The following is a 72,089-nucleotide window of genomic DNA, read 5'->3' as shown; positions in this document are numbered from 1 at the left end:
CTCATGGAGAGGTGATAGTATGGAATCTAATGGAACCTGACATGTATTGAGGATCCTCATCATATTTCTGAGCATTTGATGATAAAATTGTTTTCTCATATTGTTATTATAAAATCTAATAATAACATACTTATATAGTCTTACATGAAAGTGACTGAATGATAAAAAACCAATGTTAGAACTACTGTTAGGCCCCTAACTAGGCGGCATTCCCTGCCCAGAGGCCTGCGTGCTTATTGGGAGGGCGTGTCTGTTGTAACTCAGCTCACGACATTAAAGGACTGAGTCATTATGGGTAGCAATGCCCAAATACCTGATCTTTCAGGCCATTGCCACTGTCAGTGGTGATTCACGACATACTGTGCACGTGCCCATCCACGCCCAAGGCGGGACAGATCAGGTACGGTCCGCGAGTGCGGGGCGCGCGGGCTGAACGGTGTGTGCGCGCGCGCCAAGTGCCGCGCGCCAATGCCAAGCGGGAGCGGGAAGTATTGTGCGCGGGTGCGGGACGCACAGGCCGGGCGGCGTGCCGCGGTTGCAGCACGCGGAGTTGTGCGGGGTGCGGCGCAGCAGCCGCGCGGGCAGCATGTGCGGGGCGCGGGGCCGAGAGACATCCCGCCAGGAGACTAAGGCATGTGGCGCACTGAGTGCGCCGAGATGGCACAGGGGGCGCGTAGCGCTCCCGCGGGTAGTGCTGGGTGTGGAGCACCCAGCTCGGGGGCGTCGAATGCGGCAGCATCGTGCAGACTGCGCGCTAGAGTGTTGACATGGGTGCTGGTAGCATGTGTGATCGTCAAAGCAGGGGTGGCGTGTGTGATCGCCAGGCCCGCGGGCGCGCGACGCCCGACCTGGCGCACTTGTGTGGCGGCAGAGTGGGCGCGCGCACCCGGAGCGGCGGCCCTGAGGCAGTGCAGCAACATTACCTCAGCCCAAAGCCTCTGGTCTTCTTCGTTGTATCACCCTTCGTCTTCCCCCACGTAATTATCCCCAATGATGATGTACTCTTTATGATATGAATGCAATGACCCTGTTCCCTAACGGTGCCTAGCACCACCATCTCCTCTAACCCCTTCTATGCGATCTTAAGCAATCTGCAAAGCTTCCGCTGCAAGAGATCAAGGCTGCTCAATGTTCTGCTCCAAGCATTGAGGCCGACACACGCCAATTCTGAGCAAGAAACCTAGCTCGGGATTTGACCATGTGACAACTACACTTTGGTTTAGTATACAACAGTTCATAAATCAAGAAATAACTTCGGTAAATAAAAAATTAAAATATAAACATTTCTATCCATTTATCGGATAAATAAAACATACTAAGAAGTGTATAAATTTTTAAATAATTAATAATATGCGATTTATTTTGGATGTCTATTATCAATATTTTGATGAATTTAGTTGAGTGATAAATTGACTATTCAAACCATTGTGAATGCAGTCTGAACTAGAATCAACTCAGGTTTAAAAATCAAACAAATTAGGGTGTGATGGTGCCCAGTATCTTTGTGATTAGTTGAATATTCAATTTGATTTAATTGATTTATCAATAAGGTAAAGTAAGATATGCAATTTTGTGCTTTAACTTTAGTACATGGGGCTTAGTATGTGTATTACTCCTTATTTAGAAATTTATTTCACTGTTTTCTCAGTGCTTTTTCCCATCTAGTAAATAAGTTTTTTTTCCTATTTGTTCCATTAGTTATTTGCAACCATACCAATTTCCATCATTCATCGTTGAACACTACCAGAAGCTCTCTTTATTGGAGTGCTTGTTAGTCTATGGTAGATAGGGAAATTCAAGAATGGGTTTTATATATAATTCTAGTCTCAAATGTAAAATGCTGAGTGGTTACTAATTCAATGACTTACAAGTCCAACCTAATTCTAAGGAAGGTGAATAGAGGATAACAATTGAGATAATGATTTTTATAAATGTTAATGGTACTCCACGATCCTCTATTGATATTTTTAATACTACAGAGCCTCAAACTCACACTATCTCCCATCAAATCTCTATGTTGCCAAAGCCAAAGCCATTAACCAAGGTACGCAACACTACAAGAATACAAAAGGATTAAGAGCAGTAGTTTAGCTTATTCTTTTAGTACTAATTAAACATCTCACCAGTTCTATGATATCATACCACTTCCTAGCTTAATTCTATAATAAAAGATAACTAGAATAAGAGATGAAATTCTAGATGACCAACATTTTTTTTCAAATCGGTCATGCCTGATTTAAAAAATCTTCATACTTCAATCCACTTCTCAATGCTCCATAGATAACTCTTTGCCAACCTCAACTAAAAATGATTAAGAGTAGTAGTTTAGCTTATTCTTTTATTCTAATTAAGCGTCTCGCCAGTTCTATGATATAATACCACTTCCTAGCTTAAATCTATGACAAAAGATAACTATAATAAGAGGTGAAATTCTAGAGGACCAAAATTTTGTTTCAAATTGGTCATGCCTAATTAAAAAAATCTTCATACTTCAATCCACTTCTCAATGTTTCAGTATCTTTATTTAATCACCAAAATATTTATAATTTATCCAGTTTTTCAGTATCTCATCCACTCTATTATTCCCCAACTTATAGATGTTCCACTCTAACCAGCTACTTTTATTTTATACTATTCTATAAATTTGTCTCAAATCCTCCTCTTTATCAACCTGATCTACTATATTTATAAAAAAATAAAATCAAGCAACGTAGATGTTTAACAAAAATATATATAAAAAAGTATATTTCTTTATCAAATTCCAATAACATATCACAACTCTCCCGAATTCAATCTATATGTATTTCATTTTCACTCTGTATATGTTTTATCTTAGTTTCCTCAACACCTTGAGACTATATATAAAATATTCTAAGACTTTTTAAAAGAACTGAATCTATTAAAAAAACGATGTCCACGTCCTCGTCACCGTCATCGGCACGTGTGAACCCCTGGATTCACGTGCCGTCCCCATAGGGATCGGCAATCGTCATCCGTCACGTCACCCGTCACCGTGACGGTCTCGTGACGGATGACGTGACGGTGACGGTGACGAATCAGAGGGCCCGTGACGGTGACGGTGACGGATCGCCCGTGACGGTGACGGGGTGGTCCGGACGAGTGACGTCCGTCACGGATGACGTCCGTGACGGTATTTTAATAAGTCTCTCTCTCTCTCTCTCTCTCTCTCTCTCTCTCTCTTTCGTTCGCTCCCTCTCTCGCTCTCTCTTTCTCTCTCGCTCTCTCTCTTTCGTTCTCTTTCTCTCTCGCTCTCTCTTTCTCTCTCGCTCTCTCTCTTTCGTTCTCTCCCTCTCTCGCTCTCTCTTTCTCTCTCGCTCTCTATCTTTCGTTCTCTCTATCGCTCTCTCTCTCTCTCGCTCTCTCTCTCTCTCTCGCACTCTCCCGATCTCTCTCTCTCGCACTCTCTCTCTCGATGTCTCTCTCTCGCACTCTCTGCCGATCTCTCTCTCTTGCACTCTCTCTCCCGGTCTCTCTCTCGCACTCTCTCTCCCGGTCTCTCTCTCTCTCTCTCGCACTCTCTCTCTCCTGGACGTGCCGTTATGTCACATAACAATAACAAATGGTCCATAAGAATAAAAATACATAACCTATAAAAATGAAAAAAATTTCCGTCACGGTGACGGTGACGCCATCACCGTGACGGTGACGTGACGGTGACGAGGGTCTGCGGACGAGTGACGGTTCGGTGACGATTTTCCTGAAAATCCTTGGACGAGTGACGTGATGGTGACATGACGACCAGTTCGTCACGTCACTGTCCGTCACGATTCGTCACCGTCCCGTCACGTCCGGGGCAACACGTCCCGGACGTGCCGTTCCCTACGTCCCCAATCTTCTTCTCACCAGGATAAAACCCTAATTCCATTCTTCACTACATATATGTTTTATCTCAGTTATGCTCAACTCCCTAGAAAGTCTACACTATATAAATTATACTAGAAAGTCTTCCTAAAATAATCAAATCTATTTTCAAAAATGACGTCCGCATCATCGTTACCGTCATCGGCACATGCGAAACCCCGATTCACGTGCCACCCCCAAACTTCTCACCAGGATAAAACCCTAATTCCATTCTTCACTACATATATGTTTTATCTCAGTTATCTTCAAGTCCCTAGAAAGTCTACACTATATAACTTATACTAGAAAGTCTTCCTAAAAGAATCAAATCTATTAAAGAAAACGACGTCCACGTCATCGTCACCGTCATCGACACGTGCGAACCGCCGACTCACGTGCGTCCCCAACCTTCTTCTCACCAGGATAAAACCCTAATTCCCTTCTTCCTCCTCCCCACCCTCTCCATTTCTCCTCCTCTCTTTCTCTCTCTTCCCTCTCTCTCTCTCTCTCTCTCTCTCTCCTTTCTCTCTCTATCTCTCTCTACGAGAGAGGTCCGTCAATGGCGACGAAGAAGCGCAAGGTCCGGCGCGAAGACGGGCGACCAGGCGAGCTCGACCAGCACCACCTCCTCTCCAAGCAAGAACCAGAAGAAGAGGAAGAAGAAGAAGAAGAAGAAGACAACCAGCAAGACTACGAAGTTTCCGAGCAAACCCTTCAGCAAACCGTTCAAATCCAACCGACCCACAACCCCGAAGACGCCTTCGCCGAGCCCGGCGACGAACCCAACGGTGACAACGCCGACCCCGACGAAGACATCGCCGAGCTCCTCGAACCCCTCTCCCGAGACCAGCTCATCGCCCTGCTCCGCGTCGCCGCGGGCTTCGATCCGAGGGCAAAGGAGGAGATTCGACGAGCCGCGGATCGCGACCCCGCCCACAGGAAGATCTTCGTCCACGGCCTCAATTGGACCACCACGGCCGACACCCTCCGATCCTTCTTCGGCCAATACGGCGAGATCGAAGAGTGCAAGATCGTCACGGACCGAATCACTGGCAAATCCAAGGGCTACGGGTTCATCCTCTTCCGCCATCGCCGCACCTCGCGCCTCGCTCTCCGCGAGCCGCAGAAGAGCATCGACGGGCGAATGACGGCCTGCCAGCTGGCCTCCGTCGGGCCCGTCGCCGCATCGTCGTACCAGCCTCCGGCACCGCCGCCGCCGTCGTCGCTTCAGGCCCCCGTGCCTTACCACACTCCCCAGGACGTGCTGCCGAGGAAGATCTTCGTCGGCAACGTCCACGCCGACGTCAGCAAGGAGCGGCTCTTCCAGTTCTTCTCGCAGTACGGCGAGGTCGAGGAAGGCCCCCTCGGGTTCGACCGGCAGACGGGCAAGGCGAAAGGCTTCGCCTTGTTCATATACAAGACCGTGGAGGGGGCCAGGCGGGCGCTGCAGGATCCCAACAAGAACTTTGATGGGAAATTGTTGTACTGCCAGAAGGCCACGGACAGCCAGAGGGCGAAGGCGGCCGTGGCGACGACGACGACGACGGCGCCGAGCTCGACGGCGGACGGGCAGGGGAGCGTGGGCTACGCCGTGGCGCCGCCGGGCGGCCCGATGGGCTTTCCGGGGGCGATGGATCTGGGCTTTGCGCAGGGGCTTTTGGGGGCTGCTCTGCCGTTTGCACAGGGAATTCAGGCGAACCCGGCGGCGCTGGCCATGCTCGCAGCAAACCCGGCCGCCTTCGGCATGCCGCCGTCGATGATGGCTTCGTTGAACCCGGCGTTGGCGGCCGCGGCGATGAACCCGGGCGGCGGGCAGATCGTGCCGCCGGGTCAGGGACCGTCGGTTCAGGGCTATGGAATGGGGTCGGGGTTCCAGGGTGTTGGGTATCAGGGCCAGCCTGCTCAGCAGAGTGGTGGATCTTACCAGAATGCCGCCATGGCACATAATTCGGGGATGAGGCCGGCGCCGGGGTCGATGGGTGGATACGGCGGCCCTCACTAGGTATGATTCTTCTGATTTCTCCTCATTGTGATGGTTGTTGCCGGCTAATTGGGTTTGAATTCCGTGGTTTATTTAGTTTGAATTCCGGAATTGGAGTTAGGATGCCGTGGTTTAAAGATCCGGCGAGGCGAAATCGACGTGTTCGAATGCCGTCAGATATTCCGGAGAAGAACTGGTTTCGGATTTGCTCTTCAGGGTTTTCTCTAGACTTTTTAAAGTCCTCTATATTTTCTGTAATGGGTTGTTGAGAACTCCTCCTATCTTCGCGATTTTAGTTCAGACTGCTAGTTTTTGGATTCAGTGCTGGGAAATGGTTTACGTGAGACTGGCTTGACTTGACTTGACTTGGTGCTCAATTTTCATTCTTCGTTTTTACTATCTTCTGATCTCTTTTATTTGTTATTGAATGCGGAGACTGATTTTGTGGTTTACTGCGATTCACCTTTTATATTGGTTGACCGGAGAGATATTATGGGTTCCTGGATTGTTCTGGATTTGCTAATTTGGGTTGTCATCGGTATTATTTTCTTGTAACTCATCGCAAGAAATCGCTGGTCATATCCCAATTCGCCATTATCGACGACAATCGATGTTAGGCTTCGGATTGGTTGCTTTTTCTGAAATTTCTTTCTTGGGACTGGTTTTGAGGATCTTACTTTAGGTTGATATCCCTGTGTAGAACCTATGAATCTATGTCGTTTGTACTCGTATTTCTCTGGAATAGATTCCCATCAGAGCTGGGAATTTGTGCAGGGATTTTTGAATGACTCCTCTTCTTTACATTTATTTTATTATCCTTTTAGGTTTAGCAAAATAGATTAAGGAAATTTATTCAAGTTCATGAACCATTCAATTTAAGATGCATTTAGTATTCACCATTTTGAAGAACATTAAAAGTTTATGGCTGCCTTTAATTTAAGTCAGGTGAATATTCTGGGGCACTACATAATTAGAAATACTGTCTCAGATTTCATTTATCAAGCTCCTAGATAATGATCTCTGTTGTCAGTTAAGAAAAAGTGGCGTATACTAAATGCAGTGTAAGTGCAATTTGTTCTCAAAATACTTATGGATTGGCTTTAACGGAAGATTGCAACAGACCCATCAGGAAAGCGATGTTACTTTATTTTTTGCACATGGCTTATTGTTTACTAATTAGTGTTGTCAGAGTCCACCTTATTAATGTCTTCGTGTCCATGATATCCATTGAAATGGGTTAATTATACATGTATGGTAGTTCCTGTTTTTTACGTTGTCAATAAATGCACGCACTATTTTAGGAATGGTAATTGCTTAGTTTTACAAAGTCTGGATTTAAGAATTTGAAAGCGCACACCATCCAACAATATCTTCTGAATTGCTTTTTGTGTTTCGTCACTTCCTTGCGTTCATCAACTTTGATACATGTTTTTACTAGTTTCCATTGTAATTTACTTTAATACTCAGTTCTCGGACTTCGCGTTTTTTTGGTTGCTTAAATGTCTGAAATCATCGAATCTTAAATACTTATTGGTTCCACAGGATATGATTTGTAATGTCCGGGTTGTTTACAGTCTGCAAATTTATGTTAATCGAAGTCTGCTTTTTCTTTTTTTGGTTATTTCGTTCATTGTGAATGATATTACTTGATGGAGTTTAATATTTTATTGGGTTTTGTTACGCTTTGAGGACGGCATAAGAATGCCTAAATTCCTTGTTTCATGGGGTTTGGCTTGTTTTCTAGGTGCATAAACGCCAAAAAGCTTCGAAACATTATTTCATGTTACTTTTATAGACGATAATTACATTGCTTGTCGTACGAAAAAGAGTTTTACGCTCCTGTTTGCAGTCTTTTAATTTTTTGGTTCTTCAATTCTCAGTATATGAATTAGGTACAAAGAGTTCTAAAAGTGCTCCACAGTATGATAAACGTTTTTTCTACTATTTACGGGTAACGTCGAAATGTCCAAATTCCTTGTTTTAAAATTGCGTAGTTTTATTAAAGATGTTGGACATTAAATTGCAGACTGCTTAAAGAGTTTTGGTATCCCCGTTGTTTGTAGTCTGCTAACCTCTAGATAGATGTATGCTTTTTTTTTATTTGGTTCTCAAATCCTCTGACTGATAAATGTTGATAGATATTCAAAAGGGCTCCGAAGAGAAATCTTCTTCATAGTCGTTTGCTATTTAGTGCACTCCAAATTTTATTGAAGCTTACTCCATCACTTGCTAATGATTGAAATTTTAAATCAGCATGAAGAGCATTTATGATTGAAATTTTAAATCAGCATAAAGGGCATTGTTATCATTTAATCGCAATCAAGTAATGGATTATCAGTGGTGAAACATGCGCATCACAGTGTACTTTTCAAATGTAGTAATCCTGAGTAAAATTTTTCTGTGTACTCAAAATCTTAGGACACTGTTGTTTGGGTGAGATGCCATAGGTTCAGCCAATATTTGTTTCTTAACTTTCATTTACAGATTTTAAACATATTCTTTGATGGGGTTTTTGCATCGTGGCCATCTTATCTCAATGTAGCATTTGCGCCTGCAAAATATATCATGAAATCATCTCCACCCAGCTAAATTATTTATGGACGTTTTGAGACAGTAATATATTTCTTCAAATCTCAACAACTGCCAGAATGATACGTAATTAACGAATTCATTCTTTGCATTAAGCACGGAGCTTATACATAATGTAGATGTGGAACAATGTTGTACCGTCATAACAAAGTGCTTAAGACATCTTGTGCTTTGACAAAAAAAACTACGACTCAACTTTTGAATTTTAGCTGATCTCATGTGATGTACAAACCCAAAGGGCGTCTGACAATAAATTTACAATTTCTGGATAAATGGGGGTTATTAATTCTTGGGTATTTTTTTTATGAATTATTTCTGTATTTTTTTTGTCACATGCGTCAGCATACTTGTAAAAACTATGCAAAGTGATGTATGCGAGATGTAGAGACAACGGCCTTGTGACATAAAGCCGTATAATTAAAATCTAAATTGCAAGGAGATGAAATGAGAAATCAGTGAAGAAATGAGATATGATTTCTGTAGGGTATTGGATAGTAATTGAATTACTTTCTTTACTATCTTAGTGTCTAGCCTCTGACCAATATCTTAATTGAATTAGCTTTCTTAACTTGTAAATTTCTGTCTATTAAGAAAATTTTGTGATTTAATTCATGTAGTCTTTGATATTAAGTCTTTTTATTTATATTACTAGAAAAATACCTAATAAGTCGGAGGGGAGGTCAGTAAGGTATCTAAAAATTTATGGCCAGAGGCATTTGGATTTGTACATGGTAAGGAGATTTGTGGGTGAAAAGAAAGTAATCTTTATTTATATTACTGTAATCCTTTTTATTGGATAATCTTAATTTATTTTTTCTAGTTTATAGGTTTGTAAATTTTAATCTTTTGGTATTGTGAGTAAAATCGTCTCTGCTCTCCACAATGAGTGGCTCTTAGAGTGTAATTTACTTTTGTTAGGACAAAAAAGTGAAAGTCTGGGAGTTAAGAATAGGAAGATAAACCATAGTAAGAACAATGGGAGAATCTACAGAATGTGGCAGAGGGAATATAATTGAGTATATAGGAGGTGAGAGAGAGAGAGGATAAAAGAATAACCAGAAAAAGGCTGAAATGAAATTTGATAATTATTAAAAACTAAGAAAGGATGTCTCAAGGAGAAGGTTCACCATACTTATGATCTGCACCATGGGTTGAACTGTTTTGGTTGAATTGCAATTGTGGACCCATTCCCTTATGGTGGACCCTTTCCCTCATCAGCAGCCATGGTGGCCTTGTGTCACTCTCGAATTGGACCTCTTTATCATCCTCATCAGCAGCCCCCAGCTTGAGAGAAAGAAGCCTATTTAGGTTAAATCTTCAATCTCTGCCATTTAGTATTCTTAAGGAGACCACATGCATGAGATTTAAACATAGGACTTTATATAAGCTCATTGGAAGGCTTTGCGGTGGATTGGCTTGAAGAACATAGTAGGTCTCCTTTTAGTTGTAACATGCCAGGCTGCACTCTCAGGTGTTCATTTTGTCCTGTTCCAGTGTCACATACAATAATCCCATAGAAATGTGGAATCAGAGTGCATATATCATTCTTGATCCCTATTTAAATTATATGAAAAAATGATCCTATCCTGTGTGCTCAAGGTTTCTACATTGTGAGAGTTGGTTGTGACACTCCTTAATTCTCAACACCATATGCTATACTCCCTCTCGAAGTCAATGAATTCAGTGATGTGATAGCTAATTGTTACAACTTATGCACTGCGGCTGCTGACTGTGGCTACTCAATCCCTGCAGCTGAAAAAAGGCTTTTGTTCTTTTCTTTTGTCTGGTTTCCTCCCAATGGATGTTGTCTGGATTGCTGTGGCGACTCTAAAAAACTTTGATGTCTTGTTTAAGTTCATTGAAATAGATATTTGTTCATGCCATGACTTAGTTTATTATGATCTCATTATAACACACGAAGTCATTTCATGAATTCATTAAGACATGTATTCTAAATATTCATTGAGAATATATTACCAAATGACAAGGGTGTACTCTTTTCCAAAGATGGTGTTACAGAAACACGAGATGGAGCCCAAATGGTGTAATGAATAAGATTAAGGGTTTAGTGGAGGGATGACACAAATGCATGTATAGGGTGAACAAGTGTATTTTCTCATTTGATATGAATTGCAATCAAAAAATTAGAAAGATATATCCAAGATATGGTCTGGCCAAGTTAAGAAAGATAAGGGTGGCTAGACCATTGATGTCAAAAAGGATAAGGATGAGTGCGAGGTGGAGAAAAGGGAATAAATACTAGAGTAAGGTTGGTCTGACTACATCTAGAAAATGCCATATTTTTTCTCACAACCCAAAATAATCTGCCTTCTTCCATGCACATCCTTCAAGACACAATGAAAGGTGAAATTGTGAGGGGCTAGTGATTGGAATGATAGATAGGCAATTGTTGAGAAAGTCAAACATGTAAATAACATCATTCAGGGTTAAGCATCACATAAGATTGGTTATGCCATGTACTTTGAAGAGACAAAGATTGATCATCTGAAACGGATACAAGAGGATGAAATGTGGCAGGAGTAAGGTTGAAAATGAAGTAATAAGTGCCATTTGAATAACTTCTCCTGAGATAATGATCCAACTTAAGATCTTTCAACTGAGAAGAGCATGTGTATCTAAGGTGAATAAATGTGTAGGTGCAGGGGTTCTAGTGGGTCTTTCTCTCTTAAATTACTTGGAAGCTTTATATTCATATGTCCTTAAGGAGATGTTGACCATTGGAGAAATAACAACATTGGGAATGGCAGGAGGTAGTTCCCACAAGAGAAGATAGTGTGATTACATAAGTTTAGTTGCACTAAAATAATTACATTTCTGTCTCATCTAGATTATAATGATTAACTATATTTTTATATGGATATTATGATTTTTATGGAATTCAGTTATGTATTTCATGGAATTTTATCACATCATACTTCTCTGTAAACAAATTTTTAAGTTGGAATCCATTTGTTTATAATTTTATGGCACGAAATTTAGAAAGTTTTTTGAAGTCGGATACACATATCAAATACTTTTATGAGGAAAATATATTTTATATAATTGTTTATATATGTTTCATATTTTTATGGTTTTAAATAGCATGTTTCCACATGTCAGAATCATGCATACTAATATTAGTGCAGCTATTGTTTTACATGAAAATTTTCACAAAAATGTCTTTATGGCACTGTGAGTCGTGGTGCCATAATGATTAATCATTTATAATAATTTATTCTGTAGGAAAACATGGACCAAAAGAAAATTTCAATCAGCAGGATTTTGAATCTCAAGATAGGAAGGAGACATGTACCAATAGAAAAAGGAAGGTATTTAAATCACAATTAATGCAATTTTGGCGACTGAGAAAGCATGTACATATAGCTTGTTTCACTTAAGGATAAAGAGTAATGCAGATTACAATGAACGAAATTTGATGAGAAATTATGTGGCAAGTTTTTGTATGCAAATAAATAATTAGGGGGATAATGATGGTCTTTTTGGAGAGTCGAGGGTGATGTACACATGTTAATGAATGGCCAAATTGAATCTTAAAAGTGGAAACCTACAAGAAATATTTTAAAAAACTCTGAATATTCTATGGCATGTTGGAAATCTTTTAAAAATCTTAAGCGTAGGAGAGAAATCATCAGATAGATGAAAATGATTCAACTTCAAATCAATATATCAAATGATCTAGAAGGAATTTTGGGCTGAAATTTTGAGGGCCACCTCATGCCTCTCTCCACTACTCTTACATGCACTCTAATCTATAAATAGACCCGCTTATCAATGAATAAATATTCCTAAAATTGCTACTAATTTAGTTGGTAGAGTGAAAGAAAGTGATATCAAGATCCATCAACTTTTCTTGGCGTTTATGATTGGATGAAGTTACAATGCAAAAGATAAGTGAAGATGCTCTTAGACTGTTAAATTTCCTTGATCCTGGTGGATAGGACCTATAGTGAGTCTGCTTGTGCTTACTTCATCTTCTTCTCATTGACATCCATCCAAGTCCATTCATCTACCTCCACCATCCACATCCATCTCATCCATCACAGCCATGCACTTTGTTTATCCGTCCGTCATTATGATTCACCTTACCTACTTATTACATTAAGTTATAGCCATTCATTATTCCATAGATCTATTTTTCATTTTCATCTCTCTCAGCTCATCATATTCTCGATTTATAATATCCTATCTCATCCCCTTATTGCCATATAAAAGGTGTTTTAAAACATAATTTCCACTTTATGAGGGAAAAATATATTACTTTGTCATCACATACTAGTCAAGTCATTCTACAAGTCAATGTATAGAATTTTAATTGATTAAGTCGAAAAAATATTGCCTTAAATTTGAGTTCATCACAGTGAGGGGCTTGGTACACTGCAAGCACATGAGGGATGTGTAGGCAAGTGTGTGTGGGGGGTATGCCAGCAGCCGCATAAGTGGGGGTTGGTACAAGTGCACATCAGGTACGCTGGTGGGTGCATGAGAGGTACTATGGGGTGTAGATGTAAGCATATGTGGGTCCGCTCTAGTGGGAACACTAAGGGATCTATCAAATGTGAAAAGATCCATAGCATAGAGGGCGGACAGATAAGCTATTGAGAAAGGTCCAGTGCTGCACAGCGGTATTAGGTTTTAAATCCCAACTTCTTGAAATTTTATGATACTATTCATCCCAATTACTTGGTACGTGGTGGTGATGAGGATGTAATGATGTGGTTGGTGTTGACTTAGCAGAACTAATGCAATGGAGACATATGACATGGATGATAAATATGTAAACAAGTGATGCGTCAACATTGTCATGATAGTGTTAAAACACAAATTATTGGTACCATGGGGTGTGTAGATGTAAGCATATGTGGGTCTGCTCTAGTGGGCATACTAAGGGATCTATCAAATGTGAAAAGATCCATAGCATAGAGGGCTGACAAATAAGCTAGTGAGAAAGGCATGTCAACATTGTCATGCCGCACAGTGATATTAGGTTTGAATACCAACTTCTTGAAATTTTATGATACTATTCATTCCAATTACTTGGTACGTGGTGGTGATGAGGATGTAATGATGTGGTTCATGTTGACTTAGCAGGACTAATGCGATGGGGAACATATGACCTGGCTGATGAATATGTAAACAAGAGATGTGTCACCATTGTCATGATAGGGATAAAACACAAATTATTGGTTTATTTCTTTGAAATTTACATATTTTTATGCATTAAAATAATAATACCTCTGTGTTATCAAGCTTAAGATGATTGTATCTATTTTTAGATTGATTTTATGATTTTTTGTGGATTTAATCGGGTTCTTTAGGAATTCTCCGACATCACATCTTAAAGAACTTAATTTATGATTTAGAATATATATTTATATGGATTCTTGAAAATTATATTCAGAGAGATATGAATTTGCTAAGTCAATTTTTATATTTATTATATTATTATGAATTAGTATTAATTCAATAATAATTTATTAATCTATTTTTTGGCTTTAATAGGCGCCCGCCACATTTGGGCATTAGATTTGTCAAATGGCGACCAATCACACATTTCCAAAATGATTAGTTACTCTAATCATTGTGAAAAGGCACAATTATGGCATAAAAAATTGTAATGCCATAATGCGCCAATCATTAGGTGACAAACTGATTCATGTTGTCGCACGAGGTGACATGGACCAATGAATTTTTTTTAAATCGCAACAGATGCGATACATGAATAAAAAGAGTCAACAATTGTGGTGGTACACATGTCACTCACATATACCCCCACATTTGATTGGACAGTAAAAGGAATGCTGATGCGACACCCCGAAACGCATGTTGCATTAGACAATGATAAGGGAAAATTCCCTTTTTTCGAAGTCTATGTCGCACATCAGTGCACCATTCACTAAAAAGGAGAGAAAGAGAAGGGAGTATCATGACGTGTCACATGGTGACATAGCACCATGTCACGCAATAATGAAACTATAAAAGCTATTTTGGTCTTTTTCTCCTGCATGTACACTTGGCGATTTTGAAGTGCGCAATCGGAGAAGACAAGGTGATCACACAATCATTAAAGCATATGATGATTGGACAACTTAACCAAAAATAGAAAATAAGGAAGCTTCAACACCAACAATGAGGGGAGAGAAAAAATGAACGACTAGGATTGCTCCAACTTCAAATTGCGATATTTGATGATCCAAGAGGTCTGATTGAGTTGCAATTTTTGAGAATGCTTTTTCTTCACCACCTATTTTTATCCACACCCTCTAATCTATAAATAGGGATGTGGATCACTATCAAAATCATCCTTAAACTTGCTTACTACTCATGTGGGCTGATTGAAATACATTAAGTTTTTGAGATCCATCAAGTGTGTTCTTGGTGTCTTGGGTTTGTGGGAAGAAGCAAAAGAGAAGAGGGAGATGTTACATGCACTTGCAAATCACCATGATCCCAGTGGAATGTAAGGATCTATACAAAGCATCTCCCCCTTACATTGTTCTTGCTCGACATTGTTAATAGTTCTGTTCATTTTGACTTCATATCTCATCATTCCATCACCTCCACACATCCTCCAAATCTCATCTTACCACCTTCATATCATTGTCGTACCATTAACTTACTAATTAATTATTATATTTGACTCGCTTTCTGCCCTATTCCCATCACTCTTCATGATACTTATTTTATTCTCGTATTCACTCACTCTTCTTTAACCCAAGTTATTGCTATCTAAAAACTACTATGCTCAACTTAATATCACTATCTCGCTTTGTATTTTCTGGTCACTTAATTTTGTATTTAGTATGAATCTCTTCCTATCTCAAATAATCACAATGTTAAGAATATGAAATCCTTAATTGCCGTTCCCTGTGGGGACGCTCTGTACTCATCACTAGGTAAGATTACTAAATGAGTACAACTTCATATTTTATTGAATAATCTCAAGAATACCAAATCTTTAAAGTTTATCAACATGATTGATTTGTTCTTCTTGATTATCATTCGCGTAGGATATGTAGAATAAATGCTTAAAGACTAGTGATCTATGTATCATGATTTATCATACTTCATGAACTTGTATCATGTATTGATAGACTTAGTTCTAAGCATTGCATGAACACATCGTATTGAATACATCGTATTGCTGAACATTGGATGATAAATTATATGTGTCCTTCGCTTGCTTTCCTCATATATATCCATCGCATTAGAGAAAGTCTAGTGGTGGTGAGGGTGGCGGGGTTTTGCCACGTGATTGGACTGATCACAGAATGGCTCCCGAACATTATAGGGTGTTGTGTTGTGGGCGAGAGATGGTGCATAATGGCATTGGTGGCAGAGCGAGTGACATGATGGGCATGCACCGATGTGGGAGGGCAAGGGCACATGGAAATGCCATGGAGGGGCATGTATTAAGAAGAGAAATTTGGTGTCGTGATACCATGTGGACAAAGGATAGGATACTTAATTAAGTAGAAAAATTGGGACTACATGGTCTTAAATAGACTATAGAGAGATAAATAGAGTGCTAGAGCTATACATAGAGAGAGTCATATAGTAAGCCGATTGGGCTAATTTTAAATTTTTTATCAAACCGTTATCTTATGGCCCATAAATTGCATGCTATTTGAAAAAGCAAAATTAGGGGTGCAAATTTATCAACATGATTAATTTTGCTCTGAAAAAATAATGTTTACAAATCTTTAATCTCACTTAAGGATGCATAATAGAAAATTAATTTTCTCAACAATGATTCACATTTGTCGACGGAATCAATTAAAGAGTTTAGAATATAGCAAGAAGAGATACATATGTTTATTTTTTATACATGTTTGACTAAAATAATTCAAGACTATCTTAGTTATTTAGAGGTTGACTCACCCGATTTCTTCTGTGTGTTGGATGGTCGTTGTTGGCTTCAAACCTCTATTCGTTGATGGCATCTTCCCACAGGTAAGCCCCCAAATTTCTTTTGTTTCATTTATTGCATCTTCATTTCTCCTTCAAGTTGAAAAATAAAATTTTATGTTTTTGATTTCAAGTAAGTTTTTTAATGATTATGCTCAATATCCCCCTAGGAAAAAGAAAATCGTAGTTTTGTAGAATGTGGTTGATGTGGGATCAATCTCAATTTTTTTGCATCATCTACTTGTCTAGGATTTTCCTTTTCGCCACTGAAAAAGGTTTTCAGGTGAAAGACAATGTCTATGGGTAGAAATAGATGACTTTATCTTTAGCGGTTGAATCCTCATAATATAGGGCTCAATGCCTATACTTAAATCATAGACGCGGACCATCTTAAGTGATGGTGGTCCTCCATCAAAATCGTCTTGTTAGCCCCCCACTTCCACGTGTCATCACATTTAGTGGCTGGTATTGCTGATTCAACATCTGAAAGAGGAACAACACTTATGAAAGCATGCATCGATCATTACAGTCCAATCTTATTAAGAAAATAGATGATCAAGAGTAAAAGCAATAACTCCAAAGAAAGCCGGCCTGGGTGTAGACTTGGAGGGGGGTTGACTTTAAGTCCACACAAATTTTCTCTCTTTTTTGTCCACAACTTTGATATTGCATGCATTTCAGCTAAAAAGTCTAAAATGGTGAGTCCAATATTGGAAGATGCCAGAAAAAAACATAATATAAATCTAAAAAGAATAATAATTTTTTAGTGCAAAAGGGAACTTCTCCCCTGGCGCATGTGGAACCCTTGGGTTCTATTCACCTCATTGACCATGGTGCATGATCTTATAATAGTTTGCTTGTGGCACTGCCTCCAGCTTTGTCTATGGCTGTTGATGGCCTCCAGTTGTAGTTATGAGTGTTATTAGCCTTCGGCTGTGGGTGTAGCTACTTGATATACTCAAATTTAGGTTTAGAAATAGGTCTTCGTTTATTTTGAGTTTAATTAATAAATTTATAAACCGATACTCCTGTGATTGTTCTAGACACTGAATAAACACATGTTGTCGCCACATGGAATAGATATTAGAGATTTAACGATATCAAGATTGTGATCCGGGTAGGATGATAATGCAGGAGGTAGTGATGCGATTGAAATGGTGAGTTGATAGTGGGGATGGACACAATCTGACTGAAGTTTGATCAGAACTGCACTGACGGTCAGCCTTTTTAGGGATGACCAAATGTTTTAGTCTGTGTCCTGTTTGCATGCCTAACTAGACCAAATGTTTTAGTCTGTGTCCCGTTTAAATGTCTCACTCTCCCCCTCTCTCCCTCAGGTTTTGTCTCCCTCTCTCTTTCTCTCTCCCGCTCTCCCTCTCTCATTCTCTTCCTCTCTCCCTCAGGTTGTCTCCCTCTCTCCCTCTCTCATTCTCTTCCTCTCTCCTTCAGGTTGTCTCCCTCTCTCTCTCTCCTTCTCTCCCTCTCTCATTCTCTTCCTCTCTCCCTCAGGTTTTGTCTCCCTCTCCCTCTCTGCTTTCTCCCTTTCCCCCCCTCTCTCTCTCTCACTCTCTTCCTCTTTCCCTCTTGTTCTCCCCCTCTCTCCCACTCATTCTCACTCCCTCTCTCTCTCTCTCTCTTTCCATCTCTCCTGCTCTCACTCTCCCCATATCTCTATTAAAGACAACTGTGATGATGCAGTCCACATACAAACTGACATAGAGAGGGCGCCTGACTCAACATTGTCTCTAACCATTATGTAGCCAAGTAGCAGTGTAGCTCAGCATCACTTCAACATGATTATGTTGGAAAACACTATGGTGATCATTTGAATTATTCTAATCTATTTAACTAGGTTGGGGCACATCCTCTCATTTAAATACATGTACATAACATTGTGATAGTTTAAGGGATAAGCTATTTTTATCTTGATGATTCAACTCTTGTCTCTTTAGTCTCTTTTGTTTGTTCATTCAAACAACTCTTGTTTCAAACATACTCCCTCTCCCTCTTGCTCTCTCTCACTCTCTACCTCTTTCCATCTACCTCTCTCTCTCTCCCTTTCTCCTGCTCTCTAGGTCTCACACACACTCTCTCCCTCATTCTCTCTCTCACTCTCTCCCACTCTTATTCTCTCCCTCACTCTCTTGCCCTCTCTCCCTCCCTTCCACTCTCCCTCTCTCTGTCACCCTCTCTCCCATTCTCACTCTCCCCCTCTCCCCCTCTTTCCCTCACTCGCCCTCTCTTTCTCTCTCACTATCTCCGTCTCTCCATCTCTACTTCTTGCCCACTCCTGCTCACTCTCCCCTCTACCTCTCTAACTCTCTTTCTCTCTCCCCTCGTGCCCACTCCCTCTCACTCCCCCCTCTACCTCTCTCACTCTCTTCCTCTCTCCCCTCTTGCACTCTCTCTTAGTCTTGCCCTATCACTCTCTCACTGTCTCGCTCTCTCTGTCTCTCAATTTCTGTATTCTCTCTGTCTTCACTGATGACCAAGTCAACGTAACATTGACTTTCACATTGACTGATCGACACTGACTGAGACTAAGACAGGACCGAACTTCAGGCCTAGGTTTAGGTGTTCGGTGAAATCAGACCAAGACCAAAGCATGTTCTTCCTTAGCTAAGAGGAGGTAATAGATATTTTATGAAGACATAAAAGTCATTAGGAGAAGTAGGTAGGATGACGTGAATAAAATGGTTGGAAATGATGGTGTAAGATAATTGAAGATGCAAGGAGAAGATGACATGTGTAGAAGATGAGTGAGAGGGAATGAGTGATTTAGGGTTTTATACTTTTACGTATGATAATTTATTTTTTGAAGAAAACTTTTACGTATGATAATGAAATGGGTGTTGTCATGATGAGATGATGGATGATGATAGATTGGGATGGAGGAGATGAGATGTTCTAACTAAGGGATGTGATGGAGAATGGCAATGCAAGGCAACAAACTAACCTAAAATCCCTTCATTCTACCAAGATCAATGTGATTTTATGATGCAGATCAGCCTTTCCATTTCTATGTTGACCTTCTCCAAGCACTCATGTTGCGAAGAAAACCTTGATTGATCTTCAAAATCCTCACTATGTTTCAATCTACCTCTCCAGGAGGAAGCAAGTTCAAATATGTTTTTACAAAGATACATTGTCTATTTTGATGGAGGAAATAAAGATGAAGCTGCCCTCACAATTTAAACTTGATTGGCCTTTTGTATCTTGATATATCAAGCCATGAAGTTGGACTATTCTAGTCAGCGATTTAAAGTAAAAATATCTCTCTCCTTGTCCTCATCACTGCCATCGGATCAATCTCCTTGTCTAAGGATTTTGTCTTTAGCTCAACATTTAATGTAATGATCGGTCATGAATATCCCACATTGTCTCAAATAGAGAAATGGAAAATCTATATTTGATAGTGATCTTATTTATTGCTCTACTATCGATACACATTCTCTAAGTTCCATCTTTTTTGGGAACGAGTAATGTCAGAACATCACATGGATTTATGCTTTCACGTATAAAGCCTTTATTGATAAGTTATTTAACTTGTCATTGTAATTTTTTATGTTTGGAAGAACCCATTCAATAGTGGGGTAAATTTGGAAGGGATAAGATTAGGAGTTTGTCTGAGAAAATTTCCTTTAATCCTTGAATGACGGGAAGCTCAGATTATTCCTTTTCACTAAAAAGTTCTTGATGAGTGGATAATAATGGGAATAATAAGAAAATAGGGAGAGAAGTTTCTCTAATTTATTTTCTAATGACATGATTAGAGGCCAAATGGAGCAAAGGAATAGGACTAGCTTGCATAAAAATTTGTTTTTGGACCCAAGGTTTGAGATTGATTTTCTTACCCTGAAAAATGAAGGAACTGAGTTAGACTATTCTTCAATGGTGATATCATTTTCATATAACCATGACGGACCAAGTATGATAAACCGTACAGTCACAGTAAAACCATCTAGCCATATTTCATCTTCATATGATAGAAATTTTAGTTGTCATAGGCACCTATGAGTAATAGGAATGAAACTGGAATTTACCCACAATACATCATATGGATGAGGTGTTTCTGTAATTTAAGTGATTTCTTTTCTAGAGCAGCTTGAGCTATCACCTTCACACTACTTCCATTATCAATTAAATCTTGCAATATGAGGGACCTACTTTGACAAAGGTGACACATATTGCAATTCTAAGAGGATCTTCATGTGATGCTTGGATTAAGAACTGTTGCATTACGTGGAGGTGTTTTTCAGGATCTTCAAATTCTATAAAAGAAGGGTCAACCTCATAATCTTCGTCTTCCATATTTTTATGTGGAGGTTTATTTAAGAATTAAGAAACAATTTTCTAAACAAGTAATGCTCATGTAGGACAATTGGGTGAAATATGACCTGGTTTCTCGCACTTATGGCATGTGTTTCTACTATCCTCTGGAATATATGCAGTATTCCCTACCCTATTAGGAGGTGTCTCGAAGGTAGAGGACGAGAATATTGGGTATCACTACATGAGCGTGGATAAGTGGTAGCTTCTCTTTAACCACTATATGTCATCTTTCGTAAGATAACTTTTCGCTATATGTCATCTTGTAGTCTGGGTATAAATCTTGACAAGGTGAAGTGAGGATTTTCTCTTTAACCACAAGTCATCATCAGTTCATCAAACTCAGTCACATATTCTAAGGCACTACGATTGCCTTGTTGAATTTGTTGCCATTGATCGACTACACTATCTTGGTAATTAGAAGGGACATATTTTTTCTTAACTTAGTTTTCACTTCCTTCCAAGTACTGATGGGCTCCTGAAATCTACTATCTAAGAGGAGCTCCAGATTTCTCCACAATATTTTAGCTGGACCTAGTAACTTCAATTCCACACGCCTAACCTTTACGAACCTGCGACATACCTATCCATAAGAAATAACTGTTCATTTGAGATTCCAAAGTCATATATTCTTTTGGGTTAGTAGAACCTTCAAAGGTGGGAATATCTATTTTCACATGATTATAATCATTATCGGAGTCCTGGGTTTGAATCCTTCCAGAAGCATATCTTTGGTTGTCTATGTTCGTATTCTGACCATAAAGGTTTCTAGGAAAATTATGGTTAGGATTCTGTGGAAGTTCTATGGGTGGAGGAGTCTTATTCCTACTATTTTCTAAAAAGGCTACATGTTGAGTTACATCTTTGAGGCCATCCATAATCACTTTCGCTGGAGGAGGAATAAAATCATCTACGGGAGTATAAGAATCTTTATCCTTTTGAGAATAATCTAGACCTGATTGATTTTCATAATGAGATAAAACATACAATAAAGTATAATCAAATTTTTTTTTTAAACTCAAGAAACAGCAACTTAAATATATACGTATATACCTATCTTTATAGATTTTTTAAAAGATCAATCAAACAAGCAAGCAAGAACTTTCATCTGTGAGACCACTTGATGTGGGATACGAAAGTGGAATTTGTGAAATTGTTAAATTAAAACCAAAATACTATTAATAAGCTATTCCTTGAGGTGATCTGATGGGTTTAATCCTGTAGAAGGGGACACGTTGGTGGAGCAGGGCTGAACAAGGACAATTAAGGAATAATTATGATATCCGTAACTTAATGGAAGTAGGAGATTTGAAATATTCAATCAAGGTTTAGCACACTGATTCATAAGGTCAACAAGTACTCAGAGAAAATCAATAATTATCATGAACCAAAAATTATCTCAAATTTAAGGTGTCACAAGGTACGTTAGAGAAGGGAGCCAATATCTTGGTTCTTCAGATGTTGAATGGCCTTGATTGACGTTGATGTGCAGCTCCAGGAAAGGGTGTGAATAAGAAGAGGAGAAGGTGTGGGAAGTGGATATAATGGGAGTGTAAGGTTTGGTCGGCATGAGAAAATGTTGATGTATAGCATGAGAGGGTGGAGATGAAATGTGGAAAATGAACTTACAAGGTAGATGTGATAAAGCGTGAGAATGGATGAAGGTAAGAAGAAGGGAGAAAAATGAGAAGTAAGATGGAGATTATGGGGGTGAGATGAAGGTATGTGTTCAATGAGGTCAAAGATGAGATGTTTGAAAATGATGGAAGAAGATTAAGTATGGAGAAAGGGAAGGAGGAACCCAAGAGGAGTTGATCAATCTTGAAGACGATATACCATAATAGTAGATCTGTTGCCGTTATCACCAGAGAATCACTCTTTTCTCATAAAAAAATTTCACAATAGTTCTCAAGCAAAAGTGTTCATACGGACATGCTTATAGCTTTTTTAAAGGAACAGAAAATATGAGGTTACAAAGAAAATAAATTGTGAAAAATTGAAGAGAAGGTGGTAGAGAGAAGAGGTGGAATTGGCGATTTACGTGGAAGAAAGTGTGGGAGAAAGGTAATGGAAAGAGGTTAAGAGAAAAGTTAATTTTGGAAGTTATAGAGAAGAGAGAAAGAAAAAAGTTACAGAGGGAAGAGAGTAATGGAATAGTCAATAATAGTGGGAGGCTGAGGATGAGAGAGCAGATAGAAAGAAAGAGAATAGGTGGAGAAAAAATGTCAAAGAAAATGGCTGAATGAGGAGAGAAGAAAAACGAACGTGAGAGACAGAGAGGAGAAAGTCAAATAAAGGAGCTGAGGAGAGTGTGAGAGAGAGAAAGAATGTGAGAGAGAGAGAAAAAAGATAAAAGAGAGAATACAAGAGTGGAAACTAAGCATTTCTCTCCTCGTCTCAAATTGCCAGCATGGCGCAAAATCAATATTTCACAAGGTTCTACATCGTAATATACACTTGAAAATGACCTCCAATGATGCACTTACGTTGTGCCAAGTTTTTTTCCAAAAAGCGCTGATTATTGGTGTGATTTTCCTTGCCTGAATTAATGTGACCAATCAAATAAGGCACACATACTTACAAAAGGAGCAAAAGTAATAGTACATTACATGCACGTTTTTAACCAATTAATCTCCTTCTCCCACATCTCATCACATTAATTGTGAAAAAGGTATTACTTTTTTTTCAATTGGCTGCAATTTTCGGTTACGTAAAAAGTGATGTAGAAATATGTGGAGTAATAATTGGTTCTTAGGGCATAATAAATCAATCAAATAATATTTTAAAACCTTACAAATAGTCAAATAATTCCAAATTTATGTTTACACTCCGACTAATAAAATTATTTTCTTTTTGATTTTAATGTCAGAAAATCCCCGAGAAATAAAAAAAAAGTCACTTAAAATAGTATTTGATTTTTTTTAACAACATTATTTTAAGAACAATTTTTTTTTCACAATAACACTTCAATAAATATATTTTTTATGAATTTAAAATTATTTTCTTTCTGAAAGTAATCTAAGAAAATTCTTTTAAAATACCAGAAAATCAGTACAATTGAGAACTTTATAATTTGAATGTAATAATTCATTGTATGCGATAATAACCTGTATTATGGTCATTTTAATAAAAATAAGCAACTAAAATACATGAAATTACTATTAAAAATTGCATGTCATGTATGATTATCATTAGGCTCCTGAAACCCCTTTATGGGTGGGATTTAGTGGTCTTAATTACCAGTTGTTTAAACCTTTAAATGTAGATAATAGTATTGTAAACACATTTAAGTTCATATAAGGCCCCAAAGTAGGCGGTATTGCTATGTAGAGACTTGCGTGCTAACTTTTCAGGACGTGTATGCGTGCTTGGACTTGAGATACTAAGCCGAGTTCGTCATGTGTATATCACACACATCATGGGTGGTGATGCCCGTTCCTAATCTTTGAAGCCAATGCCCACATGGTGATTATGCTTGTCGACAAGCATGCACGATAGATCATGGCAGACCGTGTGCTCAGACTGCAGGCGCTGCGCCCGTTTGTCGTTGAGGATGCGCGCGTGCGAGCCATGTGTGCATGGAACACACAGTTTGTGCATGCACGTTCTTAATGTTTGCACTGTAGTCTGCGAGTACTCCCCATAGGGGGCAGGGCCGTATCACGTTAGGAGACTAAGGCATGAAGTGCGGAGTGTTGAGACAATTGTGGGCCATTGGGGCGTGTCCCTACGGATAGTACTATTGTGCACAAGCGACAAGGCTTGGGGCACCGAGCACGGTGGCACCAATGTGGACCAAAGCGGTAGAGGTGTTTGTGTGGGGGCTAGAGGGAAGTGGAGTGTCAACCCTAGAAACCAAGCACGTGGGTGTTGCGATGGACGTTAGGCACGTGGTATGACTAACCTATGGATGCACTAAGGGCCATGGCCCACAGACACATGGTGTCTGACCCGGGGCCACGCTTGTAGCGTCGATGCCCCCAGGTGCATGCACGGGGCTACGGGCTTCAAGGCGCTGGGCCTCCACTAACCAATGGCTTGAGCTGCACCCTGTATCTGTTTTTTTGTGCTGGCCTTGTGCCCTTTTTGTAATGGCTACGGCCTCTGATGCAATTCTGCTTATTATAATACAACGTCTTGTGCCCTACCTCTCTCCTTAACCTCCACAAGTGAAGGCTGCTCAACATTCCTGCCTAAGCGTTGAGGCTGGCACACGTTCAACCCGAGCATTGTTCTTAGCTCCGAATTTGACCGCATGACAGTGGGTATAGTTCCGGATGGTCCCGGACGCGGACGATGGACGGGACGGGACAAATTTCGTCATGGCTGACGTTTGGATTCAGTGAGGGGACGAAGGACGGGACAAATTTTTGGTCCGACAGTTTGAAAACCGTCCCGTACAGTCCTCCCGGAACGAATTTTCATCCCGTCGCGGAAAAAGCCGTCCCGTCCCTCGTCCCGGACAAAAAAAACCCGTTTTATATTTTTAATATATTAATATAGATTTTTCTAAGTTTTTTAGGGACATATGGAGGAGAGAGAATGCAAAGGGACATATGTACAATTATTTCTGAGCGGCATCAGTTTGCACGCGCGTAAAAATGCAGGGACTTTGACACAAATATCATAGCGATGCCACGTGGCACATCTCAACCATCAGATGTGAGTCCGGCGGTTTTTCGTCCAGATTCGTCCGTCCATCGTTCGAGACCTCCGGACGGACGGTTTTTTCGTCCCACGGGACAAAAACCATCCTGTCCTGGGACGAAAAAATCATCCTGTCCAAGTCCCTGCACTATAGTTGCCGGTGGGGTTAAGTGGCCTTAATTACCAATTGCTTAAACCCTTAATTGTATATAATAAAACATTTAAAGTACATCACAAGAATTCTTATTGGGCCGAGGGGGTGGGGTTAATGGGCTGGAAGGGTGGGGTGCGGTCGTTTCCTTAGAGAGGGGGGCGATCGAGAGCTTCTTCTCTCGCCATAGCCGTTGCAGAAGATCGCTCATGGCGGCGAGGGCCGGCCTCAGCAGCAGCTGCTGCGCTCTCTGCGATCGATCCAACAGCCCTTCCATGTGTGCAAGCTGCGTCAATCACAGGTCCCCCAAGATTTCTCGCTCTTTGATCTCTGTTTTGTGAATTTTGGTGGGAATTTTGTCGTGAATTGTTGTCCGCCAGGTTGAATGAGTACCGGGCCGCGCTGAAGGTTTCGAAAAGCGCGCGGGATTCTCTATTCGCCAGGCTCAGCACCGCGCTCGTCGCAAAGGTTTTTCTGTTTGTTTTGTTCTGTGAAGTGAAATCTGGTGAATGAATTTTTCAGTTTTTCCTGGGCAATGTTTGGGTTCCACAATTTGGTTTTTTGTGTTTTTATTTTTTGCAAAAATTCATGGAAAAGGAATCTCCTTCTCGTCTTGCCAATTGAGGTTATGTTACGCAGAGAGCAAAAATAATTATATTATATTGGTAATATATGATGGAATTAAGTGTCGTAGAACTTTGCTGTGAGATTTCGATATTATGATTTCATGAAATAACTTTACCTTTGAACACTATCCTTTTTTAAGTCGCAAGTGTTCTTTGATGATTCCTGAATTTTCATATTGACTGAGTCGATCTGAATCAAGTGTTTGTCCGGAATGTGAAGCGTATTCGTTTTTAGATTGAAGGACACCTTTGACCCGAGAACATTTGAAGAATTATGCAAATAATCTACCGGAGTCTGCGTTGATCCATCCTATAAACTTGTCGACAACATGCAGTTGCATTGCGTCAATAATACTGAAGTGTGTAGTTACATACTGAAGTGTGATGTGTTCGATGAACTAAACTTAAAACGCGGAATCATGTCCCATGTGTTTTGATTTATTTCTCTTTCCTTACGATCCCTGGAAGCAGCTTTAATTATGCATATTTCTAGTCTGAGTTCGCAAATCTCCTTTGGCCGTTTGGTTTAAGGTTTGGTTACAATCCTCTTGTTTCTTCTCTTATAAGGTAGCTATGCCAAAAGACATTCCCTAATGCAGAAATCTAAATATTTAAGATACTCCTGAGAAGGTATGTTGTTTTTTATAGATTGAAACATGCATTTTGTGCAAGCACTCCGTAAACAAGATGTCATCTTTGATGAAGTGTTCATACACTCGTTCAAGAAATCTGCACGCTCTACTCATTTCTGTTATCCCAAATTTCCTGCGACCAGAGTGGAAATAGTCAATCTACATTGTGGTGGCCTGTGATTGGCTTCAGTTTGGCCATTGGGCAGGCAAACCCCTCAAATTAATTCTGTGAATAATCCATTAACAGTCACTGTTGTTAATCAATGCTTTGCTCATTAGACTCCATTTAAAGTTCCTTATGCACACTGTGCGTCTGTCTTAGAATTTATAGTACTATTCCACATTTTTCTGTTTTTTGTAGACGAGGGCATCAGAGCAGATAAATTGGAGAGTGAGCCAGAAAGCAAAACTTGCAAGTTTGAAGGAAAGACTAAATCATTTAGAGAAGAAGCTCGCACAAGGTTCAGTCAAAATTTTATTTGTCTTGTTCAGAACTTCATTTTTCGGTGTCACATATAAATTTATTGACTTTCAATTGGACTCCTCCTTCCTTAAGGAAAACACTCGTTGACCAAAGCTACAAAAGAGTTGAGATCAAGAGAGAAGTCGTTAGAATCAGCCTTTAGTCTGGTAATTACCGTCCTGTTTTTTCCTTTTATCAGACTGAATATCTTTTATTCCGACCTCGGAATTAAATTTACTGTTCCCTTAATCGCCAATTATTTATTCCTTAAATTTTCCAGCTAGAAAGAAGCCGTTCGGATCTATTGGACAAGTCCTCAAACCTTATCTGCACGCAGAGCTTGTGGCACGTGAGTTCATTTTCTTAAATAAACTTCATTTTTATGCTTCCTGTATGCCTCAACCATTGTAAAACCTGAAATATCTTTCATTGTCGAGAAATGGTTATTATTTAAGTAATTTACTGAATTATAATTATAACTTAACGAGCTCTTGGTTCTTCGGATTACTTCATATTGGTGGAAAGTACAATTTTATTGTCTTAACAATGTGCTACACCTTCTTTTTCTTACTACACCATACTCAGTGAAGCACCCATTCTACTATGGTGATGAGATCTCTCATGTCCTGAAATGACATGGTAAAATGTGTAAATAATTTGATTCCTGGAATCCTTATTTATGTTTTCTCTTCTAAAGGGCCTCGGCGTTAGATGTATGCAATAGCCATCATACTTTTATTACTCAGAAGTTCGAAATACATGAAGATAGGAAGAAGAGAAGATAGTAGAAATGGGCCTAAGTCCATATCATTTAGACACTTACAAGCTGTATCATAAAGATCTTATGCACTGAACTTGGAACACTGCGATGCTGAGCTAGGATGAGCTTTGCTTGAAAGATCTGCAAGTCGAGACTCAGAAGAGGCTGCAGACAGGAGAATGAACTGAACTTGAATTTTCTCAGGGATAGAGTGGATATCAAACTTGATTCACTTCATTGACTTGCAAAACACCAGATTAATGGTGATGTGGATTGTAGTCTGATTGTCACAAGGAAGAGACATGCATTGTTGGGGGTGAAAACTCTCGGACCCATGCAATTTCAAGAAGAAACTTACAGACACCATTGCTTGTGACATGTCCTTGAATATCTGGTTTTATGCAGTTTCCTGTCGTAATTATCCACAAGAGTTGGGGGTGGATCGCATCAGAGTACCTGAAATTATCCAGTGCAGTTGATGGAGTATGAAGAAGGTCACTGCCGGATGTTGCTTCAGACTCCTGAATACGCTTGATGATAGCAACATCCCAGGATGTTGCCATCAATCTATGGTACTATGTTCGGTCAGCAAATAATTATCCTAATTTGAAGTGTAAAATTGATCTGGGTTCCATGTGAAAGCCAATGGTATTGGGCACTAATAGAATAGCATCCTATTCCAGATTGATAAGATCCTTGACCCCTATAAATAGATGTAGCCCCTCATCCTATGGGGTCGGAAGAAGATGTAAAGGAGTGTGTATGCCCATTTGTCGTGATTCCTTTAAGCACCACCCGAGAGCCCTCAACCCCAAGGGGTGGTGCGATGCTTAAAATGCCTCGTTCCATATTTGCTTTGATAAGAAAAAACTAGAGGGCACACCCCCTCAACTTCCTCAACTATGTCCCTCTCTCTAGTCCTATAAATCCGGGAGAAGGGTGAGGGAAAGAGGCACTTATGAGGAGAAAGATCTAGTGGAGAGTTAAGAGTGATCTCTATCAAAAAAAAGTACGCTGTATCCTTTAATCCTTTCTTCTTATCCGTCTCTCTCTCTCTCTCACTCCCCCCATCTCTCGCTGGGTACCTTAACTTTGTGTAGTTTTTAACACTTATCCTGGTTTTGATCCTTGTGCCTCCATTGTGATCACCAAGTCCTTGCATGACCAGCAACCCAACAACCTAAAAATGGAACCAATCAACATGGTCACAAGAGTGGTCATAATGGCCATGTCCTTGATGAGCTGAAACATTGATAGAGTACTGCCTGCAGCCTCGGTTGTGGCCTCAATAGAAGGAGCAGTAGACTGTAAAAATAACTCCTTGGAAGAGGCAACAAAAAACGTCAGCGTAGGGAGCCAGATAATCTAATGCCACAGCAGACACCCTCAAATTCAGGTGGGAACCCTGAATAAGCTTCAGAGCACTTGGTTGATTCTGATACTTTTGCATTGGTTTGACATCAGCAGAGAGATACAGCATTGCAAACAGCTCTGGCTCAGCCTGAGTATAGTTGCCGAGATTGGTGTGGCGCACATCCAAATACAGCAGTAAACTGCCATCACCCTTCTTGATTCCATCAAGCACCACCTCACATTAGTGGCATACGTCGGCTTCAAATGTTCCCAGACCTGCTTACATCTACGGAGATGAGAAACCAATATCTGTACCTGTGACTCAATAGAATTCCATACAGAACCCAACTACAGCGAGTCTTCTCTATTTCATGCAGGAGAGGACATGGGATCAACTGGAGAGTCATCCTTGATGAACTGCAGCGTTTCACGGCCTGTGAAGTAAACAGTAACAGTGCAGCTCCATCATAAGTAATTGTTTGAGTAGGTTAGATGGTAATGATTACAGTCACCAGAGGAGTAATCACTGGTGAATTTCAAGTTAAGGACAGCAAGAGGAAATGATGGTGTGTGATGAAGAGATAACCATAGGGATGATCACCATTGACTCAAACTGAATTATACTGAGGGAAGTCACCTATTCTGGGAAAATAATGGTGGGTAGTCCAACATGACCCACAGGATGCACATGGGCCTGTGTCGGCGTGGAGATGACAATGCACAATGGAGACTGAAAGTCCATGTTGGCTGCCTGTTACATTTTCATTACTCAGTGGTTTCAACTGTCTAAAGGAAGAGCAAGGAAGAAGAGAAGAAAGTGGGAATGGGCCTAAGCCCTGAGCATCACACCATTATCATAACGGAAAAAAGTGGCTTGATTACAAAGAATATAACAAATGGGAAAAATTACTAGTGTCTGTTGAATCGGGCATCACTTCTATACAATTGTAATGGTGATGTGATGAAAGCAGAATTTGGACAGTTGTACCTGAAAATGGAAATCTGATAAGAACCATCAAAATAGTTACTCTATTTCTGTGATAGGAAGTATTGTCCTTTTCTCACAGGCTTCGTCGATGCCTGGAGAAGAGGTACCCATCCCGGATTCAAAAGGGAACAATGTATCGGGAAGATAGAAAGAGAAGAAAACAAGGGAACTTCAGGGAAAGCGGGAAGAACGTCGCTTTCGGGTGAGAGTTGCGTCCTCTGGTGCAGGTAAGAACATCTGCAGGGGCAGTAGGAGCGAGAGGTGAGCAAGGGGGGCCAGCGACAGGGTACGCTAGGGAAATGAGAGAGAGAGAAAAGAGACTCATGGTGATTCAAGCTGCCTCTCTTCTTTCTCCACAACCCTTAAGTTAGGGTTGCTGTTGGGCTTGTGGGCTGCTGATGCTGTTTGGGCTTCTGCCGCTCGTAAATGCGGCCCGGTATCATATCAAAGTCAGTGCAAGGAGGGGATTTGATAATTGTCAAGTGAGTTAATTGAGAAATTTGCTTAGAACATAAGACGAAGAGTCAGGGGGTTATCCAATTGTGCATTCTTGATGTGAGAGGCTTCTTCTGGGGGTTGTCTGTGCCTTGCAGATTATACCTCGTGTATCTCATTTTAATCTTTGGCACTGCTTTCTTTACCTTTCTTATCCCGCCAACATCGTTCTCCCTCTCTACTCATCTTATTTGTCTCTAATTTGCCTTGGGAATCCCACCACTGTTTGGTTTTGTCGACTTGGCTTCTTGCTCAGTGAAGGAGTAGGAAGGCGAGAGAAATTGAGGGAAGAAGAAAACTAAATCTTTATTTAACCAAAAACAATACCAAACACATTGAGTTATCCCTCCTTTTTATAAGGGGGTTAACTAGCCGTTATTAACGGCTAGTGTTATAACGGCAATAAAAATAGCCATTATAACTTACCCGAATTCGATAAGGATTCGGGTAATGGGTCTACCCGGACCCGATAATGGATCTACCTAAAAGAGATAGATAGAGAGAGACAATTATTGTTTTAGGCTTATATTTCCGCCTATACATTTAACACTCCCCCTCAAGTGTAGGAATGGATATTTGCCATTCCAAGCTTGGATATTAAATGCTGAAGACTCTTGGTAGGTAGACCCTTGGTGAAGATGTCTGCGCATTGTTCTTCAGACTTGACATGCTCTGTCTTAATTATCCCTCGTTTTAAATGATCTTGAATATAGAAACGGTTGATGTTGACATGCTTCATCTTGTCGTGATCGACTGGATCATGTGCTATGCTGATGGCAGATTTGTTGTCGCAGCGGATGATAGTTGGGCTTATATAGTTAATCTTTAGATCTTCTAGCACATGTTTAATCCACATGACTTCGTCAATTCCTTTGGACATAGCGCGAAATTCCGCTTCTGTACTTGATTTGGATACTACACTTTGCTTCTTGCTTCTCCAAGTCACCAGGTTTCCTCCAAGTATTGTACAATACCCAGTAGTTGACCTGTAATCAAGACGAGACCCCGCATGGTCAGAATCAGTGTATAAAGTGAGATCAAGTTTACCTGTTTTCCGGTATGCGATGCCCAGTCCTGGAGTTCCCTTTAGGTACCTGAGAATTCTATTAACAGCTTGAAAATGAGAGTTTCTGGGTGAGTGCATAAATTGACTTAAAACATTGACTGCATAACAGATATCTGGTCTGGTATGTGACAGATATAAGAGTTTTCCAACAATACTTTGATATGAGTTAACATCTACTCTAGGTTCATCCTCATTGATAGTTAGTTTATGATTAACCTCAATCGGTGTTTCATTTGTATGACAATTGACATGCTTTGTTTCTTCTAGGAGTTCTAGAATGTATTTTTGCTGTGCCATTAAAATTCCTTCACTTGAGCGTGCAAATTCTATTCCTAGGAAACACTTTAAGGGGCCCTAATTGTTTAACTTGAAAATTCTCCTCCAAGTGCCGTTCGAGATTTTTCATTTCTTCTTGATTATTTCCTGTGATTATGATATCGTCCACATATACTATCAAGATTGTTATCTTTCTCTGAGACATTTCTCTAAAAAACATGGTGTGTTCACCATTGCATTGCTTATATCCAAGATTTTTCATGGTTTGGGTAAATCTTCCAAACCATGCTCTAGGCGATTGCTTTAATCCATATAGGGCTTTTTTTAGTCTGCACACCTTTCCTTGACTTGTTTTCCCTTCATAGCCTGGTGGAACATCCATGTAGATTTCCTCTTTTAAGTCACCATGAAGGAAAGCATTTTTTATATCGTACTGATTTAGCGGCCAATCCAGATTGACTGCTAGTGATATTAAGATTCTGATGGTGTTAAGTTTTGCTACAGGAGCAAATGTCTCCTGATAGTCAATTCCATATGTTTGAGTATACCCTCTTGCTACAAGTCTAGCCTTATATCTTTCAAGACTTCCGTCTGATCGACATTTGAGTGTAAAAACCCATTTACACCCTACCGTTTTTTATCTCTGGGTCGTTCCACAAGTTCCCAGGTATTGTTCTGTATTAGTGCCTTCATTTCTTCGTTCATTGCTTCTTTCCATCTGACATTCTTCATAGCTTCCTGCGGAGATTTTGTAATAGGTATAGTGAGAAAAACCTTGTAACTTGGTGATACCTTTTGATAGTTTAGGTAATTAATCATTGAATAAGGAATTGGTTTCACACAATTCCAAGTTCCCTTCCTCAGTGCAATTGGCCAATCATTTTCTCCACTATTAGTGTCCCTTTCTGCCTCTTCAGGGGTTATTCCTGTTTTATTTGTCACTTCTCCCCCTTGAGTAGACATTTCTCCCCCTTCACCCAAATCCGGGACGCCTTTGTTTCTTTCCTTTCTTTGCCTCTGATAATATTTTGGGTACGGGGATATTAGGTGGGGTTTTGACAAGTCATGTGTTCTCCTGGAAATGTCTAGATCATCGCAATGGTTCTCTTCCTCATTCTCATTTTCTAAAGCAGGTGAATCAACTACAGGAATAGATAAAGTAGCCTGATCGTGTTCGATTCTATTATTTTCCGTGGTGAGACTATCATTCTCACTTATAAGTAGATGATGTATGTCTTTATGACTCTCAGTGCCAATGGGCTTGTAGTAAAGCAGTTTTTCATCGAATACTACATCCTTGGTGACCATATATTTCCGAGTAATACAATGATACATCTTGTATCCTTTCTGGGTAACAGAATATCCAACGAAGACGCACTTAAGTCCTTTTGTAGACCATTTGTTTTGTTTATATGTACGGTTGTATACATATCCAACACATCCAAAGATCTTTACGGGTAAACCAGTTTTCAATTTCACTGTTGGATAGTGTGTTTCCATTAACTCTAGAGGGCTTTTGAATGCTAGGGTTTTTGAGGGCAGTCTATTTATGAGGTGAGTGGCTGTCATGACTGCAAACCCCCATAGGTTCGCAGGAACATTTCCATGAATAAAGAGAGTTCTCCCCTTATCCATGATATCCCCCAATTTCCTTTCAGGAAGACCGTTTTGCTGTGGTGTATAAGCACATGAAGTTTCATGTCTTATCCCTTCGGTTCTGAAAAATTCCATAAGCTCATTATTAAGAAAATCCTTGGCATTGTCGGTCCTAACTCCTTGGACTGGGTCACCAAACTGTCTTCGGATAAGGTTACACAGTCCTTTTAGGTTCTGAGTAACTTCAGTCTTATTTTTGAGTAAGAATACCCAACTATATCGACTGTAGTCATCAGTACATACAAGGAAATAACGATGTCCCAGTATATCTATTTGGGGGGATGGTCCCCATACATCACAGTGGATGTTTTGAAATGGTTTGGTCATTCTGGTGTCACTTGGTGGATAGGGAACTCTCTTGAATTTCCCTAATTGACAAGATTCACAAATAATATGTTCCACCGAAATATCCTTAAACAAGTATGGGTACGTGTTTTAGAAGATGGAAAGAGGGGTGACCCATCCTTTGATGAATCTCCATGATAGAGTCTTGGGGTGCTATTGCTGCCACCTTAGGGTTGTCGCTCATCAGGGTGCTAGGTAGTGTCCAAGGTAGATAGTAGAGGCCGTGTTGGACCTTAGCTAGTCCAATCTTCTGCCCTTGATCCTTATGACATAAATAGGCATCCAAATTATCAAACAGTATATTATATTCCCTTATCTTTGCAAGCTGTTGTACTGAGACTAGGCTTACAAACAATTTTGGGACATGCAACACATTGGTTATCTCACCAATGGGTTGGATGTTCACACTACCAATGCCATCTACTTGAAGTAGTGTACCATCAGCAGTTTGAACATGTTTTCCAGGGGCAATTTTTTCATATGTCGTGAAGATTTCTCTTCTTGATGACATATGGTCTGTTGCTCCTGAATCTAGGATCCAGGCTTTTTCTGGATTCCTAGTAAACAATGTAATATGAGTAAGTATTTGCCCTTTACCAGTATTAGCCATGGATGTGGATCCAACGACCGCACCTCCTGAGATGATTGACTTCATGGCCTGAAATTCTTGGATCATCTTGTGGAGGTCCTGGGCTGAAGGGAGGTTATCTGAATTTGCTTCTCCTTGCTGTGTTAAGTGGGCTCTGGCGATGTGTGGAGGCTTTCCATGAAGCTTCCAACATTTATCTTTAATGTGGCCCCTTTTCTTGCAGTAGGTGCAGATTAAATCTTCTCGGTTGACTTTTTCAGTCCAGTATGGCCAGAAGAATGCTGGCCTTTAGTAACATATGCTGTGTTCTCGACGACACCACGGTTTGCATTCAGGCGACTCTCTTCTTGCATGGCTTTGGATACTGCCTGGTCAAACGTGGGCTCTTCCTTCCTGTTGTATAGTTGACTTCTTATGAGCTCGAATTCAGGTCTGAGTCCTTGTAAAAGTTGACACACCCGATCGGTAGCCTGGTGAGCTCTGGCAATTGGATCGATAGAAGGTGGTCGGCAGTGATCCAACTCATTATGGATATCCCTTAACTTGTTTGAGTAAGTTAGGACATCCATATCTCCTTGCTTGAGGGTGTATGCTTTTACAATGAGATCCAGGATCTTCGTCTTGTCTCCCTTCTTGGAATGATTTCGATGAATCGCTTCCCATAATGTCTTAGCTGTTCCATAAGAAGAGAGACCGGTTAATTGTTCGGATGCTATAGAATCTAGAATCCATGCGAAGACAAGCTCTTCTTCAGTCACCCATCTTGGATAACTTGGATGATCTTCATCTGGGCGAACTTCAAAGAGATGATGAGTGAGTTTCCTAGGCTTTAGAACTGCCTGGATATTCCTCTCCCATAGCAGCAGATTATTGCCATTGAATATATTGCATTTGGCAATTACTGGAAATTGAGTGATCCATCTTTCAGCAAGTGGAATCTGATGTTCTGATGACACCATCTGAGAGGAAATTTTTCCAGCTTCGCCGGCCATATAGACAGACACAAGAGGACTTCTTGTAGAGAAAAACTTTGGCTCTAATAATGGAAGAAGATTGCCTTAATAGAACCTTTTGGAGCTTTAGAACAGAAGAGACAGTCCTCCCGTGGGATGACATGTAGCAGAGAAAATAAACTCCAGAGATCGCAGGACTTTTAGCTCCAGCCAACTAGAGGAAGATCCTCCCGTGGGATGAACTTCTTCTTTAACCCCGATTTTGGAGCTTCAGTTTCCCAAAAACACAGGCGATCAGCAAGCCTGCTCTGATACCATGTCGACTTGGCTTCTTGCTCAGTGAAGGAGTAGGAAGGCGAGAGAAATTGAGGGAAGAAGAAAACTAAATCTTTATTTAACCAAAAAAAATACCAAACACATTGAGTTATCCCTCCTTTTTATAGGGGGGTTAACTAGCCGTTATTAACGGCTAGTGTTATAACGGCTATAAAAATAGCCATTATAACTTACCCGAATTCGATAAGGATTCGGGTAATGGGTCTACCCGGACCCGATAATGGATCTACCTAAAAGAGATAGATAGAGAGAGACAATTATTGTTTTAGGGTTATATTTCCGCCTATACATTTAACAGGTTTCATGGAGAAGGAAAACACAGTATTTGGTTGCTGTTTTACTTTTTGTAATATTTGATGTCATTTTAAGGAAACACAACCCTATACGTAAAGAGAGGATGAGAGACAAAAGGACATCATTATTCTGAAGTCGTTTCAAGAGTAGCGGTTGCGGAGCATCCACAGGCCTGCGCAGCGGGATCAGGCCTGCTGACCAGAAGGGGGGATCTCCGCCAGGACATCTCCATTATCCTACCTTTCTTTCTCTTTCTAGTTAACCAATCTCTCATCTCCCTCATTGTTCTTGATGCGGATCTCTCAATCTGGATTTTCTTGAACGATCATTTGTTTCTTCATATGGAATTGCCGTTCTCTTCACAGATCAAATCACCGTTCAAGATCTGACTGTATCAATTTCCTTATTCTCTCTCAGTATTTATAACTCTTATGTTTTAAAAGTTTTCTGAAGAACCTTAAGACATTAACACACTATACACTTTGATGCAGATGACTGTGACTTCCGAGCTTCTTCATAAACAATCAGTTATTATTAAACAAGTTTGCAAGTTATTCCCCCTACGTCATGTATGGTCTTCAATCCATTAATTCTTCTCTCTTCTTTGAGCATTCTCCTTTTGGTTTGTTTATGTCATAGATTTGTGTTTGCCTTTCTCCAACATGCGGTTAATGTTTGACTGGTGGGTAGATCTTTTCTGTAGATATGTGTGTGTTTGCTGAAAATCATCGTTAAGAAATCTATGTAGTATCAACTCACTGTTAAATAAAAATTTTAGTTTTATATTGTTCGTTTCAGTTGTCTTACTTTCACTTCCAAATTCATGCCTCCTTCTGTTGAATAGTTGACTCAGACAAACCATGCGCCTCTTTTGTGTCTGGCCCAATGGATAAGCTCCTTTCCATGTGCTGGTGGCCCAGTTGGGAGGATACAACACTTGGATGAAGGGTTCACTGATAATGGCAAGTTCATCTGCGAACAGAATGATGATGACTAAATTCTCAATGTCATCTTCATCCTAGCCACAGAGGGATGATAATGGAGATGATGAGCCATATCGTCCTTATCATCATCATTGTCAACACAATATAGAAAAATAATGATGAGGATGATGAGTTGTTGTCCTCCTTTCGTCCTCAGTTGGGCATGTGATACGATTCCCAACCCTACTTATTGGCAGACCTGTCTTTCCCTTCTTGTTACTTTTAAATAGGGCTGCCCTTCCTTTAGGAGGGCAGCCAGAAAGTATTATGTAATTTGAAGTATAATTGCTGACATTTTCTTATGATATGTCACTTGATTGGGTATTTAGCACGATGGACTTGCTCTTATGGTACGATGGCGTAACTTATTTACCGACATTTGAGTTTGAAAATTCATTTCCAGGTGAACTCGGACGCTGATAGGAGGAACGTGGCTTGTTCATCAGACTTGATATGCAATGCCCACCTACCCAGAGCACTGGATCCTCATTCTGTACCAAGTGAAGAGCTCGGTGCATCTCTTGGGTCTCTGGCTCTCCTCCTTCATATTAGTCTATATTAATACACAAATCACTGGAATACCATACTATTCATTTACTTTTTATGATTCGTTACTTTGAATTTTTCAGATGCTAACAGCTATTGACAGGTATATGGTCCAACTTTTGAACCTGGTGATCCCAATTTTGGCTGCGCCTGCTCTCCATAATTCTGGCTTTGCGGTGAGTTTGGTGCAGATTTTTATGATCATCTCACATAAATAGGCTTATAATGAATAATTTTAATGTTAAACACTTTTATGTAAATCTTCTTGCCTTCTGGGCCTGTGTATCCAGCAGCATTGATCTTAGATGTGTTTCTTCAGGGATCCTGCTCACGCATATGGCAGAGACAGACTTACTGGGATGCCCGCCCCTCTTCACAAAGGTATGTGTGTTTTAGCCCTGCAAATAGGTTGGCAGATATATATCATCATCGTCATCATCTCCATCTCCAAATTTTGCCATTCCCTTTTGTACGAGACGAATGATGAAAAGATCATACGACGATGATGAGGCACTGCTGAGATAATGAGATGATGGTGAATTCACCATTGAGATGATTGGTTTGTCATTGTAATTATCATGGAGGGAGCTGATCCCTAAACTACAATTGCTAGAATTTTCTTGTGCTGTGATTGTAAATAGAAAATTCAATTGAATCCCTGTTTGTGATACAGCAATGAGTACCCACTCTTCATCCCTCGCCAAAATTTCTGCTCATCCTCGGGAGAAGACACATCCTGGAGTGATAAAAACGCAAGTAATTTTGGGGTCACGTCAGTTGAGTCAGTAAAACGACCTTCCCTCGTTGGGAGTGTCAGCTTCGACTATTCTTCTGCTTCTCCTCACAGCAAAGAGACCCACAAGGACCTGCAGAAAGGGATTGCCCTCTTAAAGAAAAGTGTTGCAAATATCACTGCTTATTGCTATAATTGGCTTGGTCTGGAAGTACCTTCCGAAGCCTCCACCTTTGAAGCATTTGGAAAGTTGCTGGCCACTCTTTCTTCCTCCAAGGAGGTCCGATCAGCCTTTTCTGTGAGGATGGCTTGCTCCAGGTATTTTCAATTTTATTTTGGAATGATTCTGAATATCATAAAAACTGTTTCCGTTAGGGCCATAAATAAACTTCCGTTCATGAGTTAAAGACTGTAATATGATCCTGGAACTCTCTAAGGCTATTTATGTCATTTACCCACTGGGGGTGGTATTTTGGTAATGCCCGTTATCCAGCCAATGTTTCCCTCTACATATTGGTAGCCTTCATTTTAGGAGGACAGAGAAGAAGAAGTTAATTGAAGTTTGAGTTCTCTGATAAGAATTCCAGAGTCCTTAACAGAGTTACCGAGAAGCTGGTTATGTTGGAAATTTTTTTCGTTTTTAACCAAAAGATAGTGAAGAAATGAAAGTCTATGGGACATTACACAAGGCTGAGAATCCGAGATCGTACAATTTCCTTCGCATCATAAGTTCTGTTTATGCTACCGATCAAATGATTAAAATAAGAGAACAGGGGTTCCACCCAAACTGTAAGTGGTCTCATTGGCCATCCATGGCATAATGGGTTACTGGACAAGGGTGAGTTGACTAGACTCTGGAACTTGATTCCATGATTAGAAGCAGATGATTAAATTCCATAATTTTCAGTGATTAAATTCATGGATATGTTAATCTGTATTATATCAGTTGGTTATGCAGTTCTTAGTAGTAAGCATTGAATGTTATACAAAGAGGTGGGTGTTTGTCATATATTTTTATCCTGATTTTCGAATGAAATTATTTCAATCTATGGTAGAGGTAAGTATTCTTTAAGTTCTTATTTAATTTTTTCTCTCCGTTATAGAACTGGGAAGCAAGTGCCCATGATTAACAAATCAGCGTGGCACACAAATTCATTAGCTTTAATGGGCAGCCTTGCGGACAGCATGCTAGCACCAGTGAGATTTCTCCTCCCTCCCCCGCTCTCTGATATATATGTACATCCAAATCTTTTTCTATAACGTTCATAATTACATTTTCTAAGGAGCATTTTAAATTATAGGAGAAGAGGGATGACGGGTGGCGTGGTGTTCCGAAGGGCGTGTCGACGAGCTTCTTCTTGATGGGAGAGGGGGGAGAAGGGGGAAAAGGGGACAGCCTGGTAGAAGGTTGGGACATGGTGGAGCATCCCACCTTCCCTCCTCCCCCTTCTCAGACTGATGACGTTGAGCATTGGACGCGTGCCATGTTCATCGATGCCACCACCAAGAAGTAGCGTTCTCTGATATCCATCCATACATCCATCTATCTATCCATCCATCCATACATCCATCTTTCCATTCATCCATCTATCCATCTATCCATCCATCCATACATCCATCTTTCCATCCATCCATCCATACATCCATCTTTCCATCCATCCATCTATCCTTCCATCCATACACCCATCTTTCCTTCCATCCATCTATCCATCCATCTATACATCCATCTTTCCATCCATCCATCCATAGTTCCATCTTTCCATCCATCCATCTATCCATCCATCCATACATTCATCTTTCCATCCATCAATCTATCTATCCATCCAAACATCCCGCATTGTATGCTTGCATATAAAATTCGGAAACGAAATGTATATATGGTTGTAAATAATTCCCATTTTGCCTTAAAGATGTCATATATGGCTTTTTTCCCCTCTCTCTCACTCTTATATTTTTTCTCTCTCTTCTTTTGCCCTTGTATCTCTCTTCTTTCCTCTCCTTCCTTGCATTCTTCTTCCTTCTCCGATACCTGTTCTCTTTTTTTTTTCCCCCCTCCTGTTCCATGTAGTGCTTCTCTCTTTTCTCTATTTGACTATCCATCTTGCCACCTGTTCTCTTTTTTTCCTTTCTCCAATTCTCTCTCTCTCTCTCTGTATATATATATATTTCCTCTTCCTTGTATAATACCATATTATAACAAAAGTGATGACTTTCCTATAAAATCTCAGGTCTCATCTTTGCACAAAATTATTATAAAATGATATCATTTTCAGTTGCATTCCCCTTGCCTCCCCTTGTCAGAGTTAAATTGTAATGCCTCAGCAACAAAAAGTTCAACTGAATATCATTTTTGTTTTAGAGGATCCTCACAAGGACTACATAAATGGGAATAGCTCTCAAACAATAATAGTACAAATAGCAGTGTCTAAAATACTATTTCGTACAAGTTTCCAAATTTTTTCCTTGCAGAAGGTGATCAAAATAAGTATCTACAAAATTACCTCTTCCTTTGTAGAAATTTATAAGAATCCAACTAAATAGATGATCAACATAACTACAAAATTACCTCTTCCTTGTAGAAGGATATAATAATCCAACTAATAAGATCACCAAAATAACTAACTGCAAAATTTCCTCTTCCTTGTAGGATATACGATTCCAACTAATTAGATGATCGACATAACTAACTAGAATATTACCAAAACATATTTGTATTTGCAAACTCCATGTTTTAAAACTTTCACTTAATCATCAAAGTTGGTCACAAGATAATTACAACTAATATGCTGATTTTAATACTAATTTTTTGTATTTAAAAGGTTTTTTTCATTGATAATAAATGAATATTATTAAATTTTAAAATAGTTTATTACATATTAGGATCAATTTCTAGTTTGCATTGATTTTATGGTATTTAAAATAATTTTCCGAAATAAATCTCATAAGGAAAATAAATTTATAACTGAGAAACATATTTTTCGATTTGTGTAAATATTAGTAGGGTTAATTATATTTTTAGAATGATGTGATTGATTTTTTTCCAATTTTTGGTATTTTTTTAGAATTTTCTGATTTAAATACACGAGGGAAATTATTTTATTGTAGTTAATATATTAAGGATTTTTTGAACTCTTGTGGTTTTTCTAAATTTTGCTGGACGTTAGCAGTCTTCCACATGGATCAATGAGGAGACAGAAAATAGGATGTTAGAAAATTATTCAAGTTCAAATTTTAATATCTAATGCTCAAGAAAGAGCGTTGGGCTGAACTTTAAATGATATATTTGTCCCTGTCCCCTCTATCCATTCATACCATCTGATATCTAAGTACTCCCCACCCATCATTGAAAAAAGGTACCCTTGGATTTGTTCCTAATTATGATTAGTGGATTGATTTTCTTATTCAAAATTCCATTTGTCTATGGTCTTGCCTTCCAAGAGAAAGTGATAAAATATTAATCAAGACTCATTAAGCGAAAGCACCACTTGGCCCATTGGATACATAACGACAAGTGTAGTGTAATCTTATTCTTTTACTGACTAATGTGTTTGTCCTTTTTGGTATGCCGTCATCGTCAAATACAGCAAAGGATTTCCCCAATCCACATGATACCACCAAAGCTGCCGCTCACCAACACGTATTCACCTTCATCTCTGTCCCTAATGATGACGAAATCCACTCCACTCGCCCTGATTCCCATCATGAAATTTACCGATGTGTCGATCAAGGTAATTAAATTTAGTTCATACCTCTTGTTATAAAATTCCATAAAAAAATCAAATTTGTTTTATAAATTTTGAATAAATTAGGTTAAATATGAAAAATAATTTCTCAACATGTTATATTTAATTTTAACTGGTTGGATTTTATAAAATTATTTTTAGTTTTTTAAAATATATAAAAATCATAAAAAAATAGAAATTGAGGTTAAATTATTCATATTCAGTACTTGCTCCATGTGGATTCATCCCTTGTTTTGTGCTCATAAGGAAACTTATAAATATTGTTGTATAAATCATAAGTACCAAAAAATGTATTTGACCCCAATTTCTGATCTACATATCAGAGAGAAATATTTGGACTGATTTAAGCAAAAGAATAGGGGCATGTTTGTATAAGAGTTTGGATATTTGAAATTGAGATATATGGTAGACAACATTTGAAAAAAATTCTAAATGGTAGAATAGGCATTAAAGGAAACACATATCACTAGGTTCAATTTATCAAAGTGATGTGTTCTAATATATGTATGTATACTATAAACCACTGATTGGACTTGCCAGAAAGGGGGGAAGAAGGCGGAGGAGATGCTAATATTTTCTGTGCTAATATTTTTTTTGGTGTTGACAAACTTGTCCTTGGTTGGGGTCGGGTCGATTGAGAGTCAGGTAAGGTTGGTCTATCCAACCATTCTCAACCAAATTGATTTGACCCTACCCTTATGCTGGTGAGGTTGGTCAGGTTACCTCACCTTCTTGGCATAGTGGGCCCAATAATCATTTGGGTTGGGTGGTTTGGCAGGCAGCTTTGGGTTACCTACCTAGTTCTTTAATATTTAATATAATATATTACAAATATATATATATATATATATATATATATATATATATATATATTAAAAGTGATGACTTTAAATATGTAATATAATGAGGAATGATCAATGGAACAAAAGTTACCGAGACAAAGAGAGATAAATTTGTTGGGTTCTGTGACCGTGATTCCCGATGTGAAGATGATTCATGCACTAAAAGATATATAATAGAACGTTAATATACATATACAACTAAAATAAAAGCTCAATGATCAAGTTACCTTGTGTGGAATGGGAACAGTTATCCCTTTGGTATCTTGAATGAGTTTGCATGAGCCATCATTATATAAAAATGAGTTTTGTCTTCAACTTCGTAACTTTCACCATCATTCGGAATGATATTCTCATTGATCTAGTTGGAACAATAGGGAAGGGTTCCCAATGAGAGGAGGATAAGGAGACAAAAAACTCTGAAATAATAGGAAATTCTAGCATGGAAACATTAAATGTAAGACTTTCTCCATTCCATACACAATGGGAAATTTGCTAAAAATTACATGTACCTATGTAAGTTTATACTATGGCATGTAATTAACCTTATGTGTATGACCCTCTAAGTCCATGTACAAGTCTAGTGAATGAGTCCATAAACCGATTACATTTTTAATGGTTAAAAAAATTTCTCTCAAACATATAAGTTAAATAATCAAGGATTTATTTAACCAAATTAATAGGTTGAATTGGTAAACATTAGGTGCCGAGCTACACCACATGCTCCAAATGGTAGAAGGTTGTCATAACCTCTTTTATGGAACCTTTTATATCATAATTTATCATGCATGTATAATCTCTAATAAACGAGCATATCACTGCTAGAAAGACCTAGGGCATGGTCAATTGTCAAATCCTAATTGTTTAACCAAGTTAGGATGGATTCATTAAAAAATACAAATAGAACTCAATCTCTTATCTCTAATATTTATAATACCTTGGCCAAATACTTCATACAATTTGATCCCTCGAGCTGTCTTCTCTCATACTAAGGACAAAATAATCCCATTTTTTACTCACAATCATCTTCACATACTTTTTGCTGCATCAAAATTGGGTCCATTTAGAGCCTCGTGACAAGGAATTGAAAGGTCATAGTCAAAATACAACTATACATACAATATTTATCATAGGTGTTTTGGTTCTAAGGACTAATCACACCACAATGACTTGAATAGATTTGGGCTAATGATGGAATTTTTTGTGTTCAGAAAGCCGATCTCACATTATATATCTCATTCAATATTCATTGATACAATTATATTCATATAATGCATGTTGGATGCTTATAATGAAGTCCATGAATATATAATATGACTAAATGAATTTGATGAGATTATAATAAAGAGATTGCTAGTCTTTAAACATGTGATGTTCTCTATTATGATGAGTTCTAGATGGAATCAAAATGACATCTGCTAAACGATCATCCAAATCAACTAGCACTGATTATATCTTTGATTTCTTAGATCTTTGAGTCAAACGTGTCAACCTGCTAATGTGTACAGACTCTAGATGTATCCATGTGATCCTTGGCATATTGAATCTCATCCTTTACCTTGATTAATCATGTTCATGCTTCATCATCATTGTTATGTTGTTCTGATCGCACCGGGAATGGAGAAGTGCTTTGAGGAGAAGGGAGAACAATAGGGCCTTGACAAATTATAAGTAGGGTGAATTTACATTCATGCCCTTTTCCTATTTATACAACGTGGGTATTTTTCATAAAATTTCCAAACTTTAAGTATATCTTTCAACATCTAAAAGACCATTTATACCCTCTAGGCCCATCTATCAATCCAAAAATGAGTCGAATGACCCAATAACCCTTATTGGCCATCCAAATTAATTAACTATATCATGACATATATTAATTTAACGAAAAATAAAATAACCTAATCAATAGGTCGAGTCTCTAACTCATGGGTTCCAAGCTACACCTCGTGCTCAGGAAGCTGCAAAGGAGTGTATATCAACTCACTCATAAAACCTATCTCTCATCACTTATAGTGTACATATAGTCTGTCATCAGTTTGATGCTCCAAGCATAACTTAGGTGCGATCAATTGTCACTCTTTTTGAAATTTCACTGCCTTGGCTAAGGACTTCATGCTATCATTTTACCTAAGCTATCTCCTCTTCTACTAAGGGAGGAGTATCCCATCTTTACCACTCAATCATCTTCGTAAACTTTATCCTGAAATCAAACTCAAACTATTTACAACTCCATGAGTAGGAGCTAGTATGTCATAGTCAAAGTTGAATCAACCATCCACAAGACGTCTTTAGTGTCTCAAGTCCAAGGTCCACTTACACTATTGTGATATGAATCAATCTTACTGAAAGCTTGGTATAATACCATTTAGGAATTCATACCAATCAATTCAGTGATTTCTTTTTGCTAAAGAGGACTCACAAGCTACAACACTCGCCATACTCATCATATTAGTGGGACTGGATAGTGTTATTTTATTCAGATACTTCAATGTCCTTCTAGTGTATCCTTCAAACAATTATATTTGGAACACATAATTAAAGACCAGTGATTTCCGTAATATGATATCAACATAATTCACTAAGTATGATCATGTATTCATAGACTTCATCATAAGCATCACACGTGCACTATGATGAATACATCATATTATTGAACATTGAATAAGATGTGTAATGTAGGATTGGCTTGTCAATCACCTATATGATGACAAATTGTGGCTCAAACCTGTAGCCATTGGTGTATTAGATGTTGAAGACAAATCCTAGGCAATCTTTAGCGAAAAAAGTTTACTTAATTGATCCATATGAATCCATGAATAGTATTACACCAAACTATTAATCAAGTTGTTTCATAAAACAATTGTGTAAGTCATCCTTAGACCTTAGATACCAAATACATCTTATGGAGGGATAGTTGTACTTTGACTATGACGTAGTAGTTCTTATTTATGAATTTTAAAACATCTCAGCTGGGGTGCAACAGAAGTTCACAAAGATGATTGAGTAGTCAAGATGTGATCATCAGCCTTGAGTATAACATGAACTCACTCAAGGAAGATGATGCAATGAAGTCCATGACAAAGGCACTGAAATAAAAAAGAAGATCTTAATGATGATTCACCAATATATCAGTAGTTAATGGGATGACAAATTACGGACTGACAATTGACCATACTCTGTATGTCATCGTAGGAGCGTCAAGTGGGACAGGGACTGTACACAAACAATAATAGATGATGGTTAAGGTTCCATGAGAGAGTTAATATAGTATTTTATATACTCTATATCACGAGTTAATTTTGTCTTTTTCATCTTCTAGTAGCTGTGATCAGAAACTTTCCAGTGGAAAGATGCACACCAGATGCCTAAGTTCCACTTACTATTCAAATGATATGACTAAAGTTATCTCTTAACATATGCCCTTTGGACATTGGTTTTCATATCTTCTAGTTGCCTTAAGTTCCACTATAGATTTAAAGTCCATGAGTATAGTCATCTCTTAAAATATGCCCTTTGAAACTAAAGACTTTAATCTCTTCCTACTATTTTTCTGCAGAAGAGAGTATACATCTGGATCGTCCCGGACGGGAATGATGGGCGGGACGGGATGATGGCGAAACCCTCAACGTATCCGCAACTTTTTTCTTAGGTCTGGGTAAATTTTCATCTTTTTAGGTTAAGTATTTTCCTTTATTTCTTCCTCATGGGTCCTATATAAGGAACCCCTTGTAATAGAATAGACAGATTTTCCTTTGAGTGAAACACATTTTTGGAAGAGGTTCGAGTGACCTAGTCGTTGGTGGCTCCGCCGCCGCTGGCACCGCCCGCCTGCCCGCGCCACCTTGCCGCGCCCCGTGCCGCCACGCCGTGCCCCGCGCCGCCAAGCCGCGCCACATGGAGCCTCGCCGCCCCCCCCCGTGCCGCCTCGCGCGCCGCGCCGCCACCGCCGCTCGACCCGCCGCCGCCACGCTCGGCGCCACGCCGCTGCGGCTCGCCGCCGCCGTCGCCGCCGCTCGACGATGACGCGGCCGCCGCTCAACGCTGCCGCTCGCCAACCCCGTTCGCCGAAGCCGCCACCAGCGCCTCGCCGATTATCCGTGGATCAACGCCCACACGAAGATAGAGACACCCTTCAGCCCTGGCAAATTGAGGACCTTGCGTAGGACCATACCGGGACGCCTCCACTGACAAGCTGACGTGCAGTCCCAGATCATTGTCCTCCGAGGAGGACGATGGACCACGCTCCCATCGCAGGATGTCGACGACGTCAGTCCTGCATCACGGGACGAATTCCGTCCAGTCTGCCGTCCATAATTTTCCCCGGGACGAAGGACGGGACGGTTTTTTGTCCGGGGAGTGAAAAACTGTCCCGTCCAATATCTCCCGGACGATTTTTCATCCCGTTCATTGGAAAAATCATCCGACGTTATCGTCCCGGATGAAAAATGTATCCTGAAAATAGGTTACTTACAAGTTACAACCTCATTTTGAAAGAGCCAGCCCCATTTCGCAGTTCGAACGACAGTGGTGTCCCATCGCCGACAAGGTATGTTGTCTATCTCGCAATCTCACTTTTGTTCTGACTATCTCATTCTCGACCGATCTACCTCAATACCTACCTATCTCACTGGCTATCTATCTATCTCAATGTCCACCTCTCTATCTCAATGTCTACCTATCTATCTACCTATCTCTCTGTTGATCCAACTTTCTCACTTTTTAGCTATCTAGCTCACTGTTGATCAATCCAATTAGGGTATCATTTTTGGGGCTGGTGGAGGGAAAATATAAGGTTAGAATGACTTTCTAAATGACCTTCTATCAATAAATCTATCTATCTATGTATCTATGTATCCATCTATCTTATGTATATATCTATCTATCTATCTATCTTATCTATCTATCTATGTTATCTGCCTACCTATCTATCTATCTATCTATCTATGTATCTATCTATCCATCTATCTTATCTATATATCTATCTATCTATCTATCTATCTATCTATCTATCTATCCATCCATCCATCCATCTATATATCTATCTATCTATCTATCTATCTATCTATCTATCTATCCATCCATCTTTTTCTTTTTTTTAAAGCAAATTTCATCACATATAAAAATTTGTACATCAGTTTGTTGGAGCTGACCAGATGTCAAGCACCTGAGAGAGATGGGATAGAAAATCAAAAAATATTTGGCAGCATCTCCCCTGTTTCTTTTCCCTTCAGCTAAAACCAAAGTAGAGTAATCTAATCATTTTCCTTGTCAGATTTTCCTTCCTCATTTTGTTGATGTTTGGGTTCATTTGTTGGCTGTCACGTTCTTTTCCTGTTGTCTTCTCTCGTATGTCGTGGTTGTTCCCTATGGTTCGTATTTAAAGTGTATTCGATCACATGGATGCTTGGACTCAACCAAATCTTCTTGGGGCGTTGCGGTGCTGTAATTCTTACCTATTTCTGAAATTATCAAGCTATGTCTCAAGGCTAACCTTGAACTTTAATAAAATTTTGGTTAGTTCATAAACAAGAATATAGATAAGAAAATTTAAAATCTTTAAGATGCAAGATAGGTATCCCATTTTTTAATTTTGGTTTTCTTAAAGAAATTATAGTATCATTGAATTATGTTATCATTTCTAAAAGAAATGCTAACATAATTATTTTACATCAATATATGATTTATGTGCTGAAATCTGAGATAAAAATAGTTTCTCCATGCCTTCAGGATCAATACAAACCACCTCCACTGGTCTCCTAGGGTACAATGATATGTTGATGCACTACCCTTAAAGATGTGTCGCTCTTTCTTCTTTGATTTGGCTCAACACTATCCGGTGGTGATGGGGATTAGCATCACATTCCTCGGGAGATCGAGAATCTTCATACGATGGTTTCAACACTTTTCTGAAAATAATCCACAAACCGTTGTACATTTCCCTCATCGTCATCTTTTGATACTTGTACTGATTCCTGCTGTTTTTTATTGGTGCAAACTTTCAAGCTTTTTGTAGAAAAGTTTATCCATTTGTTGTTGTCTGCTTGTTGTCTTGATCTTTCTTGATCATAGCTGAATATAATTCCAAATCAAGTTCGGCTTTGAGTTTGATTTGTTGTTGTTTCCTTGTTGTTCTGTCCTTTCTTGACCGCAATTAAATATCTTTCAATATTGACTTTGACTGTGAAGTATTGTTTCCAAGTCATTTGGTTTGCCTTTGTTGATTGCTTGAACGCTTATGGTGAGACCTCGTTGTTGGCTCCTCTCTCCCCCCCGACTTTGGTATTGGTTCTCCTGGTCACTTCCGGATAGGTGGGTTGCATCATTGAGTACTTAGCTAGTAACTTCTTGAGAAGATGCATCAAAAAATCCTCGGTCCTAATAAACCAAAGGTGGAAGTAGCTTCCATGTCCAAAAAGGTTAGAAAATCTTTTTTCCTCTCTGATTTCAAGCACATTATTTTCTTTTCATTGCATTCCGATGTTACTAAAAAGTTTTGCCATCCATAATAATTTTGAGTCTAATTATCTAAACATTAGTGTTAAGATAAAGCAGCGCATAGAAATCTATGAATGTACTTGGTCCATAAAAGTGCGTACCTTGGAATTTTGATGCCAAGTTTCATGTCTTAAATTTGATTGAACTTCTTCACAAAGGTTTCTCGATCTTTTTAGTTTGCCGAAGATATGGTAATCCCATCTGCTCTGTCCTGATAGCCCCCTTGCATGAAAGTGGTAATTCCTGCATAGATGAAAAAAATATTTTCCTACCTAGCCTAATGCCATGGTTAGCCAGCGCATCTGCAACTGAATTCCCTTCCCTATATATGTGTTTGATTGTCGGTATCCCTTCAAGCAGTTTTAAAATTTTATTCCATCTTTTTTGTTCTTTCCAAATGGCACAATGCTGCTTTTGTACCATTTCAACCAGTGACTGTGAGTCTGTTTCAACAATTATATTCCTTATTCTTAGACTTCTACATAGTCTTAGTCCATCCAAAAGCGCTCTGATTTCTGCTACCATGCTCGTTTGCACTTTGTAGTCTTTTGAAAATGCAGCTACCACAAAACCTCTTTCATCTCTGATTACTCCTCCTGCACTTTCTCCAGGATTGCCTTTAGAAGCTCCATCAATGTTAAGCTTGAGAATACCCGTTGGAGGTTTCTGCCATGTGACTCTTTTAACAGAATGTATATAAATCTTTGGTCCCTCGGTGAGCCCCCAGTTTTTCAGACTTTTTAATTCTTGAATACACGTGATTATCTTTGGTTGGACTTGTCTATCCATGTACTTGATTGTATTTAGAAGCCTATATCTGAAAGCCTCATTCAAAACCTGACCTTTCCATTTTCCATTATTTCGTTCCTTCCAAATTTCCCACAATATTGTAAAGAAAGAGTTTCTTTTCAATATTTGGGCTTTTGATTCCCTGATGGATTTTTACAAAAGAATTGAAACCAACCACCAAATGTCTTTGTACTTTTTCTGGCAACTCCATTGATTTAAAACCAGTCCCATGTATTATTGGCACTTTGGCTATTGAAGAAAAGATGTAATCTGTCTTCTATTTGAGGCCAATTATTGCAACATACACATTTTGAGGCTAAACTGATTCCTACATTCTGGAAGTTTTTGTCAAGAGGAAGTTTATTATGGAGAAGCTTCCACATGAAGATACTGATTTTTGTGGGTAAGACTTTATTCCAAATAGTTGAGAATAACAATGATTTTGCATTACTATCCCTGCAAAATGCCCAAGCTGATTTTGTGGAAAACTTTCCTGAATTTTCTATAGTCCAGATTGGTTTATCATCACGGTCTGAGAGACTGACTTTTTTCTGCTTAATTGCGTGAATATAAGATTCGGGAAATCTAGCTCTTTTCAATAGTTCTTCCCAATTTTGTCCCAAAAATTCAGCAACAGAGGAATTGCATATTTCACGAGAGATATTTCCTATGTCACAAAGTCTTCCCAATCCTGTCCAATTGGTTTTCCAAGCATCGATGTTTCCTTTTCCAACCTCCCATTGAATGATAGGCATCATTTGTAACCATACACTATGCAATGATTTAATACAATGCGGTAAAGTTGAGTCCTCTGCCCAGTCCTCTATGTGACCATATTTGGCAATTATTAATTGACTCCATAAAGAGGAGTTATTTCAAAGATTCCATACCCTTTTCAATTTTAGTGCTTGGAGTATATCTTCTACCTTTTGAATGCCTAGTCCCCTTTCTGCATATGGCCTATCTATCCATCTATCTTATGTATATATCTATCTATCTATCTATCTATCTATCTATCTATGTGTCTATCTATCTTACCTATCTATCTGTCTATGTATCTATCTTATCTATCTATCTATGTTATCTACCTAACTATCTATCTATCTATCTATCTATCTATCTATCTATCTATCTATCCATCTATCTTATGTATATATCTATCTATCTATCTATCTATGTGTCTATCTATCTTACCTATCTATCTGTCTATGTATCTATCTTATCTATCTATCTATGTTATCTACCTACCTATCTATCTATCTATCTATCTATCTATCTATCTATCTATCCATCCATCCATCCATCTATATATCTATCTATCTATCTATCTATCTATCTATCTATCTATCTATCTATCTATCTATCTATCTATCTATCTATCTATCTATCTATCTATCTATCTATCTATCTATCTATCTATCTATCTATCTATCTATCTATCTATCTATCTATCTATCTATCTATCTACCATTTAATCTATCTATGTGATCTACCTATCCGTCTATCTTACCTATCTACGTATCTATCTGTCTATCTTGTCTATCTATCTATCTGTTTATCTATCTACCTATCTATCTTATCAATCTATGTATCTACTTATCTACCTACATGTTTATCTATCTATCTATCTATCTTCTCTACCTATCTATCTACCTGTCTATCTACGTATCTATCTGTCTATCTATCTATCTGTCTATACTGTCTACCTATCTTTCTATCCTTGTATCTACGAATCTTTGTACCAATCTATATTATCTACCGATCTCTCTATCTACCTATATACGTATCTATCTATCTGTCTACCTATCTTATCTACCTATCTATCGGCCTATTTATCTATCTATCTATCGAACTTATCTACCTATGTATCTATCTATCTATCTACGTATCTATCTATCCATCTATCTTATCTATCTATCTATCTTATCTATCTCTCTACGTGTCTATCAATCTGTCTACCTTCTCTACCTATCTTCCTATCTTATCTACCTATCTACCTTATCTATCTACATATCTACCTATATATCTACCTTTCTGTTTATCTATCTATGTATCCACCTTATCTACCTATCAATCTATCTACCTATCTATGTATCTATCTATCCATCTATCCATCTATCCATCTTATCTACCTATCAATCTATCTACCTATCTACGTATCTATCTATCCATCTTATCTACCTATCAATCTATCTACCTATCTACGTATCTATCTATCCATCTATCCATCTTATCTACCTATCAATCTATCTACCTATCTACGTATCTATCTATCCATCTATCTTATCTATCTATCTTATCTACCTATCTATATGTCTATGTATCTATCTTTCTATCTATCTTATCTACCTATCTATCTTATCTACCTAAGTTTAATTTCGCTGATTTCATGTGTTCTTCAGATAATTTGGACATGTCTTCCTCAGTGCTTCTGTTCTGCAGCTTACTTTGTCAGCGACCCGAAGAGGTACGTATATTTCACCTGGTCACGAATTGTACACGACAGAATTCTAGTTGCGTATTAATACACACGGCGCATGTGCTATGTGATTACCGGTTCTGAGTCTGCATGAATTGTTATAGGTCTGTCGATATATTATTAATGCGTCGGTCCAAGTTTTGAGACTAATATCCACGGTCATTTCCGAATAATTTTTCCGCATCTGTAATCCTTATGAATGTTGAGTGTTGTACACATCTATTAGAGTCTCCATTTGTTTAATCATTTTTTAGTGTCACTTCAGTACTGTGTTCAAATTGCTATGTTTGTGATTCGTATGAAGGAATATGTATTGTGATTAATTCTGATATAGATATGGAGTCCACATCCACTACCACTCCCAAGTCAACAGCTAGGGCTACGCCGTCGGTGTCTACGGAGTGCTACGCGGTAGTGGTCGATAACAATGTGTCATCTCGAAGCGTTAGACCCAAGTGGTCTAAAGTTTTAGATCGATTTGTTGAACTCAGCCTGGACGAGTACCAGTGTACGCTTTGTCAAGCACAGAACCCCACTCATAAGGTCATCATCAGGCGGAATAAGGATAGGAGCACGAATATGTTTTGGAGACATATAGAGAAAGCACATCGTAAATATCACGATGAACTGAAGGGCGTCCAGACGAATCAGAGGAAGCTAACCCACTATGACTTTCTGTCCCCCAAGCTTTACTTACGCGGCATCACCAAGGAGCGTACGAAGGAAGAGTTCGTCAGATTCATTTGTGACAACGATCTTCCGTGGCAACTTATGAAGAAGAAGTCGTTCGGAAGATTATGGTTATACGGGACGGAGGTGGTTAGCGACGTCCCTGGTCCTGATGCGGTCAAAGCTACGGCTTCTACCATGTATACAGAAGTCGGAGGGAAACTAATTGAGATGTTTGCTGACATTCGTAGCGTCTCTCAGACAGTGGACGCGTGGCCGTGAAGAAATAACCTCTCCCTTCTAGGTGTAACCGCCCATTGGATTGACGACGACTGGAAGCTCTGTGATCTGCTACTTGCTATCCGACGGATCAAGGGATCCCATTGCGGCACCAACTTGGCGAGGCTCGTTGTGGAGGTTGCATATGAATATGGAATAGAGTCGAAACTTTGTGCCATCACGACAGACACCATGTTGGCGTCAATTGTAGATCAGCTGAAGACTGTAAACCCACAATTCATTATGGATAGACATGTACTGTGCATTGCACATGTTCTCAACCTTGTAGTCCAGTCCGAGCTGAGGATCATATGTAACCTTGAAGCACCATAAATTAGTACGGTACGAGGTTGAGATCTTCATCCATATGCTGCATTGGCCACGGATGAATCAACCGACTCGCAAGGCGACGAAATCAGTTCAGCCACTTTTGCACCCTGGGAGTAGCCGTTTCACGCAGCAGAGCCATCGTCAATGCTATTCAAGGGTCCACACAACGGATGGAGAAATAAGTTGATATGTGCAAGATGTTTGAGCTTATGAACATGATCAACATAAAAGTGGACTGCCGGACGCGCTGGAACTCCACATTCAAGATGTTAGAGCGTGCTCTTGCGAAGAGAGAGGTACTCGACCATATGGCCGTGAGGTTCCTTTCCACATCGAGTATGGAGTACGCGCTATGTCAGGAGGACTGGGATTTAATTGAAGAATATCTTAGTATCTTGGGGCCACTGTGTGAAGGTTCTGACTACGTCTGTTTCGCAAAGAGATTGCCGATCACTGAGGTAATGTCGTTGATCTCGGACCTGATGTCCCAACTTGAGCAGGCTATGTACAGTGGCGGGGCTACCTCGGTTAACGAGCGGAGGGAAGCGTTGCGCTCGGCGTGTAGTGCCATGTATAACAAGTTGATGCAGTACGCAAAGGTCATTTGGGGCAATCACACAGTGGCGACGACGGGGACCCTGGATCCATTCTCCAAGATAGATGTCGTGCATCCGTCATATCACGAAGACGTGCTTTCCTACCTCGGCGGTCTTCTAGACAGCGCGTGTAACATGAGTGCAACTGGGTGTGATTCAGAGCAGGACGAATCATCTGGAAGACGCCGTCCGGATCACTTTGTGTCCACCAAGCGACAATATACCCGATCGTGCAAGACTCAATGCCCGCGCGCAATGCCTAGGCAGGAGCTAGACAAGTATCTGAATATCCTGTGCAGTGAGGAGGAAGACAGTCCACTACGCTGGTGGAAGGATGTTGGAACTCGGTACTACCCGAACTTGACGAAAATTGTGCCCCAATTTCTGGCCGTAAGCCCGACAAGTGCACCGGTGGAGCGGCTCTTTTCAATTGGTTGAGGCATCACCACGTACCGTAGAGGACGCCTAGATGCAGACAACATAGAGACGCTGATGATGCTCCGTGCATGGTTCTGTCGCGCAGAGCAGTGCTTGTCTGACTCGGAGGATGACATTGACGAGGACGGCAGCTCTTCTGACGGTGAGTTACGTTATGTCGCTTTCATAGCTTTGCTTGTGCATGTTTTTTTGGCCTAACTCGCTCTATTTCCGCGTAATAGAGTAACAACGGTAAAACAGGAAGGTGGTGACGGGTTTACATCCCTCATGATTTACTGTAAGTTATTTTTCTACTTGAATGTGATCTATCTGTCTATCTTTCTATCTTCTGTTCTTACCTTTCCTTTCACCTCCCATTTTCATATTTTTTGGCTCCACTTCTGTATTTTTTTAATTATCGCCCTCTCTTATCTTCCCTTCTCCTCTTTTTGTTCTCTTATTTTCTTACAGTACTTTGCATTTTTCCTTGTCCTTCTCATGTAAAGTGTTGCACATTTATATTGACTCTCTGACGGCCTGTTCTTTCGTCATTAGTTCATCAATTTTTCGCCTTATTTCTTCTACTCGTCTTCACGTCTACTCTGCTCTTCTTCTCTTGTTTTTTTTTCATCGAATCTTGTACGTTGTATTTTTTTTTTCTGTTTTCCCTTTTCTTGTTTTCTTCACTCTTCCTCCTCTACGTTTTTTCATTTTGTCATATTGAACTTCTGCGAGATATTGCACAATAATGTTATGTTTATTTACATCCCACCTTTAAGGTGGAAAAGTTCTTTTTTAAAAACCGATGGTCAGTATTGGCACATGGCAGGAGACTTCTTGAGGAATTTTTTATTTGGACTGTGTTTTTTGTATTCTTCCTGTACGGTCCATCATTTTTGCTTATTTCACTTCTGCAAGATACGGAGTAATCCTGTTATGTTTCTTTGCTTCCCATATTTGAATTGGAAAATATTTTTGTTGAAAAATGATGGTTAGTAATTTTCACTTCAGTGAATTGGAAAAATGATACTAACTTGTGAAGAATTATTTACTCGATTTTATTTCAGTGTGAATGGAGTAAATGCGCGAGATGTCTGACGGCCATCGCAACACCGGCACTCTACGGGAAAAGTGAAGGTGGTTTTCAGCGAGTTGGATGGACGGCTGCATGAAAATCCCCTCCCCACGTCAAGCCATACTCTGAATATTTTCCCCCTCTTTTAGTCTGATAGCACACAAACTACAGTTTACCTTTTGAATGATCATGTAAAACATTTGCAATTTTCAAATGAGGACTACAACCTCGTACGAAATCGCTTTTATCTCGGACGGTAGAAAATGTGGGAAGTGAAATTCATCACCCTCTCTAGAATTTTAGTTACAGAAAGATCGGGACAATAAGATTTAAGAAAATTAAAACTTTAATATCATCGTTTGGAAATTGTAAAATTCCAGATTCCTTGGTGAATCAAAAAGGTTAGTGTCGGTCTCCCCTCTAAAATGTTCCGTTCTCGTCCTCGTCTCTGAAATTTTAAAATGTTTGGTGAGTGAAACGGGTCTATAATTTTTGCTTCAACATGCTTAATATTTAAATAAACTTTAAAATCTACTAGCATCGTTTTACAAATGTAGAAATCCAGACTTCTTGCTTAATCTAAATAGAGTCTGCGCCTCATCTCTAAATTCAACAAAATAAATGGTGAACAATCTGACAGCTTGTTATTGGAAAATTAAAAATTGGTCGATTATTTCAAACGTAAATAAATATTTCTTTCAAATATTTATCACCAAGTGGTCCATATGTCGTCCGTCCATCGTCCGAGTATTCCGGACGGACGGATTATATCGTCCAACGGGACAGAAAACGTCCCGTCCGCGCATATGTAGGATGAAATTTCGTCCACTGATTCGTGGAGCCCCTGGACGGGACGATTGATTCGTCTCGGGGCGAAAAAATCGTCCCGTCCGCGTCCCGGATGTATAGAAGAGAGTGATCTCTTCTAAAGAATCCGAGGAAGTTCACAACTTGGGTTGCTGAACTCGATCTTTCCTCTCGAATTCTCGTTTGTTCTTCATTTTCTGCTCTCCGGACGTTCCTCAGGTAATCCCTCTCTTTGCCCTCACGCTCGATTGAGGCGTAAGTGACGTATTTTCTGTATTATTAGGGTTCTAAGTTTCTTGGGTTCCTTCGTTTTTTAACTCATTTGCTTCCAAGTTATCATTTTATATCCGTGGCTGTTTCTGCTTACGAACGAGTGCATTGCTTTTTTCCCTGATTCTGTGATCAATTTCAAACAGTTGTCTGAGTTCCAAGCTGGGATTCACTCTCGAGGATTATTAAATTTCCGTTTGAATCTTCTTCTCTGCTATTTTTCCATCAAATATTATCTAATTATACGCGTGCGGTCGACTGTTCTTATGCATTTCTACCTGTATTTTGATTGCATTTTTAAACTTTTCACACCACTCTTATGATAAGTTATCGTTATCAGTCATTTTCCCTTTTGATCGGACGTACTGAATGAATATTCCACTCTTTTGACGATTCATAATGGATGAAGGTCAGATTCCATTTCATAGTATTTCTCAGCGTAATATCGGAAATTGCAATGCAAAACCACAATGCTATGCTAAGGTCAATACCCAACTCTTGAATACAAATTGGAAAGTAGTTGGTGTAAAAGGCCAGACATGTTTAAGCTTTTCTTTTCAGATTTTACTAAATCAGAGCTTGTGTTTCTCCGTGTCTAATTTTCAATAAACTCGGAAAAAATATCACATCTAGGAAAAAAGTGTGAAATCTATATTTTTTATGAAGAAGAGATGCTTCCTTGGTACCCTAAACCCTAACCACTAAAGCCTAAACCCTGAACTTAAACCCTAAACCAAAAACCATATACTTTTCTTTCTCGTGTCAATGAGATTCCTTACAAAATAATGCATTTGAGAAATCTCATCTATAAATTCATGTTGCTTATAAGAGAAGGGATTCTCATTGCTTATTTAATAGAGTCTTGGAGTCAGGTTATTATTTCTTTCTTGTTGGGCATCTTTGCCTACCAAATTGCAAGAAACATCAGAAATTAATTGGCTAGATGGACATTCGGGAGCCAAAAATTCGATTTTTTGGAATATTAGATTTCCCAAGTACTTTAATTTGTGAGGGAGCCAGGTGGATCTATTGTTACACAAATATTTCTTGGTGCGATTGGAAAAGAAGTGTTGTATATTTTTTGGCAGGCTACATGGCCCAGTACATGTGGTGATAGTGCCTGAGTTACATCAGATTTCTTTTTAAAAAATAGTCCAGATTTTTTTAGAGCATAGAAAAATGAATTAGAGATGTTTTAGATTTAATTTTGAAACCAGGATTAGATTAAGAAGCATAAAATACCAACAGCATGGAAATTATCAAGAATAGAAAAGAACCTTTTATAAAAAAAACGTTTTCCACATTATTGTAATCTGAGGTCGTTCTGTTGTCCTATTTCATGGGACTTATCTGATTTTTCTTGTGGGTTGTTTATGTTTGATCTTGCGATTGTAGTTTGGAAGATATGGGAAAGGCGAAGGGCGGGTCGATATTCATAAGGCTGGTGTCGGCAGCAGGAACAGGATTCTTCTACGTGAAGAGAAAGAACCCACGCAAATTGCAAGAGAAGCTTGAATTCCGGAAGTATGACCCTCGAGTCAATAAGCATGTGCTTTTCACGGAGGCAAAGATGAAATAAGTAAAATCTTATGTCTCTGCTATGAATTTGATCATAAATTGCGGCGATGGAATATTTCATTGGAATAGGTAAGCCAAACTGTTCCTCGGTTGTAGTTTAATTTTTTTTCCAGGATGAGATGTAGGAAATTTGCCACATTGTGACTATACTACATGAATTTTTGAAGATTTTTTGAAGTAATATAATTGGGGGAAGAGTTTCCGGATTAACAAATGGTTGATTTCATGGATCTGAGAGATAATTTTATTTTGAAAAGTGTATGGGAGAGAGATAACTATAGACATCACACAGTTACCAGCTTATTAAATGACATCACTGAATAATTATAACCTATTATATTTAGGTTTATGAATTTATGGATATATCAGGTTACTAATCGATACCGTAGTAATTATGACTCGTTATCTTTGAGTTTATAAGTATTTGGATATACTGGCCGGGTGGTTGATGAGCATTAATAATTGTAACCCAATATATTTAAATTTTATGAATACAAAAACATGACCTTTAATTTAACACATGGAATGGTTAATCTTAGTAAATAATTGATATCGTTGCAAACCATCATTGAAAATTAATTATAACAATTATATAATATTAGGACTATTTAGAGTTTTTTTTGAACTATTTAGAGTTATAAGCTTAGTAACTGATTTCATTGAATAAATACTAATTGTACTTATTCTATGATATCAATAAATTATTATTCATTACTCTAGGTTATCAATTATTAAGCTGATAATTCTAAATAGTTATAAACTTAAATAAGGAGGGCGACATTCTGCAAGGACTAAAAATCTGATTGAGATTAGAATTTATTGCAGAATAGAGACCGATCACATGGGGGGGGTCAAATGATTATCCTTTTCAACTATACTAATGAGTTTATTGGTATTTCCTTTACAGGTGATGATGAAACTGAAATTAATTAATAGTTTTGGCTCAAGGCATGGTAATCTTTAAACCAGATGATCAAATGTGCTTCACAGAAGATTCCTTACAACAAATTTTTTTTCCAAAGAAAGATAAGAGAGAGCACCCAAAATCGGTAACCCTCCCAAAAAATCCTTATAATATTGCCCTAAACTTCATGCAAAATAATCGCTGGAATTTATGAAATGGATGTAGTAAATCAAGTGCCTCAGGGAATAATCTGAACTAAAGAATTGAGTCTTCAGGATATTCAAATTTTTATGCATAATATTGAAATCTCATAAGAAGTTTTTTTCCAGGACTATCTTCAGCGTTTCTAGTTTTTGGATGACCTTAGGGTTCATCAGATCTCTGGCCTCCCTGACAAGAGTTCCTTCCCTGCTAAAATGGTATGCATCCAACACGCTTCTAATCCATGTGAACAACTTCTCCGGAGTCCTGTAAGGAAAATAATTTATTAAAACTTGTGCCAAAAGAGCAATAAGTGCACAAATAACAATATATTTTCCCAAAAATTGGAAATATATTTTACTGTTGTCTACTTTCTCTTGCATCTTAGCTTTTATTTGTTAGAGAATTGATATATTTTTCCAACAGGGGAAAACCGTGTTTCAAAGTTCTTGTAAAATATTTGACTTCATGAATTTTTACAATTGAAGTTGAAAAACTTACGTGTAAAGGGCATCTATGTCTTTTCCTTCAATTTCATCCCCAGGCGTAAACGCATCTCTTAGAGCGGACATCTGCTCTTCTGGATCTTCGATTGAGATGAGATACTTGACTATTCGAATCTCTTTTGGGACAAGTCTTTGCAAATTACCCCTTGCAGTCATGTATAGATGGTATAAAATGTCCTTAACCTGATAATAGCATGGAATAATTTCTATCAATTGATCAGATATTAATCAAATTACCAAAAACGAAATGGAAAAATGTGAATTTTGAAGCCTTTTATACCTCATCCTTCATCATATTTGATTCTTTTGCAGAGGACCAAGCTTTGGTAAGCATTAACATCAAAGCTGAGTCGAGTTCTTTCTTCTCAGCCAGGCTATCAATCTTTCTACAGGCAACATCAAGAGTGGGAGAGTTTAAAATGTCTTGAAACTTTAATTCTGCAGCATTAATTGCTTCGATACTCTCTGATGCGCTGTCATCTGCCTCTACGGCAGCCAAACACGCGTTTCCCGTTGCTGCCAGAGCTAGGAAAATGAAAGTCCAAGTAACACTGGTTTAAAATGTAGTGGATTTTTTATTCTAGAGCGGATAAACAAAAAAAAACCCATAGTTTATAGTAGAATACACAGAATTGAGAAAATGAAAATATCGTCAATAGTATGAATAAATAACTGCAGCACCTCAGAGTTAAACAAAAATAACCCATTAAAACAAAAAACACCATGTATATCCGAGTCAGATGAGTTAAGAACAAAACAGCTGTTATGTTTCTTAGCCTTTAAAGATACCAAAATATTTCACAATTTATAGTAGACTTTGAATAATTTGGTGCGTGGTGGGTCGCCTTTTCTCAATAAATAATAGGAGATCCTGATCGTGATTTACAGACACAATTAACACAAGAAACACCTCGTTATCCATGTCAAATGAGTTTAGAACACCGTAGCATCTACACATTTCTGAGAGGAATAAACTAACCAAAAGAATGTTCAACAAACTCGATAATTGCACCAAGTTTATATCTAACATGATGCATACATTTTTTTGATGCAAACATTTGTGCTGGTATTCAGAAAATCTAAGCTTAATGGTTAAGCTTTCAGGCTCTAAGTTTAGGGTTTTAATCAGTTTAAAGATAAATAATCAACTTCAACAAGGTCAGGTAAGCACCATTTTGCTTTGCAGGATCTTCATAGTAAGACTCTGCAACGACATGAAGATGCTCAAAGAACTCCCTGGTGAAGTCTTTTCTTCTTCTGCGAACGATCTCGCTTATGTTCTCATTCGACGCAACAATAACTTCAATAAGCTCGTTATGCCTTTGTACATCCGCATCAACCTGAGGTACACGATCAAACAACCATAAGTATGACGCAATGGGATTAAAGAATACATAATTATGGAAGAAGAAGATACTTTGAATTGCCTAAAAAGTACTTAAAAAGAAAATATTCTAAAAAGTGACGGAAATACCATGGAGAGGGAAGACCATCTACCTCTTTTAATTTCCTTCCGAGACGAAGAAGCATGTGTCTCTTTCCAGGGTCTTTCTCAGTATCTGCTCTTTCCTGACACCGGCTAAAGAAATGAGGGCGTATGTGATCCCACTCTCTACTGAATGCCAGCAACCTCCTCCAATCAGCTGCCCTCGGCTTGTCGACCAAGAAAACTTCAATCAATTTGTCGCAAACCTTGGTCATTTTTTCATCATCCAATCGGTCTACATCTGTTTTTCGACCTTCAGCTTCTGCGCTTTCAACCTCGTGTTCTTGAGTTTCTTGGGAAGAACTTAATTCTTGAGCAGAATCATGGGGGATTGTTATGTCACCAACTGAAGTAGGGCACCTTGACAGTGATCGACGCTGATCCACAACTGCAGCAAGTTCACAAGAAAATGTTCATTTATAGAATTTTTTTTTCATATATCGTGAAAATCATGAAATAACCTAGACTTTGTTTTTTTTTGCTCTAAAATTTCCCTGTACACCAGAAGAATTCACTTTTTCAGGTCATCGAGAGCCAAAGATTAATCTAAAATTAATTGTGGATGTGGGAGGAACACAAGAAAGTTTCAACAAAATAAATTGAATAAGGTGCCCCCATTAAACCATCAAGGTGTCCGAGTTATGCAAAAAAAGAATCTAGCCAAGACTCTATCGGCGAGTTCCAGGTCCACACATCTTAAAGATTAGTTCCAGTTCATCGGCGAGTTACAGACTTATCATGAAAAAAACAAATGAAAATCCACCAAAAGCTCAGTCCTTTACAATAAAGAGTCATAATACTCTATCACAAAATAATGGATGCTTAAAAGTTACCAAATTCTGTCTTACGATTCGACAAAACATGAAGTCTAAATGTTCCTATTTAAAATCTGCCTTTCAATGAAAATAATCCTTTCTCAATACATATTTATGATCCAGGACTGGAATTCCGCACAGATTACAGAATACTTCCATCTCCATCGGCGAGTAATCCCTTTATCATGATTAAACAAATGAAAACAACTAAAAAAAGAAGCTCAGTCCTTCAGAAAATAAAGAGTCACAATTCTACACCTCGAGGTCGGCGGAGGGGAGAAATCCAGCCAACCGTCCAATTTCCACAGCCGCAGGTAACACCGCCACGAATTCCTAAACGAACGACCAAAAAAGGAGCCGAGCTGTGACCACTCCGAAGAGAACCCACCGTCGGACAGAAAGAAGATAGAGCAGAAGTCAGTTCCATGAACCCTAATCACAGAAATCTCGACAAAAAAGGTTGAGAATCGGCAAATTGGCTTGTGGGTATTTCTGAAATCGTTGCAGAAAAGCGCCCAAATGCGGAGATTATCGAGATGGGTGAGAAAGACTCGAAATTTCAATGGTGGGTCGAGTTCATCTACTTCATGAACAAACGAGAGTGTGGCTTTTAATACGGAAATTAGAAATTTAACTTAGACTACAACGCAGATCTTTTCTACGAGATACGATGGCACGTCATCCATTCCGTCCTCTACCATCATCCGTCGTCCATACTATACGGTAGAGGACGGAATGGATGACGGATGACGGTAGAGGACGGAATGGATGACTATACATCCGGATCGTCCCGGGCGGGGACGATGGGCGGGACGGGACGAATTCCGTCCAGTCTGCCGTCCATAATTTTCCCCGGGACGAAGGACGGGATGGTTTTTTGTCCGGGGAGTGAAAAACCGTCCGTCCAATATCTCCCGGACGATTTTTCGTCCCGTCCATTGAAAAAATCGTCCGACGTTATCATCCCGGACGAAGAATGTATCCTGAAAATAGGTTACTTACAAGTGACAACCTCATTTTGAAAGAGCCAGCCCCATTTCGCAGTTCGAACGACAGTGGTGTCCCACCGCCGGCAAGACAGTGGCGTCCCGCCGCTCTTCCTCCCTCTCTGTGCGAGATAGTGGTGATTCACCGTCGGGAAGGTGTCCCACAGCCGGCTAGGTATGTTGTCTATCTCACCCTTGTTCTGACTATCTCATTCTTGACCGATCTACCTCAATACCTACCTATCTATCTCACTGGCTATATATCTATCTCAATGTCCACCTCTCTATCTCACTGCCTATCTATCTCAATGTCTACCTATCTATATATGTATGTAACTATCTATCTATCCATCTATCTTATCTATATATCTATCTATCTATCTATCTATCTACGTGTCTATCTATCTTACCTATCTATCTGTCTATGTATCTATCTTATCTATCTATCTATGTTATCTGCCTACCTATCTATCTATCTATCTATCTATGTATGTATCTATCTATCCATCTATCTTATCTATATATCTATCTATCTATCTATCTATCCATCCATCCATCCATCTATATATCTATCTATCTATCTATCTATCTATCTATCTATCTATCTATCCATCCATCTTTTTTTTTTTTAAAGCAAATTTCATCACATATAAAAATTTGTACATCAGTTTGTTGGAGCTGACCAGATGTCAAGCACCTGAGAGAGATGGGATAGAAAATCAAAAAATATTTGGCAGCATCTCCCCTGTTTCTTTTCCCTTCAGCTAAAACCAAAGTAGAGTAATCTAATCATTTTCCTTGTCAGATTTTCCTTCCTCATTTTGTTGATGTTTGGGTTCATTTGTTGGCTGTCACGTTCTTTTCCTGTTGTCTTCTCTCGTATGTCGTGGTTGTTCCCTATGGTTCGTATTTAAAGTGTATTCGATCACCGCGGATGCTTGGACTCAACCAAATCTTCTTGGGACGTTGCGGTGCTGTAATTCTTACCTATTTCTGAAATTATCAAGCTATGTCTCAAGGCTAACCTTGAACTTTAATAAAATTTTGGTTAGTTCATAAACAAGAATATAGATAAGAAAATTTAAAATCTTTAAGATGCAAGATAGGTATCCCATTTTTTAATTTTGGTTTTCTTAAAGAAATTATAGTATCATTGAATTATGTTATCATTTCTAAAAGAAATGCTAACATAATTATTTTACATCAATATATGATTTATGTGCTGAAATCTGAGATAAAAATAGTTTCTCCATGCCTTCAAGAAATTATAGTATCATTGAATTATCTTATCTATCTATCTATCTATCTATCTATCTATCTATCTATCTATGTGATCTACCTATCCGTCAATCTTACCTATCTACGTATCTATCTGTCTATCTTGTCTATCTATCTATCTATCCATCTATCTATCTATCCATCTATCTATCTATCCATCTATCTATCTACCCATCTATCTATCTATCTATCCATCTATCTATCTATCCATCTATCTATCTATCTATCCATCTATCTATCTATCCATCTATCTATCTACCCATCTATCTATCTACCCATCTATCTATCTATCCATCTATTTATCTATCCATCCATCCATCTATCTATCTATCTATCTATATATCTATCTATCTATCTATCTATCTATCTATCTATCTATCTATCTATCTATCTATGTGATCTACCTATCCGTCTATCTTACCTATCTACGTATCTATCTGTCTATCTTGTCTATCTATCTATCTGTTTATCTATCTACCTATCTATCTTATCTACCTATCTATCTTATCAATCTATGTATCTACTTATCTATCCCGTCTACTTATCTACCTACATGTTTATCTATCTATCTATCTATCTTCTCTACCTATCTATCTACCTGTCTATCTACGTATCTATCTATCTATCTGTCTATACTGTCTACCTATCTTTCTATCCTTGTATCTACGAATCTTTGTACCTATCTATATTATCTACCGAACTCTCTATCTACCTATATATCTACCTTTCTGTTTATATATCTATCTATCTATCCACCTTATCTACCTATCAATCTATCTACCTATCTACGTGTCTATCTATCCATCTATCCATCTTATCTACCTATCAATCTATCTACCTATCTACGTATCTATCTATCCATCTATCCATCTTATCTACCTATCAATCTATCTACCTATCTACGTATCTATCTATCCATCTATCTTATCTATCTATCTTATCTACCTATCTATATGTCTATGTATCTATCTTTCTATCTATCTTATCTACCTATCTATCTTATCTACCTAAGTTTAATTTCGCTGATTTCATGTGTTCTTCAGATAATTTGGACATGTCTTCCTCAGTGCTTCTGTTCTGCAGCTTACTTTGACAGCGACCCGAAGAGGTACGTATATTTCACCTGGTCACGAATTGTATACGACAGAGCTCTAGTTGCGTATTAATACACACGGCACATGTGCTATGTGATTACCGGTTCTGAGTCCGCATGAATTGTTATAGGTCTGTCAATATATTATTACTGCGTCAGTCTGATTTTTGAGACTAATATCCATGGTCATCTCCGAATAATTTTTCCGCATATGTAATCCTTATGAATGTTGAGTGTTGTACACATCTATTAGAGTCTCCATTTGTTTAATCATACTTTAGTGTCACTTCAGTACCGTGTTCAAATTGCTATGTTTGTGATTCGTATGAAGGAATATGTATTGTGATTAATTCTGATATAGATATGGAGTCCACATCCACTACCACTCCCAAGTCAACAGCTAGGGCTACGCCGTCGGTGTCTACGGAGTGCTACGCGGTAGTGGTCGATGACAATGTGTCATCTCGAAGCGTTAGACGCAAGCGGTCTAAAGTTTTAGATCGATTTGTTGAACTCAGCCTGGACGAGTACCAGTGTACGCTTTGTCAAGCGCAGAACCCCACTCATAAGGTCATCATCAGGCGGAATAAGGATAGGAGCACGAATATGTTTTGGAGACATATAGAGAAAGCACATCGTAAATATCACAATGAACTGAAGGGCGTCCAGACGAATCAGAGGAAGCTAACCCACTATGACTTTCTGTCCCCCAAGCTTTACTTACGCGGCATCACCAAGGAGCGTACGAAGGAAGAGTTCGTCAGATTCATTTGTGACAACGATCTTCCGTGGCAACTTATGAAGAAGAAGTCGTTCGGAAGATTATGGTTATACGGGACGGAGGTGGTTAGCGACGTCCCTGGTCCTGATGCGGTCAAAGCTACGGCTTCTACCATGTATACAGAAGTCGGAGGGAAACTAATTGAGATGTTTGCTGACATTCGTAGCGTCTCTTTGACAGTGGACGCGTGGACGTGAAGAAATAACCTCTCCCTTCTAGGTGTAACCACCCATTGGATTGACGGCGACTAGAAGCTCTGTGATCTGCTACTTGCTATCCGGCGGATCAAGGGATCCCTATGCGGCACCAACTTGGCGAGGCTCGTCGTGGAGGTTGCATATGAATATGGAATAGAGTCGAAGCTTTGTGCCATCACGACAGACAACCCGTCTAACGACAGAACCATGTTGGCGTCAATTGTAGATCAGCTGAAGACTGTAAACCCACAATTCACTATGGATAGACATGTACCGTGCATTGCACATGTTCTCAACCTTGTAGTCCAGTCCGGACTGAGGATCATACGTAACCCTGAAGCACCATAAATTAGTACGGTACGAGGTCAAGATGTTCAGCCATATGCTGCGTTGGCCACGGATGAACCAACCGACTCGTAAGGCGATGAATGCAGTTCAACGACTTTTGCACCCTTGGGAGTAGCCGTTTCACGCAGCAGAGCCATCGTCAACGCTACTCAAGGTTCCACGCAACGGATGGAGAAATATGTTGATATGAGCAAGATGTTTGAGCTTCCGAACTCGATCAAGATAAAAGTGGACTGCCGGACGCGCTGGAACTCCACATTCAAGATGTTAGAGCGTGCTCTTGCGAAGAGAGAGGTACTCGACCATATGGCCGTGAGGTTCCTTTCCACATCGAGTATGGAGTACGCGCTATGTCAGGAGGACTGGGATTTAATTGAAGAATATCTTAGTATCTTGGGGCCACTGTGTGAAGGTTCTGACTACGTCTGTTTCGCAAAGAGATTGCCGATCACTGAGGTAATGTCGTTGATCTCGGACCTGATGTCCCAACTTGAGCAGGCTATGTACAGTGGCGGGGCTACCTCGGTTGACGAGCGGAGGGAAGCGTTGCGCTCGGCGTGTAGTGCCATGTATAACAAGTTGATGCAGTACGCAAAGGTCATTTGGGGCAATCACACAGTGACGACTGCGGGGACCCTGGATCCATTCTCCAAGATAGATGTCGTGCATCCGTCATATCACGAAGACGTGCTTTCCTACCTCGGCGGTCTTCTAGACAGCGCGTGTAACATGAGTGCAACTAGGTGTGATTCAGAGCAGGACGAATCATCTGGAAGATGCCGTTCGGATCACTTTGTGTCCACCAAGCGACAATATACCCGATCGTGCAAGACTCGATGCCCGCGCGCAATGCCTAGGCAGGAGCTAGACAAGTATCTGAATATCCCGTGTAGTGAGGAGGAAGACAGTCCACTAAGCTGGTGGAAGGATGTTGGAACTCGGTACTTCCCGAACTTGATGAAAATTGCGTCCCAATTTCTGGCCGTAAGCCGGACAAGTGCACCGGTGGAGCGGCTCTTTTCAATTGGTTGAGGCATCACCACGTACCGTAGATGACGCCTAGATGCAGACAACATAGAGACGCTGATGATGCTCCGTGCATGGTTCTGTCGCGCAGAGCAGTGCTTGTCTGACTCGGAGGATGACATTGACGAGGACGGCAGCTCTTCTGACGGTGAGTTACGTTATGTCGCTTTCATAGCTTTGCTTGTGCATGTTTTTTTGGCCTAACTCGCTCTATTTCCGCGTAATAGAGTAACAACGGTAAAACAGGAAGGTGGTGACGGGTTTACATCCCTCATGATTTACTGTAAGTTATTTTTCTACTTGAATGTGATCTATCTGTCTATCTTTCTATCTTCTGTTCTTACCTTTCCTTTCACCTCCCATTTTCATATTTTTTGGGTCCACTTCTGTATTTTTTTAATTATCGCCCTCTCTTATCTTCCCTTCTCCTCTTTTTGTTCTCTTATTTTCTTACAGTACTTTGCATTTTTCCTTGTCCTTCTCATGTAAAGTGTTGCGCATTTATATTGACTCTCTGACGGCCTGTTCTTTCGTCATTAGTTCATCAATTTTTCGCCTTATTTCTTCTATTCGTCTTCACGTTTACTATGCTCTTCTTCTCTTCTTCTTTTTTCATCGAATCTTGTACGTTGTATTTTTTTTTTTCTGTTTTCCCTTTTCTTGTTTTCTCCACTCTTCCTCCTCTACGTTTTTTCATTTTGTCATATTGAACTTCTGCGAGATATTGCACAATAATGTTATGTTTATTTACATCCCACCTTTAAGGTGGAAAAGTTCTTTTTTAAAAACCGATGGTCTGTATTGGCACATGGCAGGAGACTTCTTGAGGAATTTTTTATTTGGACTGTGTTTTTTGTATTCTTCCTGTACGGTCCATCATTTTTGCTTATTTCACTTCTGCAAGATACGGAGTAATCCTGTTATGTTTCTTTGCTTCCCATATTTGAATTGGAAAATATTTTTGTTGAAAAATGATGGTTGGTAATTTTCACTTCAGTGAATTGGAAAAATGATACTAACTTGTGAAGAATTATTTCCTCGATTTTATTTCAGTGTGAATGGAGTAAATGCGCGAGATGTCTGACGGCCATCGCAACACCGGCACTCTACGGGAAAAGTGAAGGTGGTTTTCAGCGAGTTGGATGGACGGCTGCATGAAAATCCCCTCCCCACGTCAAGCCATACTCTGAATATTTTCCCCCTCTTTTAGTCTGATAGCACACAAACTATAGTTTACCTTTTGAATGATCATGTAAAACATTTGCAATTTTCAAATGAGGACTACTACCTCGTACGAAATCGCTTTTATCTCGGACGGTAGAAAATGTGGGAAGTGAAATTCATCACCCTCTCTAGAATTTTAGTTACAGAAAGATCGGGACAATAAGATTTAAGAAAATTAATACTTTAATATCATCGTTTGGAAATTGTAAAATTCCAGATTCCTTGATGAATCAAAAAGGTTAGTGTCGGTCTCCCCTCTAAAATGTTCCGTTCTCGTCCTCGTCTCTGAAATTTTAAATTGTTTGTTGAGTGAAACGGGTCTATAATTTTTGCTTCAACATGCGTAATATTTAAATAAACTTTAAAATCTACTAGCATCATTTTACAAATGTAGAAATCCAGACTTCTTGCTTAATCTAAATAGAGTCTGAGCCTCATCTCTAAATTCAAAAAATAAATGGTGAACAATCTGACAGCTTGTTATTGGAAAATTAAAAATTGGTCGATTATTTCAAATGTAGATAAATATTTCTTTCAAATATTTATTACCAAGTCATCCATATGTCGTCCGTCCATCGTCCGAGTATTCCGGACAGACGGATTTTATCGTCCAACGGGACAGAAAACGTCCCGTCCGCGCATATGTAGGACGAAATTTTGTCCACTGATTCGTCGAGCCCCTGGACGGGACGATTTTTTCGTCCCAGGATGAAAAAATCATCCCGTCCGCCTCCCAGATGTATATGGATGATGTAACACCGTATCTTGTAGATAGGGATGGGAAATTCCGTCTTCGGCGTTGGACGAACACTATTCGAGGAAGAACGGACAGAGAAAAATTTATGTTCGCGTTGTGTTCGTAATTGGTTCGTTTGTGTTCGTTCGCGAACGAACACAACCGAGAGGCATTTTTGAAACATATATTTTCTGTTGAAAGAATGGCAACTGATGGATGTTGAATACTTGAAAGTGATGAATATTAAATCTGTATCACTAGGTATTTAAACTTATACTTAAAACTGTCACCTAAAATTTGGTGGTCCAACTCAATATTATAATTAATTAAAGGAATATTAATAATGTTGTAGAACTTTTGTTTCAGCAATCTATTTCATTGAAATAAGCACTAGGTTTGAAATATTTTTTAGATAGTGGATGGTTTAATCATTTTTATCGGTAGGTATTTTTCCTTGGTGTTAGTCACGAGATGATTATTTCATGGAAATAATTAGTAGGTGTGAAATCACTAAATGATTTGTAATTATCTTTCTTGAAAATAATCGCTAGGTGGAAAGAATTAAAAATAATATTTATGCAATATGTCAACATAATAATTCATTCTAAAGTTTAGAAGCATCTTAAAGATTCACAAACTATGAAACATGTATTCTCTCGCTAAATTTTAAAGGTCAGTGCAATCCCAATATAGATTGTTTTGTCAACGGAGTTTCACAAACATAAAAAAGGTACGTTGAGATTACAAAGTGGGTAACTTGATGAGCCATCCATTGTCGCCCCTATGGGTTAATTCAGCAAGTTCTGGAGAGGCGACGTGGCTGACATTACGTTGGATTGAGGCAACCATTGCTGGAGTGAAGTTGTGACGATCCCAAAATATGCTATCACTCCACTGAGTGGTGTCTAGTTCTCTTCCATGCCTTGTGGGGATGTGGGACTCAAACATAAAGTATGGTGGAGTGAGGGAAAGGATCTCTGTAAGGATGTGGTTGGTACTTACCCCAATTAGTGTGATTTGCACTCTAGAGAATGGTCGTCTATCGCCTCTGGTGGCATCGTTCATGGCTTTGGCACTATCATGATTGTCTCCACCATATTCAGACTCTGAGCTAATGATGATAACAGTGGAGTCTCGGGGATGCTTTGCTGGTCTCCATTGGAGAAGTCGTACACTCCGCCATGGTATGCATCTTGGTTGGGCTTTTGCTTCCTCTTTCATCCCGACAACGCCATCAACATTGGGCAAACCCTGAAAACTGGGTCCAACATGATCCATGGTACATATTTTTCCACATTTCGAGGTATGAGAGAAATAATGTTCCAAGGAGTTCAAAAAACATTCAAAATGAAATTTTTTATTTTAAAATGAAGACATCCAAATGTCATGTATACCAGATGTGATGGCGCGACGCAGCCTGAGCCCCCAGGATCGTCTTTGGAGACGTCGCCATCGTCATCAACATCACCGCTGGTTTACATCCAGCCCGCACAGCAAGGCAAGGCAATGACGCGCACACCCGGATTCCAATATCCCAGGTAACGGGCAAGCTATCACCGTTTCT

The 72,089-nt window shown here is 39.2% G+C and overlaps 5 protein-coding genes across 6 annotated transcripts; 4 read left to right on the top strand and 1 right to left on the bottom strand.

Moving 5' to 3' along the window:
* Positions 1-4,311: 4,311 nt before the first annotated feature.
* Positions 4,312-6,241, top strand: LOC144704080 (uncharacterized). The gene is made up of 2 exons (XM_078576317.1): positions 4,312-5,863; positions 5,940-6,241. Exon 1 carries the CDS (start codon positions 4,421-4,423, stop codon positions 5,861-5,863), a length of 1,443 nt encoding a protein of 480 aa, XP_078432443.1. The 5' UTR covers positions 4,312-4,420; the 3' UTR covers positions 5,940-6,241.
* Positions 6,242-25,624: 19,383 nt separating this feature from the next.
* LOC144704346 (DNA-directed RNA polymerase II protein) lies at positions 25,625-40,514 on the top strand. Of its 2 annotated transcripts, none has more exons than XM_078576749.1 (12): positions 25,625-25,785; positions 25,865-25,952; positions 27,104-27,203; positions 27,299-27,372; positions 27,486-27,554; positions 36,808-36,885; positions 37,703-37,824; positions 37,949-38,021; positions 38,165-38,226; positions 38,519-38,896; positions 39,682-39,775; positions 39,883-40,514. In XM_078576749.1, exons 1-12 carry the CDS (start codon positions 25,694-25,696, stop codon positions 40,090-40,092), a joined length of 1,440 nt encoding a protein of 479 aa, XP_078432875.1. In that variant the 5' UTR covers positions 25,625-25,693; the 3' UTR covers positions 40,093-40,514. The 2 variants fall into 2 exon arrangements, with proteins under 2 accessions (XP_078432875.1, XP_078432874.1); XM_078576748.1 differs by having other exon boundaries at positions 25,627-25,785; positions 39,880-40,514.
* Positions 40,515-54,398: 13,884 nt separating this feature from the next.
* LOC144704467 (uncharacterized) lies at positions 54,399-55,235 on the top strand. Its single transcript, XM_078576906.1, has one exon. The coding sequence runs from the start codon at positions 54,399-54,401 to the stop codon at positions 55,233-55,235; it is 837 nt and encodes a 278-aa protein (XP_078433032.1).
* Positions 55,236-57,189: 1,954 nt separating this feature from the next.
* LOC144704895 (uncharacterized) lies at positions 57,190-59,158 on the top strand. The gene is made up of 2 exons (XM_078577475.1): positions 57,190-57,315; positions 58,762-59,158. The coding sequence occupies exon 2, from the start codon at positions 58,772-58,774 to the stop codon at positions 58,943-58,945; it is 174 nt and encodes a 57-aa protein (XP_078433601.1). The 5' UTR covers positions 57,190-57,315; positions 58,762-58,771; the 3' UTR covers positions 58,946-59,158.
* Positions 59,159-60,073: 915 nt separating this feature from the next.
* On the bottom strand, positions 60,074-63,460 carry LOC144704468 (uncharacterized protein At4g37920). The gene is made up of 6 exons (XM_078576907.1): positions 63,115-63,460; positions 62,053-62,429; positions 61,727-61,895; positions 60,836-61,080; positions 60,551-60,738; positions 60,074-60,316 (listed from the first exon to the last, which is right to left on the bottom strand). The coding sequence occupies exons 1-6, from the start codon at positions 63,281-63,283 to the stop codon at positions 60,157-60,159; spliced, it is 1,308 nt and encodes a 435-aa protein (XP_078433033.1). The 5' UTR covers positions 63,284-63,460; the 3' UTR covers positions 60,074-60,156.
* Positions 63,461-72,089: the final 8,629 nt, after the last annotated feature.

The sequence above is a fragment of the Wolffia australiana genome, chromosome 6 (genome assembly GCF_029677425.1).
Source record: "Wolffia australiana isolate 7733 chromosome 6, ASM2967742v1".
Classification (NCBI taxonomy): Eukaryota; Viridiplantae; Streptophyta; class Magnoliopsida; order Alismatales; family Araceae; genus Wolffia; species Wolffia australiana.
This window is presented reverse-complemented; position numbering and strand designations above follow the sequence as displayed.

Excerpts from the sequence above, each read along its gene's own strand:
- LOC144704080 (XM_078576317.1), top strand. The coding sequence starts at position 4,421 with ATGGCGACGAAGAAGCGCAAGGTCCGGCGCGAAGACGGGCGACCAGGC.
- LOC144704346 (XM_078576748.1), top strand. The coding sequence starts at position 25,694 with ATGGCGGCGAGGGCCGGCCTCAGCAGCAGCTGCTGCGCTCTCTGCGAT. Across the intron at positions 25,953-27,103 it reads GCACCGCGCTCGTCGCAAAG|ACGAGGGCATCAGAGCAGAT; the intron begins GTTTTTCTGTTT and ends TGTTTTTTGTAG. Across the intron at positions 37,825-37,948 it reads GAGCTCGGTGCATCTCTTGG|GTATATGGTCCAACTTTTGA; the intron begins GTCTCTGGCTCT and ends AGCTATTGACAG.
- LOC144704467 (XM_078576906.1), top strand. The coding sequence starts at position 54,399 with ATGTTTGAGCTTATGAACATGATCAACATAAAAGTGGACTGCCGGACG.
- LOC144704895 (XM_078577475.1), top strand. The coding sequence starts at position 58,772 with ATGGGAAAGGCGAAGGGCGGGTCGATATTCATAAGGCTGGTGTCGGCA.
- LOC144704468 (XM_078576907.1), bottom strand. The coding sequence starts at position 63,283 with ATGGAACTGACTTCTGCTCTATCTTCTTTCTGTCCGACGGTGGGTTCT. Across the intron at positions 61,081-61,726 it reads AGATCCTGCAAAGCAAAATG|CTCTGGCAGCAACGGGAAAC; the intron begins GTGCTTACCTGA and ends TCATTTTCCTAG. Across the intron at positions 60,317-60,550 it reads GACATAGATGCCCTTTACAC|GACTCCGGAGAAGTTGTTCA; the intron begins GTAAGTTTTTCA and ends TTTTCCTTACAG.